Below are 72,089 nucleotides of genomic sequence, written 5' to 3'. Positions count from 1 at the left end.
CCATAAAATCATGTGGAGTAGAGAAAAGAAATGATCATTTCAAATACACAATTTAGGGTCTTTGAAGCCATATAATGTAATGATTAAAAGCAAGGATTCTGGTCCCAGATTGTCCAGAGTTAAAAAATCTCAGCTCTATTACTGATCTATACTAATGAAAGGGTAATATGCTAATTAGACCGGACATCTTCTGGACGTCATTCTGGACGTCCTTCCTGACAAAGCTGGGGGCATGACTGGCCTACAAACCTCCTGCGGCCCCTCTCCCAGGCCGGCCTCGCTCCCCATAAGGGACCCACACCCCGATCTGGGGCCCCCTTCAGGGCAGGCCAGCCGGCCCCCACCCTTGCACCAGGCCTCTACCTATATATAAAAGCCTAAGTGACCGAACAACCAAACGACCAGTTGCTATGATATGCACTGACCACAGGAGACAGACACTCAACACACAGGATGGGGATCCCTCCTGTCTGGATTGGGCCTGTGAGGATTGGGCTGAAATCGGCTATCCAACATCGCCCGAGAGTCCTGGATTGCGAGAGGGCACAGGCCAGGTCGAGGGACCCCACTGGTGCACGATTTCATGCACCAGGCCTCTAGTAGTTATATAATGAGCAACTTACTTTGACTGAATAGTAAGTTTCCTTTGAAGTAAAGTTTGTAATAATATCTAATTTGGGGGATTATTGTGGAGATTGAATGTTAAAGATTAAGGATAGTGTCTGAAAATAGGAAGCATTCAATAAATGTGTGCTCTTAATATTAAGATGGATATTTCTATATATTAAGCATTTTAGCAAATATAATTTTCAAGTGTCTACTCTATTTATGACTTGTTACTATTTTAGATGGGATACATTGGAATGCCAACATTATAGCTACAGATTGACTATTACAGAAATTCTTTCAATTTGTGGTGATTATAAAATGTTCACAATTACTGTGCCTCTGACCTCTTCATTTATGTGTGCTAAAATATTTAAAGGTTTAAAGCTAAATCTTTTTAAAAGGGAGTTAGGCAGGAAGTTGAGATAACTCTACACATGGGAAATGTACTTCTCAATCTCTGTAAACCAAAATTTACTCTTCACTCTATTAAAGAAACATTAAAAAACATTTCTCCTGAGGTTTACAGTGTAATGCTTAATGTTAGACAACTATGGGCTGAATGATTAGTGTGCAAACAGAAGGCAAAAGAGAAGACATTGAAATAAACAGCAAAGTGTTATGTCTGGTAATTAGACATAAGTAAATGTCTCTTCTAGTCCATAAATCTGCTCATAGCAATGCCATGATTAATTTTTCTGGGCTGAGAAAAAAAAAATTGAGGGTGTTGTTTTTTTGAAAGATTATAAGGGGATTACCAGATCCCAATGCAATTTGAGGAGACAGCTGATAAGAGAGGGCCCGGCTGGAAGAATATCAAAGGAATTGAAGCAATGCAAAGCAAAATAGATAAGATAACTCCCAAGGGATCAGTTTACAAATAAGAAACTAAAGCAAACAAAATTAGCCCATTTGGGAGAAATGCATTCTGGAGTTACTATTAGCTATTACATATGTAACATATCAAGTTATTTTTATAGAGAGCTTTTCTCATAGATCAGCCCATCTTTTACTAATGAGAATTTTTGTCCCATCATTGTTAGATGTTAAATTTTTAATTCTGATCTCTCTTATTGCCAAGGAAAACAAGTATGTGGCCATAGGGCAGGGCAGTGGTACTTTTTCAATCATTCAACAAATACTTTTTGAACACTTAAAACACACCAGGTGCTCTCCTAGGCACTTACACTTATTTGCATACATTAACATTATTAATTTTAACAGACACATGGAGCTGGAAAAGATGATAATATTACTCACACACTTTCATAGTAACCTACTCATTAAGCAATTTTGATCTGAAAACTAATTATTAAATCCATTTTTAATTAAAAGTTAAGGTAATTGCTGAGTGTATTACAGTTAAGTTTATACTCTAACAAGCAGACTTTGAGCATGGGTGAAGATACTGATCTTCAATCTTTATTTATGTAAGCTACCCAGACCAAAGGAGAAATCTGAAGACAAGATAATGCAACAACAACAACAACAATAAAAAATACCCTAGGTAATTATTATTCTTTAAATCAACACGGTTGAAGTATCTATAATAATAAAAGCGTAATATGCTAATTAGACCAGACATCTTTCCAGATGACCTTCCAGATGAAGCCGGGGCTGCAGCTGAGGGATCAAGAAAGCCGCGCTGCAAAGGCCTACTCTTGCACAAATTTCGTGCATTGGGCTTCTAATAAATAATAAAACAATAAAACGCACTCATTTTATGTGCATAGTTTAATTAGGTTTGATAAATATATACATCTGTGTTACCACAAATATAATCAAGATGGAGAATTCCCATCACTTCCAAAATGTTTACTTGACCCCTTTTTAGTCAATCTCTTCTCCCCATCTTCTACTCTAGGCAATCAACTGCTCTCTATCCCTATAGATTAGAATTGCAACTAGCCCTAACCGGTTTGGCTCAGTGGATAGAGTGTCAGCCTGCGGACTGAAGGGTCCCAGGTTTAGTTCTGGTCAAGGGTATGTACTTTGGTTGTGGGCACATCCCCAGTAGGGAGTGTGCAGGAGGCAGCTGATCGATGTCTCTATCTCATTGATGTTTTTAACTCTCTATCCCTCTCCCTTCCTCTCTGCAAAAAATTAATAAGATATATTAAAATAAATGAATAAATAAATAAATAAATAAATTGGCAATTATTTATTGCATATGTTTAATAATAAAAAGTAAAACACGAGAATATTGAAATATGCCATTTTTAAAGTATAATTAAAAATTTCAAATTTCTTACAAAATGGTTTTATCCTAACTCTAATATTACAACCACAGGGGTCAGTGACTCTCTTCAGGAGATGAAGTCTACTGGGAAACCTCCTGCTATGCCTTTCCCTATGTGTTTAACTATACAAGATTAGCAAAATATATGAATGGGAGAATCATAGAGTATGAGAACAGGAGAGCTTTTAAGCCAATAGCATCTAAGTGTAGACAAAGAAGCTAAAGTTCAGAGTCCCTAAAAGCCTTATACGAAGTCACCAAGATTGTGAGAGAGAGAAAAGAATGGAAGAGGAGATTGATTCCAGTAATAGAGCCTACAAATGGACAATTTTTATTGTGGAGATCAAGCTAAATACCTGTATAGTTAGCTCTAGGGCAGCAAATTTTATATATTTCTAATGCTATGCTTTTAAAAAATATTCAGTCATTCTTAATTTCCCATTTTATTATAGCCATTTGAGTAAACTTGAAATGTTCTAACTTATTTAGCTGAAATAATCATAGCGACGTCTTCATTATGGTTTGATTCTTACTGTTAGGAATTTATACAGCCCATAAATGACTCTAGTTAAGCTAGTATTTATTGGTAGTTGTGTTGTCATTATGATACGTTAAGCCAAATTTTGGTTGAATTTGTTGAACATTTGATAATAACACTAACCCAAAGCTTGTATCTGTGGAGGACTTAAAACTTTACAAAATGGAGGACTTAAAACTCTACAAAATGTTTCTATGATACTGTCCCTAATCATGCCAGACAGACTAGCACTGATGGGAATTTGGCCCAAGGCTTGAGAAGGTTGAAAGAAACCTGATCTGCCTGACAAAATATTCTTTTTTAAAAACTATATTTTTTATGATTTTTAAAGAGGGAGGAATGGGAGAGGAATAGAGAGATAGAAACATTGATGAGAGAGGAAGTCATTGATTGGCTGCCTCCTGCATTCCCCCCACTGATGATCGAGCCCGTGACCTCTTGGTTCCTGGGCCAACACTCAACCACTGAACCACACCAGCTGGGCAAAATATCATCTTTTTTTGTGAGATATGAAAAAACTGAAACTGAAGATTATATAATTTCCCTGAGATCATAGAGCTATGAGAGATCATAGAGCTATGAGAGATAGAATGAAATCTAGAACCAATTTTTTTTTTATTACTTGTGATCTAGGACTTGCTTCAAGGTTACAGTAAAAGTTTCTGTCATTGTCAGCTATGTCTACCTCAATCTACTCCAACTCCTTCCCCACCCATTGTCCATCCAGCTTTCCCTTGTATATCTCTATGTGGTGACAAGCTGATCCTATGCTATTGATAAACAATTTAAATATCTTAGCATAATAAATGTTCATGAGTATCAATCTAAATTTCTGACTATGCAAATATATATTTTATTTTCTCTCTGTAACAGGCCTTAGAGATGAAAAGGATTTTAATTCTTAGCCAAATATGGCATTTATTTATATTTTTAAATTTCATAGTGATATCTATAGGTCAGCATGATCCAAATACGATTTTAGGAGAAGGAAAAGGTTGGACTAAGATCAGGGATAGATCAGCTCTGTCTAGCTTCTCTGTCTGCACTTCTTCAGAGGTTAAGGGTAGGCCTTCACTCTTATTTTTTTATGGCCTCTTGAGTCCTAAGCATATTTTATTTATGCAAGAAAAGGAATTTCCCTCTGGCCCTGTCCAGGGACCATATAAAACTTCCAAATTTCTGTTTGGCTTCTAAATAACTCTTTAACTCATTTGTGTATGAAATGAATAATTGTAAACATAATTCCATTTCTTCATTTATTCTTTCTTTAAGAGGCTAAGCACCCTACAAAAGTATATTGGGGTTGGCTCTAAGCTAAGCTTTGAATTCCATATAGTTTTCAACAACCATGCTTTTTTGTTATGACCATTGCAATCAGTATATTAAAAATTTGGTGTTTTCTTCTTAAAGTAAGCACATGCTTAATAGACTTTCTTCTTGCAAATATAAGTCACATATTCCCTCAATGTCCATCATTTCAAAAGATATTCTAGTTATCTTTTGTGCAATCTCTCAGATAAGTTTGAATATGTTTTTGTCCTCATATAATTTAAAATTTTTTCTTCATTGCTTATATCTTACTCTACTTTTGTCTATTCTCTCTCTTTTAAAATGTAGTTTTTACTATTAAATTTTTAAAATTAGCTTTTTTTTTTCTACAAAAAGCTTTATTGTTTCCATTTGGTCCAATGCATGGGAGAGGGCTTCAGGGTGATTAAAAGAATGGCTAGTAGTTTGGGGGAGAGGCTCAGGTAAAAGCCAGAGACACCAGGGGATGCAAAGGGGCCCCTCAAAGGCCTCTGGGCTCCACAGGCTCCTAGTCATGCTTGAGGGTGAGCCTTTCAAAGAGATACTCACCCAGCCCAGCCTGGGGGCCGGCCAGCCTGAGCAGGTGAGCCAGGTGTAGCCCAACTACTTGATGAGTTTCACTTCCTTACACCGGAAGTGATTCTCCAGGAAGTCACAGAACTGAGAGTCTGCAAGGATAGAACCCAGGAACTGCACCTCCAAGAGGGCCTGGTTGAGGTTCCTCTCCAAGGCCAAGATGGCTTCTATGACATCCTGAGTTTTGCCCACTCATCTTGGGCAGGCTTCAGAATGTGGCCATCACACTGGTTTTGCAACTTTTAAGAGCTACTCAGTGCCCTTGTGTTTCTCCTCCAACTTGTGGAAGAAGTGGCCCACGTCCTCAAGAGCCACATCTTCTCGGTTGAAATAGAAGCCCAGAGAGAGGTAGGTGTAGGAGGCCTGCATATGTAGGTTGGTCAGGAGGTTAACCATAGCCTCCACCTCAGTAGGATAATTCTGATGAATTTGGGAGCTCATGGTTGTTTGGCAATAAGGAGTTAAGGTAGAAAAAAAAACCCACAGTGTGTTGGCTGGTCTTGGAGGTGTTTCTGAAGGTGGTGACAGGATAAGACTCAGGAGAGTGGTTGGAGGCTGGAAGAAGGGGCGTCCCTGGGTCTGTTCTGTCCAAGCACTGTTGAAGCAAGAGACTGATCCAGGACTGGTGAGGGCACTACCTAGTTATTTTTTTATACAGTAAAATAATGGATATATCACATATTGAGTTTTAACTATTCTAATTACTGAATATTAATTATTTCTTGTAGCTCCTTTTTTATTTCATTTTCTTTTGTTTCTAGACATGCAAATCATTTTTTTTGCCAAAATGTTATATCTGCAAATATCAAATAGTAAGTTTTAAAGTTTTATTTTATTTAAAAAATTACATTGATTAGAATATCCAGGAAGACAGTAATTGGTGATAGGTAAAAACACATTAGTGTTGCCTTTAATAGGCATGCTACTAGTATCACATTTATTGAGGAGGAAAATTTTTTGTGTACCCTTTTAGGTTCTTTTGACTAGTCTAATAATTAAATTGAAATGAGACAAATTAAATAGGTAAGGGTACCAAATTTAGTTAACTATGTATATACTAGAGTCCCACATGCATGAGAAAGTCAGAAACCCCACATACATAAGCTGTTCAGAGGCAGATGGGGAAATTTATATATATATGACATCCTGAGCTAAGAAATAAGGTAAGAAGCCCCAGACAACAGAAGGGAGGAGGGTCATTCACAGAATTATAAGAAGAGCAGATGTTCAGTGATTAGATGTTTATCTTGCCATAAAGATAAGTCATAAGATGTTAATTCTGGTAATAACTCTTATTATAGTCAAGGTTCCCAATTAAATTTTTTAAGGGAGAGATAAAAGTGTCTCTTGAGCCTGCAGGGCCTCCATTGACTTGAGTTTAAAATAATCCACATCCAGAAAGTGACAAAATAACAAGTGGCATATCTTGGGAGCACTGTTTTGAACCTCTTCATACAATTAAGAATAAAATTTACAATGGCTTCTGTGTATACATATATATAAACACACAGATACTGATATACACACTATAGGTAAGATGGACATATACTACATAAATACAAACATATATATATTTCTCATATAACTGAGCTTGAAAATTCTCATTCTTTTCAACCCTAGGCAACATAAGGGTTGGTCTTTTATCTCTTCCATGTTAGGTATGGCCATGGACTGCTTGTCTAGGCTAATTAACTATAAGTAAAAGAGACAAGTGAGTATAATTATTTTATCACCAGAAGACACACACCCTCTCTCTTTTTCTCTCTCTTTCTTTGAAATGACAATGGACAAACTGGATATTGATGTGGAGTTTGTATAAGATCCAAGTGTTAAAAAAAAAAAATCAACCCATGGAAGAAAGTTGTTTGCAGAATGGATTGGACACCCAGCAGACTTCATGCTTTAAATAAGATTCACCTCATTAACTTTAGTATCCTATATAATAAAAGGCTAATATGCAATTCTCCCCTCGGGAGTTCAACCGACCAGAAGTTTGACCACTAGCTATGGCGTGCGCTGACCACCAGGAGGTGGCACAGAATGAATGAAGGCCCTGACTGGCAGCCAGCAATTGGGGGAAAGAAGCCTCCAATCGGCCCTGATCGCCAGCCAGGCCTAGGAATCCTACCCATGCACGAATTTTGTGCACCGGGCCTCTAGTCTATGTATAAAAGGTTAATATGCTGTGTCACTCTGATCATCTGACCAGTTGCTATGATGTGCACGTGCACTGTGACCACCAGGAGCCAGATGCTCAATGCAGGAGCTGCCATGATGCACACTGGGCATTTACAAAGAAATGACACCATGGACCTGGCTCTGACAAAGCAATACTCAGCTTCCCCCAAGTGGGACACAGGCCCTGCCACCACCCCAGAGCGACAGCCCACCAAATTGCAGGCAACGCTGCTGAGAGCCCCATGGCGTAAAATGTGGCCCAAGCAGAGCCCAGCCCAGCCCAGCCCAGCCCAGCCCAGAAATGGTCGCTGTGGGTGCTGGGTAATGACATCACATAGCAACACCCGGCTTCCTCTCCCTAGTGATTAGCTTCCTTGAAGTTTCTTTAGCCCAAGAACACGGCTTGCTTTATAGCCTGGTGCAAACATTTTACACTTTAACCAAATGTCTATGAAGCATTTTCCCATGCCTCATCTCATTTGATCCTCACAGAAGTCCTGGAGGAGGTAAATGAGAGACTTGGTAAAATCCTATTTTCTTTTCATTAACCAGAAAGTGGAGATTTAGAAAGTTTAGAAACTTGACCCAACTGAAAAAAAGTAAGAAATGGTGAACCTTGAAAATGACTTCAGGTTTTCTCACGATGCAGAGTATAGTCAAACACTGCTACAGTTAAATATTTTACCTTTTGTTCTTCCTGTGTGATCTACAATAAGAATCTGCTTCATGTTGATATTTACTGCTGTGTTTCTTCCTGAAAGAGAAGTTGGGGTGCTTCATTGGGCTGGAATCAGAAAGAGGGTCTAATTAAGCAAGTTTATTCTATATATATATATATAAAAGGCTAAGTTGACTTGCACATGTGCAATACATATAAAGCTCTCGCTGGCGTCAATTGCACACGTGTGTTTTGATCTGTCATTGTCGATCATGAATTTGGTTGACACTTCTATTATAGAGAAGGGTGAATAGCAATATTAAAATATTTCTTCTAATTAATTTGCTTTCAATGTGCATGAATCCATGCACTGTGCCACTAGTTTATTATATTTTTTTGACCAGGGTCCCTCTTATTGCCCCTCTCTCCCACTTCCCATGTTTACAAGTCAGCTTTCCTACAAGAAGAAATTCTAGTAAAAAGCTCTCTTGTAATGGGCCAACAGTTGAATTGAAGATGTGGGATGGATGTATCTGAAGCAAAGAGTATGGGTGCACCCTTGTGATGTTTCTTTGATACTGTCCCTGATCATGCCAGACTAGCACTGATGAGAATTTGGCCTGAGGCTTGAGAAGGATGAAAGGTCCCTGACCTTCCTAGCTTCTTTAGATTGCACTGCAGCTTTGCAATAGCCAACCTAGGCCAGTGGTCGGCAAACTGGCCCCTTGATTGTGGCTCTTCCACAAAATACCATGTGCAGGCGCGCACGTACAGTGTGATTGAAACTTCGTGGCCCATGCCACGGGGCCAAAGAGCAGCATGTGGCTCGAGAGCCACGGTTTGCCGACCACTGACCTAGGCCATGTGAGCCAGCTCAAGAACACTACTGTAACTACTATTCAGTATGATCCAGGGTGGGAAAAAAAAAGGAAAGTAATTATATTGCTATTATCATAACTTATGGTGTATCTGTTCTTTTAGACCATGCATTTCCCCTCCATCCTTTGATAACAGAACACCTCTTCTTGTGGAAATCCATTCTATATGCCTATGGTAAGGCTTATCTTTTTAATACCACTCTTTTTATAAGGTTATGTTCATGACTAAGCCTTGGCAGGGTATGACAAGACCAAGGCCATGATACATGTTAGACACCTGGGAGACAACAAAAGCAAGTTTAAGTATAGTCCTCTATTAATTTCCCAAATATAGAAAAAAAGACTTGTTCTTTCTGTTGTGATGTTGAACAGTTATTCCTAAATTTGGATCTGACTTCTGATAGCTTGCTTATACTGGAAGAGAACTTGAAGAGAAAAGGAAAGGCAAATTTCTGTTGAAACCACTGTAGTTTCAGTGAACATAAGAAACAATGGTGAGAAAGCCACAGCCTTCCTAAAATCAACTGAATAACTAGCAAGAAGTATAACTTATACATATAACTATAGCTTATTACTGTCGGATCTTTCAACTTAATGAAACCAATTAATTGCTTCCCTCCCCAAACAAATACAAACAAAATTCTTCAGCGGAGTGCTAATCTGGGTGAGGTAAAGTTTTATCCTTTGTTATGGAAGAGGCCAAAATATTATTATAATTATCACATCATTATTATTATACAGTATCTTTATTTTGTACCAATAGAGCAATGAGTAAATATTCTTTATTATATTATAAGGCAGAGATCAAGAAAAAAAGTAATAAATCCTTGGAAATTAGGTGAAATGAAGAATATGAGTAAAATTTAATGAGCTAAAAGAAAAGAAAATTTTAGTAGAAAATATTCTTTTTTGCCTAGAATGGTCTTGCCTTTTTATCTTTATTGCATTTATTTTTGTTGCTCAGATATGATTGTGTTATGGTATATGCTTACACTCTGACATTTTAAGCTATCAATGATTTAAACAGTTAACAAATTTACATTAGAATCCCATTTCCCCCATATACTGTATTTATAATATATTGTGAACTTTCCAGAATTTTGTGTAATCAGATACTGCATACATGTTTGGAGTATTCTTCTGTGAGCCATGTGCAGGTGTTTTAGCCCATGAAGATGAGGATAGGTAAAAGGTCATTTGGACGCATGGTTCTATATATACACAAGAATGTGTGTATGCATTTATATACATTATTTTAGAACATTATTAGCATGTCTAACATAAGATTAAAATTTTATATGAAACCAAGTCACAGTTTAACGCTTCTTATAAGGTATTTTAATAGTTAAAATTCCTCAATTAACAATAAAAATGTCAACCTAATCTCATTTTGGCACAGTTTTCTAAGGAGCATCTAAACTGTTGCTATGCTTTGCTTTTTCTTTGAAATACTAAGATATGAGATTTCCTTATATTAGCCACTCACATTGGCATGGGTAGGTTTATCATAATTGTACTTCTCTATCTTTCCTTAAGTTATGATAGCAGCAAAATTATTTCAGTAGTTTCATGATGGCATTAAATGCATCTATGGAACGCTCCCCAAAGTTTGTTTTTAATTAAGATTCTTTAGGAATTAGATAATTTAGCATAAGCTCATAGTGTGGACATCTGCCAAGAATTAACAGTAGTGATGTTAGTGAACTATGTTACCTAGTAACGAAAGCAACAATAGCATTTTTATAACATTTTAATACTACATTCAAATCGTCCCAAAGTTCTCATAACCAAATATATGGCAAAAATACTCACACATATTACATAAACACCCTGGTGAATATGTATTTTGTCTTCTGTTTCAATGTTCCTTTTGTATATTATCCCAGTTTTCTACTTCATTCTGGAAATGTTTTCTGTGCCACAGTAGGTGCCAAATGGAGAAATAGAAATTTTTTTTAAAAAAGAACCGATTGGTTATTCTAGAAATGAAGAATAAAATTTCTGAAACAAAGATATTTCCATGAATATAATTAATAGCTGAATGAAAATAAAGAGACTTGGGAACTTGTTTGATGACCTCAAGCAGTATAACATTTTTGCAATTGGAATAGTAGAAGGAGAGAATTGAGGACAAAAAGTATTTGAGAAATAATGTTAAATATTTCCAAAATTTTATGGAAAATATAAATATTTGAAGATATAAGATGCTCTAAGGATATCAAATAGAGAAAAGGAAAAAATACCCAAAGTGAAGCATATCATTGTCAGTGGTTGAAAGCCAAAGATAAAGAGTAGAACTTGAAAGTAACTAGAGGAAGCTGACATGCTACATAGGAGGAGACAAAATTTTAATTAATGACTATATTCTCATCAGAATCCATGGAAAACAGAAAATACAGAAATAACATCTTTAAAGTGCTGAAAGCAAAACCAAATAGCCAACTCTGACAACCCAGAATTCTATATCCAACTAAAACACTCTTCACTAATAAAGGTTAAGTAAGAGATGGATTCCAAAACAAAATAAACCATATGCTATCTACAAGGGACATACTTTTATTTTAAAGACAAATATACTTTAATAGTAAATGAACAAAAATATCTCAAATGCAAGCTTTAAGGATAAGAATACTGGAATGATTGTATAATTTTAAATAAAAGCTTTTAAGACAATATGTACTACCAGAAATAGGAAATAAATTTTATAATTAATACAAGGTAAATTAATCTGGCAGATTGTAACAATCATAAGTGATCAATAATTCAATAACAGAGCTTTCAATTTCATGAGAAAAGTCAGATATAAGGGAAAAATAGTTTCATAATTGTAATTGGAGATATTAGTAGCACTCTCTCAACAACTGAGAGAACAGCTAGAAAAAAATCACCAAGTTATAAAGATTGCATTGTATCTTCAACATCATTAGCCATTTGACTTAACTGATGTTTAGAAAACACAAATGTTAATAATGGACAAATATATATCATTTCAAATTCAAATGATACATTTACGAGGGAAAATACTATTCTGGGACATGAAACAATTCTCAATACATTTTAAAACATTATATCACACAGAGTTTTGTTTTTTTTGTACTGATATCATAGAGTCTTTAACCATGATGGAATTGAATTTGAAATAAATAAAAATAATGTAACTAGGAAACCCCCACCATGTTTGAAATTTAAACCACACACATAATCAACCCATGAGTCAAAGAAGAAGTCATTGGTAGAAATCAGAATATATTTCAAATTGAATATTAATAGAAACATCACATCAAGTCTGTGGAATACAGCTAACGAAATGTTCAGAAGGATATTTTGAGTTCTGTAAGTCTTTCAAATATATAATTCTATGAAACAACAATTGCTAAAAATCAATAATCTAATCTTTCCCATTAAAATTTATCAAAAAAAGAAAAAGTTAATTCTATGAAACAACAATTGCTAAAAATAAATAATCTAACCTTTCCCATTAAAATTTATCAAAAAAAGAAAAAGTTAAACTCAAAATAATTAGAACAATCCTATATAATAAAGAGCTAATATGCTAATTAGACCCGATGGTGGAATGACCTTCTGGGACAATGACCAGTGGGCGGGGGGCGGGGCCGAGAGGTAGCCGAGGCTGCTGCAAGGGCCGAGCCCCTTGCACAAATTTCATGCATTGGGCCTCTAGTAAATAAATAAAAGACATCAATAAGAAATTAAGTGGACATATAAAAAATTGACATAATGGAAGGTGGGTTCTTTGAAAAGATTAATAAAATTGATCATTTGTAGCAAGTTTAATCTAGAAAACCCTGAGGAAAGATAGTCTGCTAATATCAGACATGCAAGAGGAGACATAGAGATCCTCACTCTTTCTATATTCGTTTGAAGAATTCTAAGAGTATTATTAACAACTTGTACTGATATATATGGCAACTTAGGTGTAGACACTTTGCCTCCGCTTGCCTTCTGCCCTAGAGCCTTTTGCATGCTTTAGCTCCCACACTCTTGCAAACCAGAAAGTGCAAGTGTGTTAACACCCAGAGAATAAAAGTTTTTTTTGACCAGTGGGAGATAAAGAACAAGAGCCAATGCATAAATATTTTGCTTATTCTTTACAAGTGAACAACTGTGGGAAACATTCTACACAAATCCCCAGATACCTCCAGGGGTCTTAGTGGAATCTTATCCCAACAGCTCAATAAGAAACTCTTAAAAAAGAAAGAAAGGAAGAAAGAAAGAAAGGAAGGAAGGAAGGAAGGAAGGAAGGAAGGAAGGAAGGAAGGAAGGAAGGAAGGAAGAAAGAAAAGGAAGAGAAGAAAGAAAGAAAATAAACTCTTATCTTGGCTTTGTCTTATTTCCTCTCTTACGCTTTTCAGTCCTCCATTCTGGTTTCCTAACATGAGAAACGCAAACTATCTATAAGCAAGCCAATGTCTCTGATTCAGGTTTCTGGGGAAAATATGACATCAGTGGGACCAGAAAATTTGAGAAATATCTGGAAAATAGCAGCTGGGATTGAAAATGACAGAAAAAAAAAGCAGAAAAATCATTTGCTGGTGTTCTCTAAGTGAGCGGCTGGTGACAAAAGCACATATTTTCCTCTCACTTTCCATGTCCACCACAGCTCTGATTCTCATCACCTCCACTCAAGTACACAGGTGGATGGAATATTCTTTATCTGGAACAATGACAGTTGTCATATCGCAGGGATAAGGGAGGTATGTCATTTCCACTCACATTTTATTGTACAAAGCTTGCCACATGGCTGTACTTGAGTTCACTTGCGTAAGATAGATAACCCTCCAGCAGGAAGGGACTCCAAATATTTAAGAAAATTACCTGTAATCCACATCAAATAATGCCAGAAATTTACTAGCCTAGGTTGACCTGAATAATGTCAGAGTGCCTTCATTGTATGGGATTAATTTTGTGTTATACATCCTGCACTCATTTTAGCCAAACTATTAAGGAATTATAGATGTCATACTGTTTGAAGACATGCAATTTCATGTTCGAACGTATTTCTCAAAGCAGTAGCTCCGCAGGCATCAAATTGATGCAGCTTCAAGCAATTACACAAAATAACCCATAGAATTCAATGAACTATTTCTTCTAATTTCCAACAACCTTGCATATCTACTAGGAAAAGTGAATTTCTTTTTATAAGAAAACCCTAAGGTTTGTGAGTACCACAAGAGAATGTTGATTTAGGCAAGCGTAACATTGGATGGAAATACATTTCCATTTCATGATATTGGTAGGCTAAAGACACATAATGCATGTTGACGATAGATTGAAGTAAATTCTTGGAGGAGAGATTCACAGCTTATGTGAGCCAGAACAAGAATAATGCATGTCACTGCAAAAACATTTATTTGAGTACTAAACTTAATAATACTTCTCAGGGTAACGGAAGTCAACCTGTCATAATGCCTGCTATACCATGATATGCCAAGCCCACGTTTTTATGTAATAAAATTAAAATGCCTTGCAAATATTACACAACTATCCTAGTCCTTCTCAAAAGGGTGGGCTGGTAAGAATTTGATAATTGCTACTGTTGGGCTTGCCTGTGCCAAGCTAACTATGTAAGTTTAGATTGTTGAATCCTGCTCTTTTGTTTTATAACCAAAGTCTGTTTTTCATTTGCATGTGTAAGTTGGCCATCTGCTTTGATGACAAAGAGGAGGTGCCTCAGAAAAGGTTCCCAGGCCAGGCTGTGTTGTTGAAAGCTTTATAAATCTATTTGGATGCATAGGAACATTACTTCCCAATCTGGCATTATTGATAATAATTTATTCCTTTATTTCCAAAACGAACGAATGGAGAGGTTTGAAATCTTAATTTGTTTTCCTTGCTTGCTTGCAGTTCCTTTTGTCATTGTATTTAGAGGTTCAATAGATGGTAAGAAGCCAGCAGAGCAGGCTGCAGCTGGCTGATCTGCAGAGGTGCAACAGGTTCAGCTCTTCTGTAGACACCTCTGCCTTTGCTTCCTGTCCTTTGTGCAAGTCCACTCAGAGCTGAGAGCTTTCTGGGATACAGTTGGGAAGGATGCTTCCCTCTATTCTAGGCAATCACTTTCTTTGGCCTGTTTTGAATTACACTCGCCCTACTCATTCACTCCTCCAATCCAATACCTGTACCACATTCCACTGACTTCAAAGTTAGCAAAATGCATTAATAGCACACTTCCTTGCTTAGAAAATCATGTTTTGGATTTACACATTTTAAAATAAAATTTTCTTCATTGCTACAGGATATTGGAGGGAAGGAGGTAAATGCCGTTCTTCAACCTGCCACCTTCCACTAGTAGTCTAAACATTGTTTCTATAAAATAATTTTCGGAAAGTTCTATATAGTAAAACAGGAATTCTGCTGTGTAAACTAAGTAATAATTTTCCCCTGGAAATTGAGATTGAATATGGAGTAATTGAGTAAAATTAACACTTAACTAATGTGTTTTCTTTATAATTTATTAAAAAGTTTAAAGCTTTTGAGGCAAGAGCAGCTCATTTATAACTTTCCACACCAACTTTATTATAATCAACCTACTTAATGTAACACTCTGATAGTCTTGGTTTTAATCTGAAATCACACTTTTGCCTTTGTACAAAAAATAGAAATAAATGATTTTTAGAAATTCTACTTCTAAGAAAAAAATATGTGCAAACATCTACCCTCTTACTGACTGAATAGTTTGCTTCTAAATTTTTGATTAGAATACATCTCCCTAACTAAGTTTTCTTTTAAAACTTTAGGGGAAAATATCTTGAACAAAGCTACAGCAGAAGTTAGAATACTTACTTCAGACAATGCTATCTATACTAATAAAAGGGTAATATGCTAATTAGACTGGGAGACCTTCTGGGAGACCAGTCGGGGAGGGCAGTTGGGGCCCATGAGGCCAGCAGGGGAGGGCAGTTGGGGGCCATGAGGCAGGCAGGGGAGGGCAGTTGGGAGCCATGAGGCTGGCAGGGGAGGGCAGTTGGGGGCAATCAGGCAGGCAAGGGGGGACAGTTGGGGGTGAGCAGGCCAGCAGGAGGGGGCAGGTGGGGGTAATCAGGCCAGCAGTCAGAGTGGTTAGGGGCAATCAGGCAGGCAGGCAGGCATGTGAGCAGTTAGGAGCGAGGGGTCCCAGATTGGAGAGGATGCAGGTCAGGCTGAGAGACGCCCCCTCCCCCGCCCCGTGCATGAATTTCGTGCACCGGGCCACTAGTTGTTAATAATTAGCTATAACTCTGTGAGCATCTGACCTCTGACAAAGGGAGTTTATTTATAAAATTTCTTTATAGGATTCTTGCTACTCAAAGTATTATAAAAAATGAAATATATCCCAGCAATAGGCATCCTTGGTTACTTAACTCCTGTTTACTGATCCTTTTAAATAAAAATCAACTTCAGGAACAGCTCATGGGTTTCTAGTTGGATTGTTTTGTTTATTAGGTATTTTCACACTCAGTTGAAAAAACACTTAAGAATCTTATATGAAACCAGTCCACATGGTTTACATGCATTTTAAAAGCATATATTCTGTTCAATTGTGTGTGTTTTTACATTTCTTTTCTGGCACTGCCTAAAACCAGATAATATTACAACATGAAAACGAATTGGTTACTGAGCTTTTCCAGCTGTGGAAAAGGAAATAAAATCCCACACTTCTTAGACACTATGTATAAGAAAAACATTAATGTCAGGTAAATATATACCATTACTCTTAACTATCTACAGGTAAGTAGTCTTATTTCAAATTGTTCTTAAAATAATTGTGACTTAAAGGAGAGTTTAGCGAGTCAAATGGGATTATCTTTTGACTTTGTGACTGGTTCTATTTTAATCCTTATTCTTTTTGCCAAATAGGGATATTTTCTATGTGCTAAAAATTAATCATATCCAGTATGAAGTTGGTATGATAGCCTATACTCTGCATAGAAATAGGCAGTTCTCATTTAATCTATTTCCTCAATACTACTGTGGCATTGGCAACGTCTGTTATTTCTCTTAGCCAGTTTCATCACTTCTAAATGTGAATAACTACAAATCCACCCCATTATTGTGCGTGTGTTAAAGAATTCAATCTAAAGACAATTTGAGAGTGAGATAATTGTGTATGTTACAGCTACTCCTATTCTTGTCCTTATTCTTTTCCTATAAAAACCATGATTCAAAATCAAACTATTTAAATCTTCATGGAAATTCTTTTTGCTTTGAACTGTTTCAGAATTCCATACACCAGTTTTCAGATCTTCTATTTAGTAGCTTACAGTTTTAAACTTTTAAGGGACAAATAAGTAGAATCGGATGTAGCTGTAGCCATCTGTTGTCTTGTAATAAATGGAAGGAAATGGCAGCCTACAGGGTGAAGAAATTCGTGTGTCTTCACTGTTGTATTTTTGGTTTCTAGGACACCATGTCTTCCTCTTTTGGAGTCTACTCCTTCTGTTTGGAAGACATATCCTTCAAGTACCTCCTGGGAAATTGTACTTGAAATGAATTTTTAAATCTATATATGGCTGAAATTTCTTCATTTTGCCTTCATGATGGATTAATAGTTTAGTTGGTGTGTTAGTTCCCTATTGTTGTTGTAACAGATTATTACAAATTTAGTGGCTTAAAATAATAGAAATTTATTTAAATTGACTTGGAGACTTTTGCTTTGGAAAAGCCAGCTCTTTAAGTAATTTTCAGAAGGATTTCTGGACCTCCTACTGTGATTTCCAGCAAATGCCCCTAAGAGCTTTACTCAAGCTTGAGCATACGTGGATGTTCCGTGTACTGCAGAATGGGAAACCGAGCCCCAAATGACACTCAGCAATTTAATCTCCTGCCTGTGTGGTCCAGTGAACACCCCAATTACTTCTTTCCTATGAAGGACGAGGGCCTCTTCTGAAACAACAATCTACTCACTTCTCTCATAAACCCCTCTATTGAATGGCTGGAATTAATTGCCTAAAGTTTGCTGTGAAGTCTGTATATTAAAGTTTGCTATGTTGCATTAAATTGCTGGTTTATGTTTTCTTCTCTCCTATTTCTGCATCTCAGGGTAAATAAAAGAGTGAGGGGAAAAGAAAGTGGCTGAAGAGATGAGGACAAGATTAGGGAGAGGATGTTACAAACTTAGTGATTTAAAACAATACAAATCATGGTATTCTCATACAATTCAGAAGGTCAGAAGTTTAGAATGGGTTAACAGAGCTGCATTTCTTCTAAAGGTTTAGAGGAAAATCTGTTTCCTTGTCTTTTATAGGTTCTGGAACCTTCTGCAATTCTTGACTACTGGCCCCATCCTTCATCTTCAACGCCAGCAGCAAACATCTATTCATCTTTCTCTCTCTCATCTTACATCATCAGATTGCTTTTTTCTGATTCTAACCCTCTGCCTCCCTGTTATTAGGACTCTTGTAATTATATTGGGGCTGCCCAGATAATCCAGAATATTTTTCACATCTCAAGATCTTTAACCTAACATCTCTAAAACCCCATTGTCATGTAAGGTAACATATTCACAGGTTCCAGGGATTAGGATATGTACATCTAGAGGGTCATCATTTTGTCTACAGAAACCCCCAAAGATTCATGTCCCTCCACATGCCAAATACATTTATCCCATTTCAATATCATCCAGATTCTCAAGCTTTTATAGCATCACCTCAATAAAAAAAAATCTCATTTAAGTCTCATTATCACAAAAGATACAGATCTCATTATCTAATCAAATCTAAAGTATAATCCAGCCGTGGGCAAACTACTGCCCGCGGGCCGGATTCGGCCCGTTTGAAATGAATAAAACTAAAAAAAAAAAAAGACCGTACCCTTTTATGTTATGAGGTTTACTTTGAATTTATATTAGTTCACACAAACACTCCATCCATGCTTTTGTTCCGGCCCTCCGGTCCAGTTTAAGAACCCATTGTGGCCCTCGAGTCAAAAAGTTTGCCCACCCCTGGTAATCCATCCTAGGCAATATTCCTCTCCATCTGTGGATTTGTGACTCTAGAAAACATCTTATATCCTCTGAAAATACAATGGTGAGACAGGCATAGGATAAGTTGCCAATGTTCAAATTAAAAATGGGAGAAAATGGAAAGAAAAAGAGGTCACCAGTTCTAAAAAATATCATTTGGGAAATTGAATTCAACTGGGGAAACAACATTAGATACCAAGGCCTAGAAATTATCCTCTATGGTTCTGGCTCTGGCCTGCACTCTCAGACTCATCTTTCCTTTTTCATGTAGAGTAGTATGTGTTGCAGCTGAGTAGTTTTATCAGCTTGCTTCTTACCTATAGGAATTCGGGAGTCCAAAGCCTTCCTTCATTTTGTTCTACCTCTGTCTCTTTCAGTCCATGCTGGCAGTGTGACTGTTGACATAACTTTCTTAAGAACCTTGTAAATCTCCATTGTATGTATCAGGGATTTACTCTATTAGACAACAGGCTCATCTGCAGGTCTTTCTAGATAATTCCGTCTCTATTCCTGGCTTTTGCTTAAATAGCTGAGGGAACCTATGAGTCACTTGCCTACTCTCTCAAAGAGCAACATGTTAAATTGAATACTTTGATCTTTTGATCCTTTTAAAACATTAGTAAAAGGTTGTCTAGCCACACCCTTGGCTTTCTCTTCAGAGCAGGCTCTCTTTTTTAATTTTTTAAAAATATATATTTTAATTTTTTAATTACAGTTGACATACAATATTATATTATTTTCTAGTGCACACCCCAGTGACTAGACATTATATAACTTCCTAAGTGATCATCCATATAACTCTTGTACCCATTTGACACCATACACAGTTATTAAAATATCATTGACTATATTCCCTATGCTGTACTTTACATCCCCATGACTATTCTGTGACAACCAATTTATACTTAATCTCTTCACCTTTTGTACCCATCCCCTGCCCCCTCCCATCTAGCAAACTTCAAAATGTATCTGATTCTGTTTCTGTTCTGCTTGTTCATTTATTTTGTTCTTTAGATTCAGTTATTAATAGATATGCATTTATTGCCATTTAATTGTTAATATTTTTTTTTCTCTTCTTAAAGAAGACCCTTTAACATTTCATGTAATACTGGTTTGGTGGTGATGAAATCCTTTCACTTTATTTTTATTGATTTCAGAGATGAAGGGAGAGGGAGAGAGAGATAGAAACATCATTGATGAGAAAGAATCATTGATTGGCACGCCTCCACACTTGGGATTGAGCCCACAACCCGGGCCTGTGCCCTGACTGGGAATTGAAGCGTGACCTCCTGGTTCATAGTTTTACGCTCAACCTCTGAGACACACCGGCTTGGCTGAGCAACATTTAAAAAATTCAACCCCCACATTATTTCTCACTGTCATTTTGTTTGGAAACCATACTAGAGAAAAATGAATATATTAAGACAGTGTTGTCCTATATTTCAGAATCAAGTGACAAAATGCAGCAACATTTAGTGTTTTGAATAAATCACTTCATTTTGGTATAAATCTATGATGTTGACATTAGGAAACTATTTTAGGACCAGATGAAAACTATGTTTTAGCCTTATTAGGAGCACTTCATTGCACTCCTAAAGAAGGAATTGAGTACATTCTAACACAGGATTCTTTAAGTTCCTTCTCAAGGAATGTGCATTGTTAACTACACAAAAGTTCACCTCAAAGGAAAAAGTACACCATTCATTAGAAAAGTCACAGAAAATTTCATAATAAAATCTGAATATGTCCTCCACTCTAAGTTTTTAGTTAAAACCTTCCACTTGCAGTGGTTATTGCTCTTTCAAAATGTCTCACTGACTTTCTAGAGCTTAACACACATGTGGCTGGCTAAATCTATTAGTTCACCTTCAGTATTTTCACTTCTAATTTCACTGGCCTTTCCTTCTCTTCTCTGCCCGCCCCCCCCCGCCCCCGCACCAACATTCCTCTATAGAAAATTCTAATTTCTTGACAACTGATCTCTGTAATCTCTAGTAGTTCATTTATATATATATTTTTTTCTACTGCCTTTCCAAAGCTCACACTTCATCCCTCCATTAACTGTTTCTCTTCTTTCCTGGGATATCATATCCATATTTCAAAACTTATTGAAAACTCTATTACACTCAAGGACATAGTAATCTTTCCTTCATCTGCATTTATAAAACTACCTTCTACAGCACATGAATGGAATGCATTACAATACTTTTTACTATTATATTATGTAACTCATGTACTATTCTTTAATATTCCCCTAGAATCCCACCTTATATACACCAGTTACTTAAATAATATTAAATTGGTTGCTTACATCTTTATAAAAAACTTATATTACAAATTTAACCACTACATGTTGAAAATAGCTATGGCAAATATTATCACTACATTGCTGAATTCTGATCCTGGCATAAGAAGTGATTCTCCATGTTGGGAGAAATAAACATATCTTAGCATGAAATGATCTATTAAAATAATCATATATTGATGGATTACTTAGTTGTTCTGGAAAATTTAGAATAAGAAAGTACTTATCTTTGTGATTGCTAATGTACATGAGCCAAATTAGTAGTATACTTAGATTGGTTAAAAAGACAACAATTTGCAGGTATATTTCAAAATATTATATAAGTATCTTGAAGCTTCAAAAAACTATGTGTTTGAATATGTAGGTTTTTTTGTTGTCTCCATAGATTCACATTCTTCTTTCCACACCATTTTTTACAAAGTAAATGTACCCTCTGGCCAAAGACAGAAGCATGAGGGGAGGTTCTTGGCAATCAAATGTTCCACTGTTTGCATTGGGATAAGTTTCATCCTACCAATAAATCACAAGGTAGACAATTTTCTAATTATTCTACCAGAATTTAAGCATCATTTGGGAAGCTTATAATAAAATATGAAAGCTTAAAAATTGACTTGGGGTGTTGAACACACATTACAATATAAAGATGATGTATTATAGAACTGTACACCTGAAACCTATATAATTTCATTAACCAGTGTCACCCCAATAAATTCAATAAAAAAGAAAAAAATTAAATCACTAAAATAAAAGTGCATATAACCTTGTATTTAAAAAAAAGAAATTTTCTACAACAAATAAATCTAAATTTCAGTGGTTTGTACAGTTCAGGCAGAGGTATTTTTAAAGACTCTTTAGATGATTTAAGTATGTGACCAGGATTAAGATTAATTGACTTAGGAAGTGATTATTAAGTAAATATATTAAATATGTATACATATGGCATGTGGACCACCATTTGTACTGTTGTATGGGCCCCACAATTATTACTGGGAGGCCTGCCTTTTCTTTCCTTTGGATCTTTATTTGTGCATTAAGCAAAGAATTGGCTTCAATGCTTAGCTTTTGAACCACTATTTGAATCCCTAGGAACTTTCTTGCTGTTAACAGAAAGGTAAGTTTTCTCTTTGCCAAGAGACTATTTATTGCCTGCTAGTAAAACATTCCAACTTTTTCCATTTTATATCATTAGTCTTTTTATGGATTGAATTAAATTCTATGTGCTTTCAATGATACACTTTAGTAACTACAATCCACCTGGGTGAAGTTATATTCTCAGCAGGTTGTAAAGTTTCCTTTCCCTGGAGAAAACTAATGGAGAGGGAAGCTGAAGGCCTCACCATTACTCCTGCCAAAGATGGATCATTATCCCGTGTAAGACTTCTGATAAGATTTTGGCTTCCCTGTCGGTTTTCTCACAGACAGAGAATGTGCAGGCAATAACAACAACAAAAATAGAATCTACTCTTCGGCTAGCTATTCTCATTGCAAAAGAATATGTTTTTCATATAGTTTATATCTTTTCTTTCACTTCGTTTTATTCAAACCCTTGGATGAAGTCATTGAAATAAGTGGCTCACTCTTTAATAACACTCAGGACTATGAATTCCATAAATAATAAAAGACCATTTGGTCTATTTCAACAAAATAAATGTTTTTGTCAATATCCATCTTACAAGAATTGTAGACACTGTCTCTCTTCCAGGATTTCTGCACATAAAGTATCCCCTTATAAATATTCAAATGCTCTCTTATTATTATGTATTTTCTCTGGCATATATAGATTTTTCCTCTCATATTAATAAAGAGAACAGTAATTCCTTATTCTTTGCCCCATGTTCAGCCACCTTTGTTCTTTTTTCCCTCTAAGAGCCAAGAGTAAAAGTTCTACAATTTGTACACATAGTTTCCACCTAGTTTCTTTTTTTAAGTCTTTATTGTTGAAAGTATTACATATGTCCTCCTTTTTTCCCCATTGTCTTCTCCTAGCTAGCCCATGCCTTCATCTCCCCTAATGTCTGTGTCCATTGGTTATGCTTATATGCATACATGTTCTTTGGTTGATCTCTTATTCTGCACCCACCCACCCACCCTCCCCCGTCTTCCCTCAATGCTTCTGTGTCTCTGGATCTATTTTTTTCATCAGTTTATGTTGTTCATTATATTCCACAAATGAGTGAGGTCATGTGATACTTATCTTTCTCCGACTGGCTTATTTTGCTTAGCATAATGCTCTCCAGGTCCATCCATGTTGTTGCAAATGGTAAGAGTTCTTTCTTTTTTACAGCAGCATAGTATTCGTTGTGTAGATGTACCACATTATTTAAACCCACTCATCTGTTGATGGGCACTTAGGGTGTTTCCAAATCTTAGCCATTGTAAATTAGTTGTGAACATAGGGATGCATATATCCTTTCTGATTGGTGTTTCTGATTTCTTGGAATATATTCCTAGAAGTGGGATTACTGGGTCAAATGGAAGTTCCATTTTTAATTTTTTGAGGAAACTCCATACTGTTTTCCACAGTTTCACCAGTCTACATTTCCAGAGTTCTGGTACATAATGCAATCACATCAATGTGTGAGAAAAACAAAACAAAACAAAAAAACAACAACAATGAATAATATTCTGCCTTCTAGTTCAGAACATAATCTGATGCCCTTATAAACTTTCTCCACTTTCTTCATTAAAACAACTTCCTTTTAAAAATATTTTGCACTCATTCTACCCTAAGTCATGTGCTTTTCTTAGCCTAGATTCCTCTGATTGTCTCCCCGGGCTTGATCTTCTTCCTTTGAGTCATTAGCTCTCCGCTCCTCCTAAGCCATTCTTTCTTTCATATTGTTAAGGACAGATTCTTCTAACATGAAAATCTATCAGTTCCACTCTCAAGTCCAAAATGGTATTGCTTAAAAAATCAAAATACCTTTTTAAAAAGTATTTTTTATTGATTTCAGAGAGCAAGGGAGATGGAGAGAGAGATAGAAACATCAATGATGAGAGAGAATCATTGATCAGCTGCCTCAGGCATGCCCCACACTGGGAATCGAGTCTGCAACCCACCCAGGCATGTGCCCTGACAGGGAATTGAGCCATGACCTCCTTGTTCATAGGTCGATGCTCAACTACTGAACCATGCTGACTGGGCTAAACACCTTATATTGTATCGTATTTAAAGCATTTTGTAATCTAGTATATACTCTCTCTTTCACTCAACCATTTCCCACTTCTAACTTTGTGTGTGTGTGTTTTTTAACCACACATGCCTTTTCTGTTTCCCTATGAAGCTAAATCTGATTCATACATATATGTTCAAGTAAGAGATAACTACTCTATTTCGTGTCCATAGTTCTCGAAAGCTGATTTAATTCCCTTTCTTCCCTCCCCCATGTTGCTTCAGGAGAGAAATGATTTCTTCCTCTTAAATTTACATTGGCATACATCTATTAGGCGGTATGTTCTTTCAGAAAAGATTCCTTTTCTTACCTTAATGTCCTCAATCAAAAAGAAATGCCTGTCAAGTAAGGCTTTCAGTAAATATTTGTAAGTAACTGATGCACACAAGAAACAAGGTAACTTTAAACATCATCATGGACTTCACTCAAATATAGGTTTTGTTTTTTTAATTCAGAAGGGAATATGTGAATAAGAGAAAAAAATTAAAAAACTGGGAAGATTCTTTTAGTAAAATCTACTTCAAGGTTAAAAGGAAAACCCATTATTTTTAAAATTGAGATAAAGATCGTGCCATTATGGCAGAATCTTTCAATTGATTCCACATCTACCATCATCAACTTGGAAGAGAGATTAGTCTCTTGTTAGAGATTGATTTTTCTTTGAGATTATTATACTTTCTGTTAATTCAATTTTTGGTATTGAGGCAAAACAGCTCATAGAGGTATAGCGAACCACACTATTGGTCTCTTCGGTAGATTGGGGGGTTAATCTTCTTGCATATAGTTGGATTATTCCTAAACCTCTTATTTTTGTTTATTCAAATCAAAAGGTTTCTTTCTGATTGTCTTCTACTCTTTAAAGAAAGACATTCAGATAACTGTGTTGACTTAAATGACTTTTCTGATTTGTTGCAGGATATTCTTAGTAACCAAAGGTGCATATTTTTATCTTTGGGCAGATGATGCATTTGGCTGAGTTATTTTGTAAAATGGAGACATTCGCAAGTTCAGTAAATGTACTCCGAATTTATATTTAGTTTATGAGTATCAGGTGATCTTTTAGAGTGTCTGTGACCTTTCTCATTACTTCCTTAACATTCATAGCACCGTATCTGGATAACTACACTTTTTTTTTCTTTTTTAGGTGTTCACACATCCTTTCCACAACCTGTGTTTTATGGTGGATTATGAGTTCCAGAGCTGAGCTAATTGGCATCATATCAATTAGCAGTCACAGGACTTTATCAAAGCTCAGAAAATGAGATGAAGAAGGCACTTGTAGAATAGCATGCCCTGTTTTGTGCCTTATGTGGTGATGCAGAGTATAAATGTGAATTCTACTGCACCGATTTTGTCTCCCTGAAGGAAGTTGGCTTTAGGATGAGAGTCATTATGGAAGGCAGGGTAGACTAAAGAATTCTGCTTTCTGATGAGGTAGCCCAGCAACAAAACCAAACAAAACATGAACCTTTGAACTCCCCTGGTAGATGAGCCAGTAAATCCATTTTATTGTTTAAACTTAAGTTACATTTTCCATTATCTCAAATTTAAAGAATCCTAACTATCACATAGAACATTGATCGTATAACTATCATAGAGCAAAGTTGTTGCTATCTATAGGTAGTTGCTTGATGGTGTGTTTGGAATGGCAATGAACACTTTACCAAAAATAGCCTTCCCTTGTTAGATCAAAGTACAGAAATTCCATGAAGGCATTAAATATTATGATGGGTCTGATGGTGAGTATAGAGAGTAATCCTAAGAGAATGAGAACAAAGGACTGAAATCTAAAAAAACTTTGGTTTCAGTGACTTTGAGCATGTTTTCATATGTCTTTTGGCCTTCCTTATGTCCTCTTTCCAAAAATATCTATTTAGGTTCATTGCCCTTTTTTTTAATTGGGTTGTTTATCTTCTTTTTGTTAAGTTGTATGAGTTCCCTGTAGATGTTGGAGATTAGACCTTTATCAGTGATAATATTGGCAAATATGTTCTCCCATGCAGTGGGCTTTCTTGTTGTTTTGTTGGTTTCTTTTGCTGTACAGAAGCTTTTTATTTTGATGTAGTCCCATTTGTTTATTTTTTCTTTAATTTGCATTGCCCTTGGAGCTGTATCGGTGAAGATATTGCTTTGGCATATGTCTGAGATTTTGCTGCCTATTGATTCCTCTAATATTTTTATGGTTTCCCATCTTATGTTTAAGTTCTTTATCCACTTTGAGTTTATTTTTGTGTATGGTGTAAGTTGGTGGTCTGGCTTCATTTTTTTTTGCATGTATCCGTTCAATAAACACCATTTATTGAAGAGACTGTCTTGACTCCATTGTATGCTCTTACCTCCTTTGTCAAATACTAATTGAGCATAGTGATTAGGTTCGATTTCTGGGTTCTCTATTCTATTTTATTGGTCTATATGTCTGTTCTTGTGCCATTACCAGGCAGTTTTGAGAACAGTGGCTTTGTAATACAGCTTGATATCTGGTATTGAGATCCCTCCTACTTTATTCTTCTTCCTCAGGATTGCTGCAGCTATTTGGGGTCTTTTCTTTTACTCCACATGAATTTTTGGAGAGTTTGTTTTAGGTCTGTGAAATACATCATTGGTATTTTAATGGGGAGTACATTGAATCTATAGGTTGCTTTGGGTAGTCTGAGAGATGCAAATCAAAATGATAATGTGGTATCATCTCACTCCTGTCAGAATGGCTATCATCAACAAAACAACAAATGACAAGTGCTGGCGAGGATGCATAGAAAACGGAACCCTTGTGCACTGCTGGTGGGAATGCAGACTGGTGGCAGCCACTGTGGAGAACAGTATGGAGTTTCCTCAAAAAACTAAAAATGGAACTCTCATTTGACACAGTGATCCCACTTCTAAGAATATACTCCAACTAACTAGAAACACCCACCAAAAAGGATATATGCACCCCTATGTTCATAGCAGCACAATTCACCATAGCTAAGATTTGGAAACAGCCTAACTGCCCATCAGCAGATGAATAGATTAAAAAACTGTGGTGCATCTACACAATGGAATACTACGCTGCGATAAAAAGAAGGAATTCTTACCATTTGCAACAGCATGGATGGAACTGGAAAGCATTATGCTAAGTGAAATAAGCCAGTCAGAGAAAGATAAATGTCACATGATCTCACTCATTTGTGGAATATAATGAACAACATAAACTGATAAACAAAAACAGATCCAGAGACAGAGAAGCATCGATCAGACCATCAAACCTCAGAGGGAAGGCAGGGGAGGGTGGGAGTAAGGGGGAGAAATCAACCAAAGGACTTGTATGCATGCATATAAGCCTAATCAATGGATACAGACACCAGGGGAATGAGGGCATAAGTGAGGGGGTAGGTGGGTGGGAAATGGGGGGATAAAGACACATATGTAATACCTCAATCAATAAAGAAAAAAACAACAACTTTGGTTTCACCGAATTCTGTAGGTTTGGACAATGAAGAGCTGGCCTGTGGCCGGGGAAGATTATAGCAGGGGCTTCTAGAAAGATTTGGATGAGAAGGATATATGAGTCACAACTCACTCAGATTGTGTTTACCTCCCAAAGTGGCATATGCCAATACAGTAGCGCCGTAAACCGCACCCCCCCCCGCAAGTGGGGGATATATTCCAAAACTCAGTGGATGCTTGAAACCATGAACCGTACCAAACCCTATATAGACTATAAATTTTTTCTATACATTCATACCTATGATATCCTTTAATTTATAAATTAGGCACACTAAGAGATTAATGACAACTAATAAAAAATAGAACAACTATAACATTATACTGTAAGGAAAGTTATGGGAATTTGGTCTCTCAAAATATCTTATTTTACTATACTCAAATTTTCACTTAAAATGAGCACTTTATGGCTTCTCTTTGGCATATTTGAATTGTCTGCATCACCACTCCTATGCTTTGTGGCCTTTATTAGGTAAAATAAGGGTTACTCGACCACAGGAGCTGCAATACTAGGCCAGTTGATCTGATCACCTAGATGGCTATTACGTAAGTAATGGTCAGGGGGCATATACAGTGTGGATACACTGAACAAAGGGATGATTCATGTCATTGGCAGGCTGGAGTCGGACTGAGAGAGATTTCATCATGCTACTCAGAGTGGCTCTGGAAATATTTATTTCTGGAATTTTCCATTTAATATTTTCAGACTACGGTTAACTGTGGGTAACTGAAACCATGGAGAGTAAAATTGTAGAAAGTAAAATCATGGAAAAGGGGAGCTACTGTATGTAATGTTTTAATTTGATGCATTTAAATGTAAGGTGGAAAATAGAAACAGAATTTGACCAGTGAAATATTTACACTACTTTTTGAATGTTCATACTCTTTTAGATCATCGAATATTTGAGAGTAAATTGGTATCTTTGCATTGTAAAACAGAACATGTAAGGTTTTAGCAATGTTAAAAAGTGAATTGGAGCACTCTATGATTAAAGAAAACCCCTAAATATGTTTGCCTAGCTTATTTGACAGCCCTCATGATTTTTACAGTTATGAATTCCAGTGATGAAACTTCGCTCTATGTTAAGTCCCTTGGGTTGTTTGAATATAATTTAGGGTAAAGCCAGGCTAATTAGCTTTTGTCTTCATAAACAAGTACTGTTTATGACTTGGCCACTCCCTGCCTATTAACTGCTTCCCTATTTCAACCAATAAATTTTCACAGCATCTGATGCTGTTGTAGTAGCCAGCTACTATTTAACAGGAAAGGAGTAAAAGGGAAGAGCAAATAGGCGCATGCCCAGTAAAGGTCTGAGTGATATGGGAGGGTACCTAACTGTCTGCCAGTCATACCTGAGAACAAATTAGTGGCCAGGATGGGCGTGGCCACTGCAAGCTCACAAAATCTAAATACTTGAATTTCCAAACAATGCAAGTTCTCTTGTCTCTCTCTCTCTTCTCCCTTTGGCACACCAGGTTCCTGGCTCTCCTGTGGCACTCTCCTGGGCCCATAGGGCACATGGCCATGTTGGACTCCACACGTGGACTAATAGACTTAATCAGTTTTGGCACTGAACTGCCCCTGACTGCAAGCTCTGGACACTGGCCCTGCTTCTGCTCTGTGCACTCCCAGCTGCCCTTCTTTCAGGACTGGCTTAGGGGAAACAGGACATCGAAAACCGAGAAATGTAACTCCATGAAGATAAAGCCTATTTCCACTTCCCCTCCTCCCTCGGAGGCTTCTGAAAATACTTATTTCAGTGGCACCTGAACCTGCACCTGGCTTCCACAGAGACAGGAGAGTTTAATTCTCCAGCAACACATCCAGGAAACTGCATGAATGTTCAAACTTCATGACAAGTGCGGGTGGCTAATGTCCCATGCAAGTTTGTCACGAATCAGCATAAACACGAAATGACCCATCAGCACACGGTTTGAGTCACACTTAATTTTTTAACTTTATGTAAAAAGTAATATCCAAAAGTCCCCTTATTTTTTTTATCATGCTGGTACTTGGAAAGAAAAACAATTAAATTACCAATAAAATTATTTTCCATTTCTTCATTCTAGTGAGAAAATAATCATGTAATAGATGAAATCAAAGTTCTTAAATCCAACTCTTCTGGAAAAATATATTTTGAAAAAAATATATGCATATATATATTCTCTTTAATACATGTTTAATGCTAAGAAAGAGACTCAAATGTTTCATTTTATAGATTTTTATTTAAAATAGTTGCCTTTAATAATTTATTAATTATTTAATAATTATTAAATTATTAATAATTTAATAATTTATTAATCATGTTAGTATTTTGTCTTTGTTTTTGTTACATCACTTGTGATTTATTATTTATGTGCAATGATAAAAATATTTTAATATGTCATAAAACCAGATATAATGTGCCAGTATTTCCTGTTGATAAAAATATGAATTACACAAATAAAAACTCAAGTGTAATTATACATTCTATGGCAAAATAATACGTTCTTGGAAATTTCAAGTGTTTTTAAATTAAATTTCAATGATTAATTAATCATAATATATTCCATGCCACATGTTCAATTCTGATATATTGTGTGAAATTAAAATGTGTCTAGAGTTGTGGTAGGCAAACTTTTTCTGCAAAGAAAATAAATATCCTAGCTTTGTGCTCCATAAATTCTCTATTGCAACTAGACGCTGTGACTTTAGCTTTGAAAGGAGCCATAGACAACATGCAAATAAGTGAGGTGGCTGTGCTCCAATAAGTTTTACCTATAAAAACATGCTCTGGACTGGATTTGGTCAATAGGACATGGTTCTGCTGACATCCAATCTAAATATGCATATAAAATATATTATTTCCACCCTAACCGGGTGGCTCAGTGGATAGAGCATTGGCCTGTGGACTGAAGGGTCCCAGGTTCGATTCCGGCAAGGGCATGTACCTTGGTTGCGGGCACATCCCCAGGAGTGGGTGTGCAAGAGGCAGCTGATCGATGTTTGTCTCTCATCGATGTTTCTAACTCTCTATCCCTCTCCCTTCCTCTCTGTAAAACATCAATAAAATATATTTAAAATATATATATATTATTTCCTAATTAGATAAATCTATTCAGTCTGCCTTCAGTACAACATAATTATTTATTATTCTAATAATCTATGTATATAAATATGATCTTTAATATCTCTCAAATACAATAGTAATATTACAAAGGTTAACCAAAATGAACCCATTATCATCCATTAAATTTAAGCATGTCACTTATTTAGGACTAAACATATGAAAAAAGGGAGAAATATTTTAATAGATACATGAAATCCATTTTTATAATAATATTTCATATTTTAAGGAATTATATTTATAATATACTAGAGGCCCAGTGCACAAATTTGTGCACGGGTGGGGTCCAGCCTGCCCACCCTGATTGGGGCCTATTGGGCCAGGCAGCCAGGGGAAGGGGCTGTGGGTGGTTGGCCAGCCAGCCCCAACCCTCGGTTGAACTTCCAGTTAAATTCCTGGTCAAGGGGACAATTTGCATATTAGCCTTTTACTATATAGGATTTTTTTTTTTTATTTTTCGCTATAAGTATTACAAAGGGTATTACATAAGTGTCCTTTTGGATTTTACATGGCATTTCATTTGATATTTTGAGCTACTCCAGGATGGTATATACAATGCAACAAATGCGAATATATTTGGCTTCATTTAAAAAAGTCTTGTGTCTATTTACTTGATTATCATGAAGATTTAACTTTAGCATTAAATTTAATCAATATTATAATTAATGTCAACTTGTATAAAAATGGAAATATCTTACAGCATTTAATAACTTGTTATCTTCTCTATCACATTTGCCATTAACAATGATAGATATTAAAAATCAATGGTGTTCTGTTGTCATTGTATTGTTACAATAAGAAAAAGCTTTATAAACTGAAAATCAATTTACTTAGATTTATCAGAGTACTTATACTGCAGGACAAAACACACTTTGTAATCTGAAGAGATAGCTAATCCAAGATGCATAGAAAGTTCTCCTCATCTGGTGTAGATGCTGCTGAAGTTATAAACTAGCAGAAACACTTAAATTTAGAAATTTGAACAAATTGCCAGGGGCTGACTAAAGACTAGTACATAAATGGCAAACTTGTGGTCACAATATTTGGAGGTTCCCACACTTTCATGGGTTCTACTTCTAGAAATTGGATTAGGTTCTTAGGGTGAAGAGTCAAGAAAGGTTGCATGTGCTCTTAGAGGGCTAGGGGTTAGGAGTCATTAGAAGTACACCCATAACATTCTTCATAACAAAGGCCTACTCTCCCTAGAAAAGGATTTTACCAGAGTGTTATCTGACTTATGGAAAGGGCACTTGCTTGACTCCAGTCCCCTCTAGCCTCCCTATTTTGAGTTGGGAGGGTGGGAGCGGTGTGCAGGGGGGAGCTAAGAAACACTGGTGGAAGTCACAGTTCCAGGATACAAATCAAATGGAATACTGATATTTAAACATAAGATTATAGAGCACTTCCCTCTCACATCCTACCCTAACACCAATAGAGGTCCAGGTTAATCACAGTAGATTACAGTGGAAAGGGCTATGAGACACAGAGTTCATTTAAAAAAGAGCTTTTAGCAAATCCCAAATACATCAGGAGAGGCAAAATCTAAGATACTAGAAAAATCTGAAGCTTCTAGCATCTACATCCTTGGAAAACAAACAAAAGCAGAAGTCCTAGCCAGATTAACATTAACCATACACTAAAGTTCTAATTACTCAATACATCATGTCCAGATTTCAGAAGAAAAAAAAAATTACACTCCATGCTAAAAGGCAAGAAAAAACAAGGTAAAGACCAGAAACAGACACATAATAGTATGAACGAGATTTTGAAATTATCAGACATGGAATTTAAAATATCTATGAGTAACCTATTATGAATTCTAATAGAGAAATTGACAACATGGAAGAACACCTGCACAATGAAAGCAAGTAGATGGGAACTCTAGAAAAGAATTAGAAATACTGCAGCAGCTATAAGGAATGCCTCCAATTTTCTCCTCATTAGACTGGACACAGCTGAGGAAAGAATCAGTGAGCTGGAATATATGATAATAGAAACTTCCCAAACTAAACTGCAAAGAGGAAAGGAAATGAAAACAGCAATGTTCAAGAGCCATGGGACAATTTGAAAAGATGCAATGTGTGTGTAATTAGAATCCCAAATGGAGAAGAAATAAAACAAAGCAGGAGAAATGTTTAAAATAAAAACAGTGAACTACTTTATAAAATTAATGACAGCCCAGCTGGCATGGCTCAGTGGTTGAGCATTGACCTGTGAACCAGAAGATCACAGTTCAGTTCCTGGTCAGGGCACATGCCCGGGTTGCAGGCTCTATCCCCAGTGTAGACATGCAGGAGGCATCCAATCAATGATTCTCTCTCATCACTGATGTCTCTATCTCTCTCTCCCTCTCTCTTCCTCTCTGAAATCAATAAAAATAAATTAAATTAAATTAATGACAAACTTTAAATAATAGACCCAGGAAGCTTAGAGAGTATTCACCATGCTAAACACTGAAAAATCTAAACCAGGCATAATTTATTTGAAGTCCACAAAAGAAAGACAAAGCTAATACCTTGAAATAAGCCAGGAAAAGCTTTAATGATCCACTTGGTTATAGAATACATTTGAATACATCAGTATGAACTCATGTTTCACTTAATACATAGATGTTCACATGTACACATGTTTACAGATATGTATATATACACTTTACCATATACACACACGCACGCACACACACACACACACACACACACACACACATACTAGAGGCCCGGTGCATGAATTTGTGCATGGGTTGGGTCCCTAGGCCTGGCCAGCAAACAGGCTTATGGGGGCCGAGGGTGGTTGGCTGGGGGGAGGGGCTGAGGGAGGTTGGCTGGCTGTAGGAGTTTGGCTGTGGGAGCGCATGAACCACCGGGGACAATCAGTGTGCGTCATAGCAATCAGTCGAATCGTTTGGTCGTCGGTCTCTTAGGCTTTTATATATATAGATATTTCCCTGTTCTATCAATTGAGGGGACCTAGAAGCAAAGACACCCAAGCAGCAACAAGTACACCTAGCTTTCAGATATTCATTTTTAATACTAATCTCCAATAAATGAAATCAAGCTTCTTTACATAAATGGCTAATTTTAGGACTGTAGCAAGAAATATGTAATATCAACCTGAGGTATTTTGTAATTCTAGAAAGTAAGAAATAACACACACACACACACACACACACACACACACACACGCAATGATGTGGATATACTAGTTTTAAAAAGACACAGAACCAACTGAAAGAACTCCCAATGGCTAAGACAGAACAATTTAAACTAAAAAAAAGGTAGTATTGGATTATAAGTATAACATCAATACCCATGAGTCCATAGTGTCATAAATAAATAACAGAATAAATAAATGGGAAAGAAGAGACCAATCTCTTATGCTAGAGAATTTCAAATAAAATGTAGTTATGCCTCCCTTGTGGAAATATATTACACTTCTTCAGTGTGAGCTGCACATAGTGACTTCTGAAAGGTACAGGATAAAAAAAAAAGGTGGTGGTATCCCTTTACAATGATACATATAACAAGCACCACCTCAGCCTGGTGATGAAAGGCAATAGAAACACTGATAGGTTATGTTCATTGTATATAGCCCTTGATATGTTGTGATGAAAATGGCACTTTGCCTCTGTGGTCATCCTCTGAGAAACTGATGACAGTCTAATCATGAGAAAAATAGAAAATTCCACTAGAGGGACATCCTACAGCACACCTGACCAGGACTCCTCTGCTGCCAAGATAAAAAACAGGGAGTCTGAGAAACTGTCACAGCCAACAGGATCCTAAGGAGACACCACAGCTAAGTGTAATGTGGTACCCTGAATGGGATCCTGGAACAGACAAAAAATATTAAATAAAAGCTAAGAAAATCTGAACAAAGTATAGATTTTAGTTAACGATTATATGCCCATATTGGTTTATTAATTTTAACAAATATATCATATTAATGTAAGATATTAATATTAGGGGATTTTAGGGATGGGGTTATGAGAACTCTTATACTACCTTCTTAGTTTTCTGGAAATCTACAACAGTTCTAAAAAATCAAATATAAAAATAAATTAATAAATTATGACCATCATCCTTAAACCAAGATTTAAAATGTTTAAAATTCAAGGCCATTGACATTCATAAATATATTTGTTGAGCATCGTTCTCAACCACTCAACCACTTGGCATTTGTGCTTATATCACTAAGTTTCTCACAGAAAAACTAAGTATTTTTTATTATTAAACATATATTACATTCTTACCTGAACTATGTGAATATGTGTAGTGTTTATTTCTGTGCTTAAAAGTTAGGCTGAGTGCTGTTTTTATGGCTGCCAGTTAAAACAACTGGACTCACACACAGCAAATGTAATTTTTCTATAAAAATCAGAGCAGTATTAGTGAAAAACAGCTCTGTTTGGTACACCAATAAATGTCTTTCAATAACTTTCCTTGTGTCTTACAGTATTACTTGAAATTTTAATGGCCTAATGAAACAAAGACTGAATTCCTCACATTTGGAGATAGTAGGGGAGAAAGAAGTAAAAAAAGAAATGGCATCCTTAATGAATACTTGTTGTTCTTGGGGAACTCTATCAAACTGTTTTCTTGTTGTTGCTTGTAGTGGTGGTAAATGTGATGTTGTTGTGAAGGTGCTAATAGTAATGGTGGTGCTTCTGCTACTTTTGGGGTGATGGTGGTGGTGTTAATGGTGGCATTGGTGAGTTTTGTGATTGTGTGGTAGTTATTGGTGGATATTGGTAGTGTTGTTGGTGCCAGGTTGTAGTGGTAGTGGTGTAATTTAAAATATAAAACAAAACTTCTACAAGTTCTTACTGCATGTAGTCTAAAAATCACTAAAAGATGAATTTTTAAGATAGTTTGTTGGTTGCTAAAGTCATACTTAGAACATGATTGGGTATAGCTCAATTGCAAACTTGGGCTCTGGAAAATTGTTTACATCCATGCGTTGGTCTCAGTGGCCTTGACCAATAATAGCCAACATGACCATATAGAACAAGGTTCATGTATTCACATTTACCAGAATTTCCCTTAGTCCCATGGTCTTTGACTTACTACTCCAGTACAAAACATTAGGGATAAAAACTGAAATATGCTACAATTTCCTTTAAATACATTTACAGTTACATTTTTAAGCTTAGCATGTGTATCTTGGAGGAGAGAAAGAGAACCAGGCCACTCAGATGGTTGTCAAAAATGAAATTCCTTTCCGTCTGAAGTGTTTCACCAGACGATCATTAACTTGCAGGTGCGCAGTACCACAAAATTCACAAACACTTGCTTAAACAAATACAGGGAAGACCATTAGGCAACGTTAAGGCTTTTCTACATCTAAGGGGTGGAGGTATGTGGAAAGGGAAAGTCACTATAAGACATAATATTTAAATGGCAAATACAATGATAAAAGGAAGTATAAACAAAAACAAATGTTGGGACCAAAAAGTAGGACCTAAATTTTTAAAATTAAAACGTCATTTAAGCCCATATATACTCTGAGTCTTCCTTATTCCAACAGCAAAATTATTCACTCTCAAATATGGAAAACTTCAGAAAACTGTTAGAATCTTTTTCTGCCTATTTAAAACATCTTATGATTTAAAGTAAGCTAGAAATAGTAGCCAATTGATTGTAGCTGATTCTTTTATTTGTCAAGAATGTACTTACCATTAAATAAAGTGTATTTTATATATTATACTACATTTTTATTAATTTACAAAGTATTTGAAAATACTAACCATATGCAACTGCATTCCAAAAATATGTTACAGAGGGCTCTGACTGCTAGTAGTTTCTAACAAGTAGTTTTAGAATCTGGCAATTTTTTATTCTGGAGATACCATTTATAAGATAAGTAGTCGTGGGCAATTCCTTTATCCTTTCAGTGTCTCAATTTCATAATCTGTAAAATGAACCCATTATTAGGTATTGTATTAACTTTTGAAAATCAAACAATAGAACGTAACTAAGGAAACTATTAAGATATTTACAGTCCATCCCCTCACTAAGAAAGGAAAGCAAGGGAAATTTTAAAATAAACTACATTAAGATGTGTGCAAATCACTAAATTTTTATTCTATGATTCCAGTCTGATAGTGTTGCTTACCATAATAAATGCCATTGTGTTGTGTCTTCCTCATTTATTGGATATGGTCTAAAACCATACTCTGAACATGGCCTCCAGTGATTTGTTGCCACTTTTTAATACAATTGCATTGAAATTTTGATAAGTACTTGGACCTCTATAAAGATCATCTTTTTCCTTTTCCTCTAGGATAACTTTAACTCCCATCATCTTTTGTTTGGCAAATTTTCATTCTATAAGAGTCATGTCTAATGTGTTTCTTTATAATGTTTCTTCCTTAATCTTCTTTAAAATCACTGTTCTTTGTGCATAAACATTTTATAGCTTGATACACTAAAATGACCTCATTTCTATATGCAAAATAAAAAAATAACAACTTCTACCTCCAAGAGTAGCTGTAAACATTAAGCAAGAAAGAGCTTACAGCCTGTTTAGCATAATGCTTTTACATGGTATGTGTTCAATATACAATATATTAGCTAGCAGTGTCTATTCACACTCATGTTTGTATTTCTCATGCAGAGCAAAATATGTCACAGTGTATGACCTCTAAAAATATTTGAATACGTTAAATGTAACAAATATTGATCTAATAAATAAAATTTATTGTAGAAAACAGCACAGTTTACAAAAATGAATGTCTTTGAATGAATTCCACATGTTTCAAAAGCTAATTTACAATATGTTAAAAATCAAAGGCTCTTGTTAATTAATATTACTGGTCAAAATATATTTTTGTAAATTTAGTTGGTGTAAACACAATAGATATTAAAATATAATTATTTTGAGAAGAAGTTTACAGAAGCTTCTCAAAATGGGTTTAAGATTGGATTGGGATTGCAGATTGCACGTGTACTTCTAGCTCAAAACCGTGAAATACCAGAAAAATATGTTAACATAAATTATTCCATAATAGTGTTGAAAAACAAGAAATTGTGTCATTCACAAAGAAGAAATACTGAGAAGATTCTAAAACATAGAAAGCAGATGAGAAAAGAGCAAAGAAACTGCACCCAGGATGGAGTTACTAGGAAGATAAGAGCAAATAGACAGAAACCCACTTCTCTAAGCTGTTAGGATCAGGAAGGGTCCTTTCTCAGGGAAAGCAATGAAGGCAGTGTTTTCCTAATAGTTCAGCCTACACTCTCCACCGGCCCCACATTTTTTCAATAGGAATTTACTTTTTCCTATAAAGAAAAAGTGTAATATTTCTTTATCCAGGTCTATTACTATCTTCTATGAAAGTATCCTACACACTGTTATAAACATTTAATATGAGAAAACACATTACAATGTTTCACCCAAGATAAAAAATTTGTACAGTCTATTTTAAAGTGTTGAGCAAATTAGTTCAGAGCCCCTTTAATATTACAGATTTACATTACTATGTTATATTACATGTTGACTAATCTATGGCTTATATTATTACTTTTGAGATGAGGATACTCAACTTATGGTATTCCATTAGGCCTTTTTTTGAAATGAATAAAATATAGCATGCTGTTGAAACAATTTTATAAAATTTTTAAACTATAAGCTATAATTGACAGAGTCAATTTCTGTTCCACTCTGCATATGCTGAAAATTATAACTTTGTGTGAGCTGAGCTAATGACATATAGATTTGTTCTCCTTTATGTAAGAAACTAAATTCCAAATTAAGAGACTAGGTAGGAAAAATATGGTATGTAACTTTTATACTCTCCTATACTAACTCTTGTCTCATATAAATACAACAATAAAAACATATAGCTGGAATAAATCTTAAAATGCATTAACATTGTTAATAAAGGCAAAATACTGTAACCAATTTGATCTAACAGTAAAGAATTTATGGAACTAAATAATAATTCCAATGCACAATGAGATATTACTCACCCAGATTAAAAGATTTTATAGTTTGTTGGATTTTAAAATCCTATAAATTCTCTGGCAGACCAGGAAGATGAGGTGAAACATCTGGCTCTAGATTATCAATTTTATTGTTGGAACAGGGCATTTTTGGGTGAGTGAGGTATGGCCCAGACTCTACTAGTATGAACAACTTGTCTTCTCACTCTCATCCCCACCCACTGTTTACATTCATTGATTAGCATAAAAATGTTTAATACTTGAACAAAAGAGATTTGTTGTTTTCATTGTTGTATTTATATGGGAGAAGAAATAGTTTAGGAGAGTATAAAAGATTACCAGTGGGTAACTGGATATGTGTTCTACATCTGTAGAATATAGGTGATCACGTAACAGGTGGTGACATCCATAACAGTTTCATGACCAAAGAGCTAGAGAGAAAGAGGAAAGAGCAGGTGGACATTTGGTGGTGATTGTAGGCGACATTATGTTGACATAATAAAAACATTGCCTGATCTCGGTAAGTTAACAAAGCAAAGTGTATTTCTTGCAAACCCTCAACAAAGGGGCTTATCTCATCAGTTATTCAGGGCCCCAGGATGGTGAAAGTTTCTTTTTATCATGTGCTTCCATAATCTCTGGAGCACTGGGGAAGGGGGCAGCTTGGTGAACGCATCATGGCTATTGCAAGTGGAGTCACATGTCATTTCTCTTATTTCATTGATCATATCAAATAATGGCCACAACCATCTTCTTTATGGACAGAACATTGCAAATGTTTATCTGCCTAAAAGACAGATATATGGAAAATTTGACAATAGTAATTGTTGATTCCAGTTTTTCCTAGTAGCTAAGAGTCTGGGTCTTATTTATTTTTTTAAATATATTTTTATTTATTTCAGAGAGGAAGGGAGAAGAAGAGAGAGATAGAAACATCAATGATCAGAGAGAATCATTGATTGGCTGCCTACTGCACGCTCCACACTGGGGATTGAGCTCACTACCCAGGCATGTCCCCTGACCAGGAATCAAACCCTGACCTCCTGGTTTTAGGTTGATGTTTAACCACTGAGCCATGCTGGCTGGGTAAGAGTCTGGATTTTAGGTCCATGTCAGATCACCATTTTGGATCCCAGATATATATGGAGATGCTCTTCAATGACTCATGTTTTATCCTTTCAAATTATTGAATCTCTTGACAATGTAATCTGATAACATAAAAAAGTGTGTAGTCAAAAGTTAGTAAGGCCTGGGGCATTTTACTTTCATTTGCTCTTGACATTTTCCACTTTAGAAAAGAAATAGAACTAGTCTAGAAAACATTCTCAAAAAATATTTACATTATTATTTCAATGAAAATAATATTTATCTAAATCATTATGTATAGCATAATTCTCCTGTTGTACCAATATTTTCTTAGTCAAGACCTCTTCCATCAGGAGATTTTCCAATGCATTATTATTGGAAAGTAGAAGACAGATGATGTATTTGTCTTGAATGAAGAAGGGGAGATGAAAAGGAAAAGGAGTTAATGTGGATTCAATTGATCAGAACTTTAAGCCAGCTATTTATTTCATTCACACTAAATTAGCAGAAAGCTTTACCAAGGACTGTGGTTCCAAATATTAGGTGTGAACTCATCAAGGGGGAAGTCATTCATGAAAAGTTCCTTTAAAAGTGATCACTAAACATGTGCAAAGGGCTTCTCAGTTATTGAGGCCTAGAAATACAACCACTGAAAAATACAGATCTAGACATGGAATTAATTTAACATTCACAGAGTGTTCTGGAGGCAGAACATATATTATTTAACTTTATAAGGTACTCACTTAAAGCCTGTGCAACAAATCTGAGTTTCTCAACCCTAAATTTTACCTTTGTCTAGTCATCTCCTTAGTACAAGTTTAGGAGGAGGGTGTATCGCCCATGGGAGTGTCCATTTCCTTGGTATGACCATGTGGAAATCATAGATCAGTTCTGGAAGCAACTGGATACCTGCATTGAAACAATCTGAAAAATAGTCTTAATGTCCCATATTATATCCTACCTCAGGCCAGAGAAAGAATTAATGCTGAAATATTTTAAGGCATTCAATAAGTTCCTGATATAAATATTGATATAATAATGCCCCTCTATCACAGTTACTGTGTATTAAGTATATATTAATTTTTGTTGTTTTTGTTGTCCTTGTTCTGTAAATGCTGTTTCAGATTATACACTTTCTTGGAAATAGGAGGAGAGTTTTAGTTTATTTGACCTATTTGCCTGACTATGACTTGTGTTTCCATCAGGAGATTTTCCAATGCATTATTATTGGGAAAATTTTTATAAAAATATAAGACTTTCTGGGAATTAATTGGCTGTTGCCACAATTTCTATATTTTTACAACCAGAGTCTGGTTACTTTGATATTATTATTTGGATGGAAAATGATGCAAAGAATATTAAATGTTTCTTTATTTTGCTTAAATGACTGCCAGATATTAAGCAATCGTTAGAAATACTTCCTTTGAGGTAAAAAAGAAAATTCACAGACAGTGTTCAAGTAATCTTTACCACAAAAGGAAGAATATTAGTGCCATCACACCCTTAAGCAAACACATCTGAAGTTCACATTTATTTTAGAAAAGAAGTACAATTTGGAGGCAATACAGATCTTCTCTCTTTGTAGTATTGGTATATGCAAAATATATGCATTTCTAATGTTTATCAATGCTACAATTGCCATTAAGCTTTATAGAAACACTTGTTAGAAAAGTCCTTGGAAGAATTTATTCTCAGAATATATTCTAAAAGTAAATTTCCATACTATAACATCTGGACAGACAGTCCAAAAATTTGGAAACTAAAATCCCTCAGTAGAGGCCATCAAAAGTTTATCCAAATGAAAAAATGTAGATTTGGCTAAATCACCCCCTTACCTTTATGGATTAATAATTTAAAAGGAAAATTTCTTTGGATACTTCAAAGGATTTTGAAAATATGTTTTTCAAAAGAAAATTGTTTCAAATTCTGAAAACAGAAAATCAAATTCACCACACTATCTCACACGCCCTAACAGGAACTATATTATAGCCAATGGTTACACCCTTCCCCTCTACTTTCTCAGTCTTTGGAAATGGATTCTAGGGATCCAAATATATGCATCGCTTCTATAAAAACTCAAAAGGAATTCCTAACTTCCTAAGATCGTATAATGTATCTAATAAATAAAAGAAGAGCATTAACGACACCTTCATTTCCTAAATATCAATGAAGTCATAAAAACAACAGAAGACTCCAGAAACTTGATTCACCAGCAGTGACCACAGAAAACTCATGCCTGTGACTTAGGGGCTGGCTGTCTGCTGGAGCCTCCATGAGGTGATGAGCAATGGAAAATTGTAAGCCTGTTTGTTCCCAGGGCTTCTGTAACTCTTTTCATATTAGTTCTTCTAAAAAGTTTTTTTTGTTTTTTTTTAAAGAACCTTCTTGGAAATTGCTCTCAACTTTGCCTTGAGATACAGCCACTATAGAGGATTTTATTTAAAAAAAAAACAGTCTATATAGTCGATAATTTATATGAAAAAACATATAATAATATTTGAAACACTAGGGTAGATTTACGACTGTGCCAGGGACTTACTGATACATCAGCATAAAGACACTAGCTTCTTTCCAATGTGAGCAGTTGGAAAGAGCAATGGAACAAAAATAATCCTTAGACACACTGCATCTCGATTCTACAGGGGCAATTGAAGAAGTCATTGGGTAGAAAATGGCAATGGGCTTTGGAAAGAACCAGAGACAGTACTATATTAAGATACTACTTATATCATAGCCACAAAATTGAGCTAGAAATATTTAGTTCTGAGTTTTGGTTGATAAGTAAACATAGGTTAGTCATATTAACTTGCTTTGAAAAAAGTTCAGAAATGGAAAGCTGAGATTGTATATTCCCACCTATTTATGTGTCCACTCATTAATATTACCACAGGAGAATGTAGGAAATGCATAACTAGGACATTTTTAAAAAATTAATGAATGAAAAAAGTGTCAGAGAGTGACTAGTTCTTTGAAAAAAGAAATTAAGCTGGAGTAAAGTGACACTGAATAGATTAATGTATATTAGGTGGACAGACTAGGGAACCAGGAGGTGACTGCTGAACTGAATCTGAGAGACATCAAGGAAGTCACATGCTGATTACAGACCACATATTTCAGGAAGGGGAAACATGGATTTATGGTTAGAAAGAGCTTGATTTATTCAAGAAGCAGCAACCAAACAACCACCACCATCACCACCACCAACAGTAGCAACAACAACAACAAAATATGTCCAAGGTTGAAAGTAATGAGCTGGATTCAAGTCCATGAACCAGGGAATCAAAAAGGAAGATGAATATGTTTTTGGTGAAACTAAACTATCATTTGGGCTGGGCAGAATTTTTATTTAAAAGGGCCATCCTATCTTTTATAATTTACAAGTTTCTTAGTTCAAAAATGATTAAAAGGAAAAGCTTGATTATATAGGGATGAGCTTAGCTGACTATCTGCATCTTAGAAAATTAAATCAGAACAAGCCTTCAGTCTCATTTTATACATTATAGGTAAGTACATAAACTATTCGGTTTATTTAGGGGTGAGTAGATTACAGGGAACTGAATTATTTTAGACTTGCTTTAGATCATCTTTTAGAACATAAGAATGTCAAGTCCAGTTGGGAAGCTAGGGAATTATCACAATAGTGTAGCAAGATTAGAAGGATAACCTTAAAGAAAAACATCTGTAAGTATGATGTACAAACAGAAGTTCCTTTTCGACTGCAAGGTGAAGTTCACCTACCAAAATGTCCTACATAGGGAGATTATTCTGGATTATGCAGGTGGGTTCAATATAGTCACATGAGCCCTTAAAAGTAGAGAACTTTTTGGCTGAAAGCAGAGAAAAGGAGAAGGTAGAGAGATTCCGAATATAAAAGGATTTGCTGTCTTGTTACTCACTCTGAGAGGTAGGACCCAAACAGAAAGACAGGGAGAAAAGTCTCTAGAAGACCAAAGCAGGCCCCAGCTGAGAGCCAGCAAGGAGACTGGCACCTCAATCCTACAAGCACAAAGAGCTGGATTCTGCTTAGAACCATCATGATCTTGAACATGGATTCTCTACCAGAGGTCCAAGTGAAAGACCTGGCCTGCCAGCACCTTGATCTTGGCCTTGAGAGACCCAGAGTAGAGGATCCAGTGAGCTTACCTAGTCTTCTGACCTACAGAACTGTGAGATCATAAATTGGCTTTGTTTTGAACAATCCAATAAAAAAAAGGGCAGGAGATCTAAACACATTTTCCCAAAGAAGACACATGAAGAGATGTTCAACAATCATCATGGAAATGCAAATCAAAACCACAGTGAGCTGGGACTTCACACCTATTAGAATGACTATTATAAAAAAGACAAGAAGTAAGTGTTGGAGAGGGAGTAGAAAGGAGGGGACTCTCAAACATTGTTAGTGGGAGTGTAATTTGGTGCAGCCACTGTGGAAAATAGTATGAAGGTGCCTTAAAAATAAAATAGGACCATCATATCTGGGTATAATTGAAAACAAAAGAAAGCAAAAATATTAATTAAAAAAACTATCTGCACTCCCATGTTCATTGCAGGTTTATGTACTACTGGAGGCCTGGTGCACAAAATTCATGCATGGGTAGGGTCCCTAGGCCTGGCCAGCAATCAGGGCCGATTGGGACCATTTCGGCTGCCAGCCTGGGCTGTCCTTCCCTGGCTGCCATCTGCAGGCCGGGGCCTTCTTTTGTTCCATGCTGCTCCCTGGTCAGTGCACACCATAGTGGGTAATCAAACTCCCGGTCTCCTGGTCGAACTCTTGAGGGAGCAATTTGCATATTAGGCTTTTGTATATATAGAAGATAGCCAGGATATGGAAACCACCTAAGTGTCCACCAATAGATGAATGGATGAAAGATGTGGTATAGCCCAGCCAGCAGGTGTGGTTCAGTGGTTCAGTGTTGATCTATGAACCAAGAACTCATGGTTCAATTCCAGGTCAGGGCACATGCCCGGGTTAGAGGCTCAATCCCCAGTGGGGGTGTGCAGGAGGCAGCTGATCAGTGATTCTCTCTCAACATTGATGTTTTTATCTCTCTCTCCCTCTCCATTCCTCACTGAAATCAATAAAAATAAATTTTAAAAAAGTAAAAATAAGAAAAGATGTGGTATATTATTCATGTGTATGTTGAATCTGAAAAACAAAACAAGGGAGTTGGCAGGTGAGCAAAATGTGTGAAGGCAGTCAATTATACAGTGTTCTGTGGTAACTAAATTTCTGGTGATCACTTTGTATCATATAGAAATATCAAATTATGTTGAACATCTGAAGATAAGATAACAATTTTACCACAATTTTAAAAGTAAATAAATAATAAATTTAATTATTTATAAATAAACTGGTGTTTAAAGCTCAAAGTGTGTGGTCATTTGTGACAGAAGTGTTAGAAAACTGATAAAAAGGATTCACTGTTTTGAAAGAGCCTTCCTTCTTATTAAAAAGATTTATTGGAGACAAGAATCAAGCTATTAGTATTATTGGAGGCTTTCTGCCAGTGTATTCAGAATAGTGTTAAAGAACACAGAAATTAAAGAAGTTTAACAAGAATCTGGGTATTTTTTGGAAGTAATTTCCATTCAAAGCACAATGTCAATAGGAATCTTTACTCCTAAACTATCTTTCAAGAATATCTACCTCAAAGAGGGTATTTATTTTGCTTTCATCAATAACAGTTATGTTATAGTCACTAATTTCAACTCCCACCCATTGTTAATAAATGAGTCATTGCCAAACCAATTCTTAAATTCCAGCAGGGAAAAAAAAATGTTTAGTATTCAGTTGACAAATACATCTTTTTTTTTTTTTTAAAGCAAAAGGATAAGCAATTCTCTTCTTATTTTAAACTAAACTCTGATGCTATAACATGTTTTTTCTTTGCCTCTTATTAAATTATGATAAAGTAAAGGCTAAAAGTTTATATTTATTTCTTCATATGTTCATAGACCTCTTTTCAGCTTTCTTTTTTTTCTCTTTTAGTTTCTAACCTGAGACCTTATCCCAGTTATTATTCACTTTTTAAACAACTGTCTGATACTATAGAAATTGATAAATATAAAAATTCCAGAAGTCAATGTCAATGCCTAACTTTACTACTTTTCTTTATACAAAAATTTTCCATTCTTTTCATATTCAAAAAAAATCTATTCAAAATAATATTTTCTTTATGCTTTTTTTTGTCAAGTAGCTTTATCTTTTCTTGTCTCCAAATCAGTGTATGTATTTATTAAAGTGGTATTAATAAATACTTTATGATTTTTTAGGATATGAAACTATATGGGACAGCAATGTTATAATTTAAATTCTTTAGGCTCCTTAGATTATTACAACATAGCTTTAAATTGTATGCCAAAGAGTGAATGATGAATTCTTTCTTACTTTTTTGTTTTGTTTTTCTGATGATTGCAGTTCTTGCTTAATTTATAAACTCCTATATAATGTTAATCAAGAACTCTATCTATATTTTTGAACCATTATTTAACTTTTACTCATTCATGTGTTAATTTACTTATTCAGCACATATTTATTGAGTATCTATTATATGGTAGACACTGTTCTAAATTGTGGGAATATAGTAAGAAGAAAAAAAAGACTAAAACAACCCTATCCTATTGAAGTCACCTTATAATTTGCAGGAAAGTATCTAATAAGTGTTATAGTGTGGCTCCAAAAAAAAGTATACATGTATATATCTATATGTGACTTAATTAAGTTCATTTAAAATGAATGGCAATTTTTATATGCCAACCTTTAAAAAATCAAATTGCATTTCCATTCTGCTTTTAAAATTGTTATTAAAAAGCAAAGCAAATAAATATATATGAACACTAACCCAGAGTATAATAGAAACAATTTACAAACTGCTTAACTTGAATGAGTACCATTTTTTCCCCCATTTTACAGCTGGAAAATGAGGAACAAGCAAATGTTAAGTAACTTGCCTGAGGTCACTGCAGTGAGGCTCAGTTGAGTCTGGGCTCTAACTCAGAAATTCCCGATTCCCTGTGGTTGGGCCACAAGTTCATAGCCGCTGGCTCACAGCAGCTTCCGGAACAGCGCGAGCTTTCCTGTAAGCCCTAGAGAGTGAGGCTGCCACATCAATAGAGTGTCTACAGAAACTAGGCTACGAGGAAGGTCAGCAACCGCAGGCTCTTAACTGCCTTAACCTTTCCGCCCACATTGAGGAAATTCACAACAAGGTAAGTCTTGCCAAAAGACAAGAAGCAAGAAAGATAACTGGAGGAAATACCATGTCGACTATCCATCGGTGAAAATTCATAGTTCACAGAGCCTGGGAAAATTAACTTTTTGGAGGGTAGAAGTCGTGAAATTAAGTTTAGCTTTCTTGGCGGTTTTCTGACAAATATTTTTGCTTTTTCATTAATCCCAAATGAAAAAGTACGAACTCCAAGTTAAAATTAGAGCCAGGCCGTGAGTGGCTGCGAATCTGTAAAGCTAAGTTTAGTGGGCTATACGCTTACACAGTCAAGCCTGGGAGTGCGAAGAAAAATCCACTTGGATTTAGGTAGAGCTAAATCAGTTCCAAGTCCTCTGGCTCACGAAATGCTGGGTTTCCTGCCTTGATGGATTGCAGTGCACTTGGGTGGGCTCAGAGGCTGTGAGAGAAAAACAAAATTACACTCAAACCACCGGATTGTTAACATTTAACACATGAAAATTGTGATACTGGAAACTTACATTGCAAGAAAAGAAAAGAAACAGAAACACAACAAACAAAAACATAGAAAACATACTCAGAGGACTCAATCTGCCAGAGCAAGACACCCACCAATGACATCCCTTGCCTGCTGACAATCACAAACAGCCTTCCCCAGGGAGAGATGGAGTTCTTTAATTTGCACCAACTCCCGACCCCCAGTCCTGCTGTGCAATTAGTCACCAACACAGGGACCCAGTTAACAGATACTTATCAGATATTTAAATGTTTAAATATTTAAACTTAGTATGTATCTTCTTTTCAAAGAGCCCAGCATTAATTTAGCTACTGAGAAAACCACAGTGCACCAAAGAAGAAGAAAACTTCTCTGCCCTCATAGAGCTCCAATGGAAATTACACATAGAAATGGAGATTAGATGCGATGATGCGTCGATATCGATATGATGATCACATCTGCAGAGAGTCAGGTCAATGAGAACTCTAGAATTCTATACCGTGGACTAGAGTCGGTGACTTGGTTACAGGAAGGGTTGAGCAGGTTGTCCTGAAGCAGGTTGTCCACGTGTATAATGACTTCTGCTCAACGTGGGTGTAGAGTGTAGGTTTAGTTTGGATAGTTGTGGGAGGAAGTTACTGATGGAGGTTACTGGGGTGGAGGAGGTTAAAACACCTAGGGTTTTTCTGAGTTTACCACTGAATATACTCAGTCATTCCCTTGGCTGGCTCTATTGAATATTTTAGACCATAAAATTGTTTTGTGTCAATTATACTGAAAGAACGGAAAAGACATCCTTTGGTTAATGGTATCACTTGTTCCATTTGCTTGCATAAGAACAAACATTGTTTTCTAGAATTAAAATAATATGACTAAAAGTCTTGAAGTCGTCATTCATTCATTCATTTCCTGTATTCAGTCATCTGAGTGCTATTATCGGCTGCTGGATTTTTCAGCTCTCACCACACATCTCACCTAAAGACAAAATGACTGTAAATAGCTTCCGACCTATCTCTAATTCTGGGTCCCTTTCACTACATATACTACCTTGTTTTACCGGTCCTTAGACACGAATCTTGTCACTGAAGGTCTCTACTTAGAAAACTTCAACAGTAATGATCTAATTCATTGGATTTAACTTCCAATGCCAGGCACCAACCTTCTAAACACACCTGCCCCTTGCACACAGACATGCACCACCACAGCTACACCTTGCTCATTCTTTACACCCACCTGGGAGGTGTTCTACTGCACTGCTTTCCTCCCTCCCTCCCTCTCTCCTTCCTCTCTTCTTCCCTTTTCTCATTTCTTCCTCTCTCCCTCCCTCCCTTTCTTCCTTCCTTGTCCTTTTCTTCCTTCCTTCCTTCTTCCCTCCCTCTCTTCCTCCCTTCCTTCCTTCCTTCCTTCCTTCCTTCCTTCCTTCCTTCCTTCCTTCCTTCCTTCCTTCCTTCCTTCCTTCCTTCTTTCCTTCCGTCTTCCCCAAGGCCCACCTCAGGTGCCAAGTCACTTTAAATAGGGTTACTGTTAACCATACTAATTAAAATAGAAAGAAAATAAAATTATTACTCTCAGTTGTCACCTTTTTGTTTGGAAAATATAAAAAAATACTGATAACACACTCAGTTGCTGGGAGACAGCACTCATGTAACTAGGTTACAATTGTGCTATATGGGACGAACTAAGTAGAGGGCGATTAGGTGATGGCCACTAAAAGTAAAGACTCACATAGTCTGTGGAAAAGAAATGCCATTTTTAGCAATTTATCTTACAATTGTATACTCACATGTACGCCATAGGGAATATAACGGTTATTCATTGAGGCTTTCTTTTGTTTTGTCTTTTCTTCTATAGTAAAGATTTAGACAGCAAGTATTCATTAAAAGAAACTGTTTAAAATTAATGTATTTTATATCTGGAATGTTATTGGAGTAGGTAATTATGTTTTATTTATTTATTTAAATAGTTAAATAAGGTTATCTTTTAAACAAGATTAAATTATTCATTTATCAATAAAAAAGGAACAAAATGTTTGTTTATTAAAATTGAAGGATATCTAAGAATAAAGAAAACAAAGCAAGGTGCCAAACTCTCTCTCTCTCTCTCTCTCTCTTTCTCTTTCTCTCTCTCTCTCCATATATATATATACTGCAATTTGTGTAAAAACTGGAGAAAGTAAGTCTGGACATTTAGGTTTCCTTATATATCCATAAATATATATTTTGAAGATTATATGAGAAATTAGAAACCCAATCAGGGTAGGAGGAAATCTTTTCACTAAAATACCCTTTTGAAATCATGAAATCTGAAAATATATTTTTGAAAAGAACAAGTTCTTACTGAACATTCAGCTAAACTGCTTTCTCCTTGTCACTATATGCTTCAGTTACTTAGAATTAAAGTGGTCTTTATCGCTAGACACTAAATGTTAACTTTAGTATGATGGTGACCAGAGTAGTCCAGAAACTCCTGGCACTTGGTTCAAATTTCAAGTTTTATGTTCTGGTGTCTGGAAAGGTTTTCAGCCTCATGCAATGATTTGTCACATGTCTCTCGCTCCGACAGGGTGTGGCATGCAATACGATGGCAGACTTTCCATGTTCCGTGGGCCATTGCATATCCCGGAATCTACCACATGTCAGTGAACATTTCTTCATGCCGGTATTTTTACTTGGGAGAATTACCGGACACTGGAGACACGTTAGTACCTCTGAAAATTCCCCAAACCATAATGACTGTAGTTTCCAAAAGAAAAATGAAGAAAAAAATGGTGACATAGCACATATTATGGAATCCATTATGATTATGGTTGTAAAAGGGAACATATACATTTCTTATAATTACTAATTTCATATATAATAAAATATTATTCCAGAAATAAGAGGAAATAGTTGTTTTCTGAATTATTTTATTTTCATTTTTGTAAATACCTTAAATAAAAAAGAAAGCTTTTATTGGATGGAAAATTTGTGTATATGATAACTTATGTTTCATATATTTTAAACATACACTTCTTTTCCAGGAAAAAATAAGTTTTTAATTTTCTGGTTACTGGAAGATAATTGTGATTCTTTGGTGGTGTCATGTTTTCTTGATTTTTCACGCACCTTGGAGTTTTGTATTGCTATCTTTACTAACTGCCTTCAAGGGAGAAACTTCTTCCATCATTACTGCTAGAGATTCTGAGACTTTCTCAGACCTTCTGTGGATACTGTGCTCCATCCTTCTTGCTCCTTCTTGTGGCAGAATTCTTAAGCTTTTATTCAACACAATAGGCTCAGTGCTGACAGTCTCTCTGGCTTCCCCTAGCAGTGGTTCTCAACCTGTGGGTCATGAACAATGAAATCCTGCATATCAGATATTTACATTATGATTCATAACAGTAGCAAAATTACAGTTCTGAAGTAGCAACAAAAATAATTTTATGGTTGGGGGTCACCACAACATGAGGGTCGCAGCCTTAGGAAGGTTGAGAACCACTGCTACAACTCAAGTCTGTGTTCTCTTTCTGTCCCATAGATGCTACTGGCTTTCTTGGTGTGCTCATTGGCTGTCTGCCAAAGCCCACTTGCGCTGCACATGGAGCTGGCCATAGGGTGGGAGGTTGTGGTTAAGGCATGTGGAGTGCTTGTTTATTTATTAAATATAAGTAACATCAGCAGCTCTTGAGTGGGCTTTTCAATGAACTCCACAACATATTTTGGACTTCCATCCCTTTATGCTCTCAGAGTCTTATCTGCCATTCTCCCCTAGACTCTTTCTTCCCCCCAGGTTATGAAGCCCCTGATTTAATACACTAGATGGGATGCGAGGAAAACAAGCCCCTTTGGCAACCTCCCGAACAACTGGGGAAGCTGGATGCTCACTACCACATTGCCTTTTCCCGCTACGGGAGTAATCCAGGACCTACGCTGTGCCATTTTGGGGGACAAGTGACAGGAGTCAAGTCAAACTCTATTACCTAGTCCAACTAGTTCAATCTTACACATGTTTGCTTAAATTGGGTACTGGTATTTCAACTGGAAACCTGAACTTCCAAAAAGGCTCTCTTGTCTTTGATTGATAGGCTGAGTTGGTGTTCCCCAGGGGCTCCTGGACCATGGCCAAGAGAAGCTGGAGCTGGCTTATGGCCATTTGCATGGTCTACAGCCAGGACCAAGGTCTGTCTATGTAAAACTCCTGTGCAACACTCCTCCTGGGTCCCGTGGCCTATGATGCTGGTCCCATAACTCCTTCAAAGGCACTCTGTCCATAGATGGATGGCAAATTTTTGTTTTTGAGGTGGGGACAAAAACAAGTCTTATGTTACCATGAAGCTAAACAGGAAATGAATATTTAGACATGACTCTTAAAACTAATTTCATTAGTTTTGAACAATTTGTGTGAAATGTAAGTAACATCAGGATAGTTAGTTATATGATTCATCGCTTAGATTTGCTGTACCCCAGAATTATTGACTTTAAACAGAAGTCATGCATTAAGGTAAAGATCTGGGACAGTTCTTTTTTTGTTGTTTTGTTTTCCCCCAGGTCTGTTGATCTCAATTGTACTCATTTATTTGTGCTCAGTTAACAGTTAGTCTGGGCACTGGCCATTGGCCTGCAGAACTAGAGCAGTTGTGCCATAGGTTTCTCATCACCCATGAGGCAAAGCCAGACTTTCTTATGTGGCAGATGAGTTTCCAAGCAGCAAGAAGGCAAACAAAGCATTCAAGTGCATTTCAAGATTCTACTTGCATTGAATTTTATAAGATCCCATTAGCCAAAGCAAGCCATGTGGCAAAACCTGATGATAGGACTGGGGAAATAAACTATATCTCTTGTTGGAATGATCTGCAATTCCACACTTGCAAGGAAAAGGATTCAGGAAAGAGAATGATTAGCCATTTTCATAGCATACCACAACTTGCTCTCTGGTCTAAATATTCACATACCACTTCAATGACAAATATGCTCACCCCAACCCTGCTCCTTCAAAACTATTATGCAGTTACATCATTGGGCTCAAAGTTCAGTATCTCATGATCCACTTCAGGTCTAGATATGGCCCTTAGATATGACTCTTACTAAACTGAAACAACAAATTATATGTATACCCAGCATACAATGGAATAAGAGGGACAAGATAATCACAATAAAGATTTCCATTTAAATAGGGTAAATAATGGAAGGCACATAATCACTAGTACATAGATATTTAGATAGATAAATGTCACACCTAATCAATCTGGGGACAGAGAATGTTCCTTGATTAAGGACTGGTTCTATTCCCTGGGGTTTGAGTCCACATTCCATCCTTATCTATTGCTTCTTGGAAGTTGCTCCCTAGTTCGTGTTATTCCATAAATCTTGGCTAAATTTCTCGTCTTTGAGCTCTGCCTACTGAGAAACAGTCTGTGTTGGCAGCTGAACAGTTTTCTCATCCTGTTTCCTTTACAAGAAATGTGAGAGCGCAAAGACCTATTTGCAATCTGAGCAATTCTAGTCCCCCTGAGTCCAAGCTGATGGCTATTTTCTGGTAAATTTTTTAAAAGACTTTGCAGGATTTCTAAGCACTGGATTATACTATCTATCACTGAAACAAAAATAAAGCCATACCTACATTTGTTTTCAAAAAGTTCGCATCAACCTTAGCCAGTTTGACTCAGTGGATAGAGCATCGGCCCGTGGAATGAAGAGTCCCAGGTTTGATTCTGGTCAAGGGCACGTACCTTGGTTGCAGGCTTGATCCCCAGTCCTGGTCAGGGCTCCTGTGGGAGACAACCAATTGATGTTTCTCTCTCACATCGGTGTTTCTCTCTCTCTGTTTCTCCTCCTCCCTACCATTCTCTCTAGAAATCAATGGAAAAATATCCTCAGGTGAGGATTAAATACAAGTTCACTTTGTACTTTGGGCGTTTTCTAGTGGAAGTTGGCTCGCTGTGGGACCATGTCCTGAAGAGGGTTGGAATCCATTCTTTTCAAGTTGCAATTCACTTACCATAAATATTTCTGAGGTCTAGTTTTAGTTAAGATTACTATTAAAAAGGACAATGACTGGGAGGCTTATTAACAACAGAAATTTATTTCTCACAGTTCTGAAGCTGGGAAGTCCAATACTAAGGTGCCATCAGATTCACTGTCTGATGAGGGCCTGCTCTATGGCTCAGAGATGACCATCTTTTCACTGTGTCCTCACGTGGCAGATGGGGTGAGGTAGCTCTCTGGGTTCTCTTTTGTAAAGACCCCAATCCCATTGATGAGGGCTCCACCCTAATGATCTAGTCACCTCTCAAAGGCCCTAACCGCCTAATACTGTCACATTGGGGATTAGGTTTCAGTGTATGAATTTGGGGCTGGGGAACCCTCACATTCAGTCTATGGCAGACCTTAAAAAAAGTCTCAGAAACATATTTGAATGATCTTTGGCTCTAAGCCTCATTTTACTTGAGATTTTTAAAATCTGTTTTTGAGACTAGAGGTAAGAAGAAATGTTGCTTCCAGTTCAGTTTGTCCTATTGTATGTATATTCCCTCTAAATCACACTAAATATTCCTTTCAATCTATTTCTCTCTCTTCATATCTTATTAAAGGAAACAAAAGAATGACACTTTCAACATTATCTTGGCAGCTTTCACAAGATAATTTTATTAATTATTTTAATATCATATTTTCTAATGGAAGTGTTTTTTTTCTTCTCCTCTACTTGCCACCACTAATAAATGTTTTTCTGCCATTTTCTAGACTTCAGCCAATAGCTAGCCAATCACTAGCAGCAAAGCTACTTAGTTAATGTCAGCTGTTTGCACACATGCGAGCCCTACCAAGAACAGCAGAGGGACTACACAGCTGAGCCCAGCCCAAACTGCAGGTATACAAATTTGTGAGTTAAATAAATAGTTGTTCTAAGCATTGAGTTTTGGGATAGTTTATTGGTAGATATCTGATAAAAATATCCTCCTAAATAAACTATTCTCTTTGCTTCAGATACACTGCTTATTAATTTAACGTATGTGTTGCCTTCTGTTGCTTAACATTGTCTCTAAAATCATGCCGACTTGAGTTTTTAAAGGCTGGTTATATCAGTTATTGGCTATAGACACAGGGACATGTTCATGAATTTTCTTGATTTCAACATCCTTAACTCTAAAATAGGGATAATACATGTCACATAGAATTCCTCTAATTAATAAATGAAATTACAAAATAGTTATGGGGTACAAAATACAGAATAAGAAATATAGTCAATAAAATTGTAATAATTATGCATGATGCCAGTTGGGTCCTGGAAATATCAGGGGAACACTTTGTAAGGTATATGATTGTCTAACCACTATGCCATTCACCTGAAACTAATATAAAATAATATGGAATGTAAACGGAAATTGAAAAAATTAAAACAAATAAAAACTAAATGAAGTAAGATATATGAGATGATCATTATTGTAGGCACTTAATCATTATAAGACTCCTCTATTTTTATACTCTTAAAGTGATATTTTATACTATATTGCAAAAAGTACCCATGCAACTTTTATCTCTATTTGTACACCCTATAACTATATGACTTTGCAGCTCCTCTCATCAAAAGATGGTCTGTTTATTCACTCTCCTAAATGTGGTCAGACATTTGACTAACAGTATGTCACAGTGATGTTGCAGGATTTCAATGACAAGGTTCAAGAAACCTTACAATTAACATTCTCATAGTCTTAGACACCAGTCACCAGTCCAAGCTAGCTTTGAAGCAGACTGGAGTAGCCTTATTGGCAGCTTAAGGCAACTTTCACATATGTAAGTGAGGTCATGCTGAAGCAACCATCACCCAACCAGCCTGCCTCCTAACCACAAATGCATGAGTGTTCCCAGTTGACTCCCCATGAACCAACACTGAAATGAGCCCTGCCCTAATTGCAGACCTATAGAATCATCAACACTTATATGTTTATTTTCTAAAACACTAAGCATTTTGTATACATCAAAAGGTAACTAAATACAGTTATAATACATACTTATTAAAATACTTGGTATCTTACATTTAAAACTAGACAGTATGGTATCCTTATGTATAAAAAGGGATATTATACAGTTTTCTCTTTGCACAGAGATATTATAAAGATGCAAAATGATAGCATATACCAAAGTATATGTATATTCAACCATCTTTAATTAACTTATTTTATTATTTGTTATTTAATGCATTTCTCACACAAGTATTTTATGTCTATTCATAATTAGTTATTGATATTGCAATGGTCACTAAGAAAAATTGGTACCAAAAATGTTCCACAGCTAGTGTTAGATAAAGCCAAATAAAGAGTCAATAAAAATAATATGGGACAAATTTTCAAATACAGTATTATTCTTGCAAGCAAGAGATGTATCTAATCCAGTATTAGAGGGATAGTAGAAACATTTTTCAAAGTGGTAATAGTAATAAAAAATTTGTAATGTAAACAGTTTCTTATTATGGGGAAAAGTCACACAGTAAGGGGAGATATATGTATAAGACAACTTAACTGATCTAATCTATTATACATTAAATGGCTAGCATAGTCACAATTGTGCAGGACTTAATGGAGGAGGTAAATTAATATTCTCTTTCCCTCCCCAAATCAGAACTCATGAAATGACATGTGTCAGATAATACAAGACAAGTGAACAAATATGAATTTCTTTCCTATAGTTTACTAATTATAAAAGATAGGGTTGATCCAGGTATGTTTTGTTTATTCCCCCAAACTTACCAATTAGTTAAGTCATTTTTCTCCCATGAAGAGAAGTAAGTGACAATTAGAAAGAGCAGCCAAGAATGTCTTCAAGCTGAAGTCCCTTCTATCTATAAACATGAGGCTCAGGAAATAAAGATACACTGTCAATAATATAATATGCATAATAAATGGATATTCCAATTAGGCCAAAGTATATGAATTCACAAAATAAAGAAAAATGTTAACAATAAAAAATAACTTTAGCTTAGAAGAAGTATTCACATGATGATAACTACCACAAGTGTAAGCTTCAGTATATTTCTATATTCAGTACCCACATGATCCCCTCTCATTGGTTCTTATCTGCCTGTCTTAGGTAAAGGAGATGCAAGAGTCATAAGCCCACTCCAAACTCTAAGTAGCAATCAGCTCTCCCACATCACTGGCCCTAAGAGAGAATTGATGCTATATGGTTCAAATAGCACTTCTACTAAACATTCTTTATGTTAAAAATGGGACTACAAATATAGTAAATATAGAAAAATGTAGTTATTCTTTATCATAATAAAAGCATAATATGCTAATTAGACCAGATGTCCTTCCGGACATCCTTCCGGGCAACCTTCCAGATGAAGCCAGGGCTATGAGGGAAGCCCAGATCCTGGTGCCTGCCAGCAGTTGAGGGAAGCCCAGGTCCTGGGTGCTAGAGGTAAGCCGATGCCGGCAACCAGGGAAGGAAGGCCTACTCTTGCACAAATTTCGTGCATTGGGCCTCTAGTAGTTTCATAAAAAACAAACAAAAAAGTTACTAAAATCTTTAATTTAGACTTATCCAGCATGGCTACAGATGTGTAATTTATTTTTAATATTTTAAATAATAAAACAATGAAATTCTTTATGCACTTATATTAAAATTTATCTATCTAGAATATACTTTTTCAAGGAAACTTAAATAAAATTTTATATATATATATATATATATATATATATATATATACACATATAAACAGAAATAATCTCATATATGTTTGAAAACATTTTGATATTGAAATCTTGAGAATCTTCAAACAATGCATTTACTAGTATATAGTAGAAAGGTATATTTAATTACATATATATATGTTTATATAACATCTAAATTGTACTTTAAAGGATCATCTGGTTATTAAAACCAAGTATTTGGATAAAGAAGAATCCCATAGAATTGACTTCATTAGAAATATTACTTTCTCAAAGCTTCCACGCTGCCCTGCTCTGCAGATGCATCATTAAAGGTGTGTCAGAGACTTAGAGTTTCACTGATGAGTGACTCACAATTATATACCTAAAAGAGGAGGAACAGACTCACTGAAGACATTCTAACCCCACCACTACTTTTTATATGAAATGGGAATGTATAAAACACCTTATAAGTAATAGTTCTTTGATATAGATGATTCATACCAACACTGCTAAGTAAAATACCATTTACAAGTCAAGCAGTGTGAATCAGAAGGTGAAACTTTCATATATGAAATTTCCTCTATAAACTAAGAGTAGCATATTCTGGCAGAGAACAGGTCATATTTCCCTAATAGATGTTGTAAATTTTTAATATCAGACAAATACGGTGTGGTTCACATTAGAAACATTTAGTTTCATTTTATTAAAAATATTTGTATAGGACCTTAAGGTGTTTCTAGAAATATAGGCACATTTTCACTAAAGTAGATGTAATTTATCAACTGAATTTATTATCCTCTAAATAATTTAAATGCCCCAATAGGTCATTTTTGATGAAGTAATCAAAAACCCAAATTAAACCTGCAGAAAACAAAATATGTGAAATACATAGAAATAGAATTCTATGAGAAATAACAAATGGTTTATTTAGATTAATTATAGTCAGTTAATATATACTTGCATTAGTACATATTTCTTTAAGAAAATATAGCTACTCAAAGGAGCTAAAGAAATGTTTGCTTTACACATAGTGATAGTAATAGAGAAATTCACATTCTAAGACACCACCTTTGGCTGCTTTATCAAATTTTTATTGCCTAATTTTAGATCTCAGGTCTATTTTTATAACTTTATGTTTTAGGAAATAACTTGACTTTATATTCCAAGGTGAAAACAGATGTCATAAACTATAATTTGCCTCCATTTCCGTTTCTCCTGCCTCTATAGTTACCTCAGTAACACCTATATTAACCTCTTTAGAAGGAGAAATGCTTTTCATGTGCACCTGGGTCCATTCTCCTTTTGCTTTATGCAATTTTGCTCTTCACTTAAGTCATGTTTGTATTTTTAATCCTTTACTTCCCTATGAATCATTTCAAAAAATAAACATGCTCAAAACTCTCCAAACTGAAAATTAAAAATCTAAAAAGTAACTATTTCTTTAACCTAACCTCTACTTCAAGTTACAGACCAATTTCTTTCCTTCATGATGAAATTTCTTAAAGAAATTTAGACTCAGACATACTTATCCAGCCCGTCTCAGGCAGAATGGCTTAGATTAAGGCCTTGACGTATGGCAACCACCAAGATTCTGAAGTTTATCCCATGGGCTTGAGCAGTTTTTAACTGTGCTGCCTTTAGACAGGATGGCTTGACACACACACACACACACACCACCACCACCACCACCACCACCACCACCACCACCACCAACAACAACAACAACAAAGAAGAGGCAAGGCAGAACAAAGCATGCTAATGCTAATCACAAACTTGTCAAATAACACATCTGGGGGAAATGACTGAGGGGTTGTAAAAAGCCAGAGATGCTCCACTATTGGCACACCTTTCAGGAGGAGGGACTGCTTAGAAAACAGGAAAACATCCCCCAGTCAAAGCAGCACTCACATTTTTGTTCTCATAAGCTATTCGGCTTGTTTAATAACTATGGTCAATAGCAGTTGTGGTTCTTGAGAAGAGGATATTTGTCCATATTGAAAAACCTGCACCAGTCCCCCTCCCCTACTCCTACTTTCTCCATCTCCACCTCCACCTCCACCTCCACCTCCACCTCCACCTCCACCTCCATCATATCCATCATCTCCCTCTCCATCTCTCTCTCGCTCTCACTCTAGCTCTATCTATCTTTATTATTTCCATCTCTCTCTATTTCAGTCACTATCTCCATCTTCACTTCCTTATTGCTTTTTCAGAACGGTCTATATTGTTTAATGATACACAGACATTTTACACTTCAGACTGTTGTTTCAACCTCCATTTCTTCCTTCCTCCACCTAGCAACCTTCTATTTATTCTTCAGTTCCTATCTGTGCAATAAAACTTCTTTTTCTTCTCTAACCCACATCGTCTAGCAACACATTACTTAAAACGTTTAACTGTGACTCTCCTATGCCATGAGCTGTACGTGGTAGAGGACTGAGGGTTATATATGTTGACTATATGGATTTTATATTCAATACAATTTAAATGTACACTGTAACTTTTAAAATGTTTAATACAATTATCTTCAGGTAAAGGTAATTTCATTAAGATAATTAGTGCTAGTACCTGTTTTTATTTTTTTGTTTTTAAGATACTGTAAAAAGTTTAAATTTTATGTTTACCTACTAGATACAAAATAAAGTTTTATAAGTTTAATATTAAATTTTAGAAAGAAATGGGAACTTTGATTAGAGAGAGAGATTTATAATTGCCAGTTCTTTCATCTTGACTTTCTCTTAAAAATATGATCAATATATAAAATTCTAGCTAAAATCTTATTTAAATAACATTTGTTTATATTCTACATTTAACACTTCTCTATTAAAATGTAACTCTTATGTGTATTGTATTCTTTTTTCTTCAAAAAAGAAAATCACATTCCTTTTGACAATGCACAAGTTCTTATTGACTATCTCAGTGTGGAAAACATAAGGCATAAAATTTGAAATGTTTAGCCTTATGTTAATGATTCAACAGAGTAAAGCACTTTTAAAAGTAATTCCTTTAAAATAATGGGGGGGGGGAGTAATTCCTGATGAACTAGCTTATCTTTGAAATATAGATCCATGATTTTAGACATCCCATGATTTTAGGTGAAGGGGGTTAAAAAAAACGTGATAGGAATGGCTTGGAAAAAAAGAATTCTCCAAGAAAAAGATAAATATTTTCACAGGACTAAATAGCTGTTTTGTTTATGCTCCTGTGTCTATTGTCACTGTGCATTTCTACTCAATCCTTAAAATTCAAACACATACACACACACACACACACACACACACACACACACACACACACACTTTTTGAGTTATTCTTCTAATGAGCCATATGGAGAAACTAGTACTTTTCTCCAGAGAAGTGTGTAGCCTAATTACAGAAAAAAACACTCAATGAAATTCAAAATAATCACAATTATATCCTGTGGTGAGAAACTTTTACCCAAACAGGGTAAATCCATTTTACAAAAGTTAGAATTCTCCATTAAAGCCAGGTAAAAACTATAATATCCATATATTTGATCAGTAGACTCCTGAAAAATGTGTTAGTTGCTTTGTAATGGGTCTGAATGACCCCTTTGATTGTGTGGGGATGCCTTACAAATAAGTTTATTTCTATCCTATATAATAAAAGCACAAAACAACCGAATGGCCGAACAGTGGAACGACCATCCGGACGACCATCCGGGAACAAGCTATGACACCCACAGGTGGCAGGCCAGCCAAGGCGGGTGCAATGCAATTGGTATGGGGCCCAGCCATTGTCCCATGGTCGCCCCACAGAGGGATGCCCAGGCCCCCGGTGGCCGGAGGAAAGCCTGGATCCTAGGTGCCAGAGGGAAGCCAGTGACGGCATCTGGGGGAAGGAAGGAAGGCCTATTCTTGCATGAAGTTCATGCATCGGGCCTCTAGTAAAAGAATAATGGAATATATAATTCTGAAAATTACCTATTTCAAAATGCCCCATTACCAAGAAATGGTCCTTAGGCACTACAGAAAATGTATAATAATTGCAAATAATTTAAGCAGTATTTTTGTTACAAAAAGTAATTCTACATTAAAGGCTTTTGGGAAATTTGAATTAAAGTTCTATAGGTTTTAATCAGTTATCTACCTCATCTTTTCTATAACTATGGGATGGAGAGTAAAATCAATTATAAAATATACAACTTTGAAGAGATGTAATAAGGGCCATCAGATGTTCAAGCAATTTGCTCAAACTAGAATAGATAGATTACTGCTAGAATTAGATCTTTCCCAACTAGACAGAAACCAAAACAGCCATGAATGAAATATTAATCACACATTTGAGATTCTGTCATTCATTCTTCAACAATGTTAAGTTTTTTAATTGTGTAACCTTGTTTTGATTTGTTGGTGTTTTTATCCAGGAGACAATTTGACTCAATGATAAAATATTCCAGCTACTCAAAGCCTTCTTTATATAGAGTTATGGAAGTTAGTATATCCAAATAAAATAAACTGAAGTCATTCAATGATACCAACAAGCCCATTGTTAGGTTGATGATGGCTCACTGAATCTAGAGTATCATCTAACAACTCTAAGAGCTTAGAGGCGAACTGTATAATTGTCCACAGCTGGGAATAATAAAATTGTTTATGGTGATAGACTATAGAATAATCAGAAATGGCATAGAAGATTTCCAAACGATAAACTTGCTCTATTTTCATAGTTTTTTCTCATACTAAGAGTTACAGAATTAAGGAAAAGAAGCAAGAATAAGTCATAAAGAGAAGTTGAACTAGTTAAAATGATTTTAGGACTAGAACATTGCTTAACATTTAAGCAAATTATGATTCCTATATTGGTTTCAGCCTTAAGTACTGGTTTTAAACTTTAATTCTTGTACTTATGATGTTTGAAATGATATGAAATTGATTTACTACTATATCTGTCATTAATGATTTTATCCTTCAATCCTTAAATTTTAGTAAACATTTTTAAAATCCTCACTCAAGGATATGCTTTTATAGATTTTAGAGAGAGAGGGAGAGAAATGTGGATGTGCGAGAGAAACATTGATTGTTTGCCTCTTGTACTCTCCCCAACCAGGGATGGAAGTCACAACCTAGTTATGTGCCTTGACTGGGAATCAAACTTGTGAACTTTTGGTGTACAGGGTGATGCTCCAACCAACTAAGCCACCTGACCAAGACTGGTAAACCATTTTTTTAACTCACCACATAATAGAGAAATTTAAAAGTTTTCATTATTCAATGGTGTCAATCAAAAGTAGTCATCCATTTTTTAAAACACCTCTAGAACCCTAAAATGTTTAAAATAACTAGTTGAGCCCTCACCGATTTGGCTCAGTGGATAGAGCTTTGGCCTGTGGATCAAAGGGTTCCAGGTTTGATTCTGGTCAAGGGCACATAACTGAGTTGCAGGCTCCTCTCCAGCCCAGGCCCTGGTCAGGGCATGTGCAGGAGGCAACCATTCAATGTATTTCTCTCACATCAGTGTTTCTCTATCTTTCCCTCTCTCTTCCACTCTCTCTAAAAGTCAGTGGAAAAATATCCTCAGGTGAGGATTTAAATAAATAAATAAATAAATAAATAAATAAATAAATGCAATGGCCAGTTGATAAGCAATACACTGACTTAGAATTCTAGTAGATGGGTAAGATAATCATCATTTAAAGCATTAGTTTCAAGACTGGTGTATGTGGCCATGAAAGAATATATACTTCCTCTATGTTTCACAATTGAACATATTTAGTATCAAGAAATTCTCTGCTCTTTGAATGTAACTTGAGCAGGTGTGACTTACAATCCCAGATGGAGGGACTACTATTAGTTTTCTAGTAAGTAGGTAAAGCTGTGGAGTGAGGCAAAGGCATGACTTGACCCCAAGCTTTTTGCTGCAGTGTACATTCCTCACTCCCATTCTACTTATTTCTCTTAACCAATTGGCATATCCTGCAACTGCTTTGGGTCCTGTTCTGTCTTGGTTTCTTGAGTCTGCTGTAACAAAGTACCATAAAATGAGTGGCTGCAAAGACCAGACATTTCTTTTCTCACATTTCTTGAGGCCAGAAGTCCGAAATCAAGGTGTTGGCAGGGCCACACTCCTTCCAAAGGATAATCCTTCTTTTCCTCTTCCAGCTTCTGCTGGTTCCTGACATTCTTTGGCTTGTGACAGCATAACTTTAATCTCTGACTCTATCATCACATGGCCTTCCTCTCTATGTTGTTGTGACCTCTCTTCCTCTTATAAGGATACAAGTCTTTGGATTTAGGGCCCATGCTAAATCCATAAGGATGTTATTTCAATATCTTTAATTATCTTTGAAAAGATTTTGTTTCTAAATAAAGTCACATGAGGTTCTGGGGGCTTGAATTTTAGGGGGCATTCTTCAATTATTCAACATGTTCCTTCTCTTCTCACTTACTAAGAGTTGATTCAGCAGAGTCCTCAGGTTTCCTTGTGTAGCTCCAAGGCTTTGTGAAAAGCCAACGTCCACCTCTGGCAAGGGACTATACAAAAGGTACGATTTCCAGTTTTCCATGTAGCAGGAAAAATAAAATAAACACTTTCATTTATGCCATCCCACACCCTTGTGTGAATAGTAAGCTATGTGTTTGGCTGGTGTTTGGATTCCAAATCCCAAGAATTCTTGTTGTATGATGGAATGTGCCAGTTGGCAAGCCTGCAGGACTGGAGCTTCTAGAGCAACAGCTGCATCTCGATATGCGTCCCCAACTGAAAGAGAAGCTCAAGAGCTGAAATTCTTAACTGCTTCCAAGATAGACTAATGGAAGGAATCAACATAGCTGGACATGAGCATCTGTTCCTACTGACATCAATGAATATGTTATTTGGCAGAGCATCTGGGTCTGTGTTGTGGAAAAACGATGATGTGTCAAAGTACCCCAAAGAAATAGTATGGAGCAAAGTGTATGTAGTAACATTTTAGGAAAGGGGTGCAATACTAGGTCATCAAGGTTGAGGGGGAAATGTCATTTAAGGTGGCCTGTTACTAAGCTGGCCACAAGAAACATAGTTGTTTGCTAGTTGTTGTAGGATGTGTATGTAAAGCTTACTGGAAATAGTTTGCCCAAGATGACCCTTTAAGGAAAGGGTAGGTGGTGAATCAATGTGAAGAAATTATATATTGGTTCCTCTGCTTCTCTGACTTTTATTGACCAAATTTTACCCTAATGGTCTGAAATCCCCAACATTTCTGCATTGCATTACCTAGTTCTCCAGACAGTAGCTGGGAAGCCAGATTCCCACTGGGTTCAGATGGGTCTGCTTTGGGCATTGGAGTTCCTATTGCTTCCACCACAGCAGGTAAAAAAAGGACTGTACTATTGTCTAGCTCCGTGGTCGGCGAACCACATGCGGCTCTTTGGACCCTTCAGTGTGGATCTTCCACAAAATACCACAGTGCAATTGAAACTTTGTGGCCTATGCGCAGAAGTTGGTATTTTGTGGAAGAGCCACACTGAAGGGGCCAAAGAGCCACATGTGGCTGGCGAGCCACGGTTTGCTGGGCCACAGTTTGCCGACCACTAATCTAGCCCATGCCACAAGGAGGATGAGGTAGATAGTGGTGCTATAAGATGAGGCATAGACACTGATGTAGGGCTAAGACCCTACATGGAGCAAGCACCAGAGGCCTGGGAGGAACAGGTAGAAATGAGCAAATGCCTTAGGGAAAACCAGAATTCAATGATAATAAATAAGGAACAACTTTTAGTCAACTGTTCGATCCTTATAAAATGAGCAGGACTTGTCATATGGAAGATAACTCTTCAGATTCATGCTTTATGAACCAGAATTGGCAGCCTGTCTAGTTACCAACTCAGCCCAAATAATTAATTTAAATTAATATTTATGTCTTTTTTTTTTAACCAGATCTTGCTACAGGGATACCTTATCTAATAAGAAGTCTCTTCCCTAGAACACAGCAGAGGATCTTCTAAACAGATAGTGCATGGTTTAGTCAATTTGGGCTACTATAACAAATTACTTTAGACTGGGTGGTTTAAATAACAAATATTTATTTATCAGAGTTCCAGAGACTGTATGTCTGAGATCAGGGTGCCAGCACGATTGTCTTTTGGTGATGGCTCTCCTCCTAATTCAAAGAAAGCTACCTTCTTGCTGTATTCTGAGAGAGAGAGAGAGAGAGAGAGAGAGAGAGATCCTGTCTCTTTATAAGGGCACTTATCCCATCATGAGGGCTTCACCCTCATGAACTAATTACCTTCTAAGGACCTCATCTCCAAATATAATTATATTTGGATTAGGGTTCAACATATGAATTTTTGAGACACACAAACATTCAGCCCACAGCAGAGGCCTCTAGCACACATGCCCATGTTTTCTTTGATCTTCAGTATCTCCTGAAACCATCTTCTCCATAGTACACAGATTTTATCTCCATCTATTTTTTTAATATATATTTTTATTGATTTCAGAGGGAAATGAGAGGGAGAGAGAGATAGAAACATCAGTGATGAGAGAGAATCATTGATTGGCTGCCTCCTGCATGCCCCCTACTGGATATAGAGCCCTCAACCTAGGCATGTGCCCTTGACTGGAATCAAACCTGGGACCCTTAAGTCCTCAGGCTGACACTCTATCCACTGAGCCAAACCAGCTAAAGCTCCATCTATTCTTTAATCCTCTCTCATATCTTCCTCCTTCCTAATTCCCACCTGTGGTTGACATAACTGTCACAGATTGAAAAAAATAAGGAGACATGATGACTAAATACAACATGGTATCCTGTGGATCCTGAAAAAGAAAAAAAGAAAGAAAGAAAAATATTAATGGGGTTCTAAATAAAGCCTGTAGTTTTGTTAATAGTGTTGTATGAACATTTATTCCTTAGTTTATTCCTTAGATTAACGGGTCATGATTATGTAACATAAGGGGATGTCAACATAAGGGGAGTGGATAAAGGATATAGAGGAACCCTCTGCTCTATCCAACTCTTCCATAAATCTAAAATTATTTGAAAAAAAATTTAAAAGTGAAAAACAAACAAAAAATAACTTCTGTATTATTTTCCTGTGGCTTCTATAACAAATTACCACAAACTTGGTGGCTTAAAAAATTTATTCTCTCACAGTTATGGATGCCAGAAGTCTGAAGCAAAGGTTTTTCTAGGCTGCATTCCCTTTGGAGGCTGTAGGAGAGAATCTATCCTTTGCCCCTTTCAGCTTCTGGTGGTTCCTTGACTTGTGGCCACATCACTCCAATCACTGAATCAGTTCCCTGTTGCTTCCTTCTCATCTTCCGTGTGTTTCTCCTCTGTTTTTCTCCTATATGGACACTTTCCATTGAATGGAGGGCCCACCTATAGAATCCAAGATGATCTCTTTATCTCAAGGTTCTTAACTTAATTACACATCTATAATAATAAAAGGGTAATATGATAATTATACCAGATATCTTCCAGACATCCATCAGGACGTCCTTCTGGACAAAGCCACGGTGGTGGGGGCCAAGGCAGAGGCAGTTAGGGGAGATCAGGCTGGCAGGGGAGGACATTTAGGGGTGATCAGGCAGGCAGGCAGGTGAGCAGTTAGGAGCCAGCAGTACCAGATTGGAGAGAGTGCAGGCTGGGTTGAGGAACCCCCCAACCCCTGTGCACGAATTTCGTGCACCGGGCCTCTAGTACAAGGATAATTTCTCTAAATAAAGTAACATTATATTTTTTGAGTAGATCATTCAACTCAATATAACTCCCTAACCAAATATGGACAGCACTAAATAAATCAATGCTAGAGTCATTTTGTAAAAAATGTTATCTTCTAATAACAATGATTGGTCCAAGATTAGGCATTAAACAAAACCTAGGAATAAATTTAACCAATGAACCAATCACAATCTTTTACTAGATTGCCCATGTCACTTGCTCAGTGGAAAAAGTTTATAGAGAAAAGAATCAAGCTTACTGCCAGTGAGAGATAGAAATGAGAGATAAACAAAGCTGATAATAAGTATATGGTTCCAGGGGTTCCTAAGCTCAGCATCCCTTTGTTTTCCTTATTATTTTATTATGTAAGATGTGAGCCATAATATTTAGTAGGTCTTGGGCATTTCAACTTTAAAAGTCCTGATTAATAAATATACATTCAAGGACATTGTCAAAATGCATATTTTTCTTAGCTTAAAAAGTTGTGCCACTTTGGGAGTATAACTGGAAAATACACCATTACATAGGTCCATGGCACATGTCATATTTATTTTAGCAGTTAAAGGCCCTCTGAAAATACATAGAAAATAATTTTCATGATGAGAACATATTTTAAATATATTTTTATTGATTTCAGAGAGGAAAGGGGAGAGAGAGAGAGAGAGAGAGAGAGAGAGAGAGAGAGAGACATCAATGATGAGAGAGAATCATTGATATCATTGATCAGCTGCCTCCTGCACACTCCCCACTGGGGATTGAGCCCAAAACCTGGGCATGTACCCTGACTGGGAATTGAACCATGAGCTCCTGGTTTATGGGTCATTGCTCAACCACTGAGCCATGCCGGCCAGGTATGAGAACATATTTGACTTTCAACTTCCCTTGATGCTTTTCCAGAAATTTAAAATGAAGTAAATGACCATCCTTCCCATATCTACTTCTATAAGTAAAAAAAGGCCCATAGCTATTAAAATTTCAGTATCTTGCCTGGCCTATGTGGCTTAGTGATTGAGCATTGACCTATGAACCAGGAGATCATGGTCATGTTTTGATTCTGGGTCAGGGCACATGCCTGGGTTGTGGGGGACATGCAAGAGTCAGCCAATCAATCAATCAATGATTCTCATCATTGATGTTTTTATCTCTTTCTCCCTCTCCCTTCCTCTCTGAAATAATTATATATATATATATATATATATATATATATATATATATATATATTAAAAAACACTTCAGTATCTGTATTCACTAAAGATATGCACTTTAAAATCTGACAATATCATTGATTAGATCTTAGTTGGTCAAATTCTGCATGTTAGAATAAAGGCCTATTTTCATGACACTAGGTAGGCTTCTGGAATCTGAGCTCTTGATAGGTTCTGTCTGATAAAGGTGTTGCATGCCTGAGGCCTTGTAATGCTGAACCAGTTTGACTAGATAGTTTGTGCTGTCAATGGGATTTACGGTGAATGACTGCTTTTTTTCTGACAGGTTGAAGGGTATATGCCCACATGATTGACTGTCAATAAAAACCCTCAACAGCAAGGCTCAGGTAAGCTTTCCTGATTGTCAGCACTTCCCACATCACCCATCATTGCTGGGAGAATAAAGCATGTCCCCTGCATTTCCACCAGGAGGCGTCACGTGAAAGGTTGCACTTGATTTTTTCTTGAATTACTTTTACTTTTGCTATTTTTACTTTGTATCCTTTGTCTACAATAAACCATAAACATGAATATAATATTTCTGAGTCTGTTGAATCCTTCTAGCAAATCATTGAGTCTGAGAGTGGTCTTAGGAACCCCAAGCACAAAACGAGAGGAAACTGGACTCTTACATAGAATTAGACAATATTGAATTTAACGATGCCTTCAGTTTGTGCAGTAATTCAGTATTTTCTCAACCACCAACTATTGGAAACCTCATAGCCTTTTGATAAAGGTTGAAGTACCTGAATGAAATCCTGATGTGCTTCCTAAACATTGATTTTTATACACCCAAATGATGGACGGATTTGAAGCATTGCTTTCAAAAACATCTACTTTAAGGATGCACTATTGAACTGTGAGATTTAGATGGTCATATCCAATGTTCCCAATAGCATTTATTAATAGACTAGAGGCCTGGTGCATGAAAATTTGTGCACTGGGGAGGCTTCCCTCAGCCCGGCCTGCCCCCTCTCACAGTCCGGGAGCCCTCAGGGGATGTCCTACTGATGGCTTAGGGAAGCCCATGGGGAGCGGTCCTAAACCGCAGTCTGGTCTCCCTCTGAGGGAGGCAACAGGGCTGATCAGGGGAAGGTACCACCCCCATCACCCCACCGCTACTGCCACTTCTGGCCTCTGAGGCTGCGAGGCCTGAGCCCCAGGCCTTGCAGCTGCCAGGGCTCATGGCTCATTGAGCCCTGGCCTTGTAGCCACCAGGGCTCACCACTGCCTGAGCCCCAGGCCTCATAGCTGCCCAAGCCACTGTGGCTTTGTCCGGAAGATGTCTGGTCTAATTAGCATATTACACTTTTATTAGTAGAGATTATCTTTATCCCATTTTATGTTCTTGCCTCCTTTGTCAAATATTAATTGACCATAAACCTGTGGGTTTATTTCTGGGCCTCTATTTTGTTCCATTGATATATATGTCTTTTTTTATGCCAATACTATGCTATTTTGATTACTATGGCCTTTTAATATAGTTTGATATCAGATAGTGTGATTTCTCCAACTTTCTTCTTCTTTCCCAAGAATGCTGTGGCTATTCACGGTCTTTTGTGGTTCCATATAAATTTTAGGAATATTTGTTTTAGTTCTGTGAAATATATTATTGGTATATTGATAGAAATTGCATTGAATCTAGAGATTTCTTTGCGTAGTATGGACATTTTAATGATATTAATTCTTCCTATCTATGAAGACGATATGTGCTTCCACTTATTTGTATCTTCTTAAATTTCTTTCAGCAGGGTCTCATAATATTCCAAGTACACATCTTTTAAACCCTTGGTTAAATTTATTCCTCAGGGTTTTTTAATGCAATTGTAAATGGGATTGTTCTTTTAATTTCCACTTCTGATAGTTCATTATTGGTGTATAAAAATGCACCAATTTTTGAATATTTATTTTGTATCCCGCTACTTCACTGAATTCATTTGTCAGTTATAGTAGTTTTTTGATGGAATATTTAGGGGTCTCTATATACAGTATCATGTCATCAGCAAATAATGACTGTTTTATTTATTCCTTTCTAATTTGGATTCTATGCTTTTTATTTCTTCTTCTCTGATTGCTATGGCTAGAATTTCCAGTACTATGTTGAAAAGAACTCTGTCTTGTTCCTTATCTTAAGGGAAACAGTTTTAATTTTTTCACATTGAGTATGATTTTGGGTTTGTCATATATGGCCTTAATTATTTTGAGGTATGTTCCTTCTATTCCTAGTTTTTATCATAAATGGGTGCTGGATTTTATCAAATGCTTTTTCTCTATATATTGATATTTTTATGTGATTTTTAGCCTTCATTTTGTTTAAGTGGTGTATCACTTTTATTGATTTGTGGATATTGTACCAACTTTGCATTCCTGGAATAAATCCCACTTGATCATGGTGTATGATCTTTTTAATGTATTGCTGGGTCTAGTTTGCTAATATTTTGTTGAGGATATTAGCATCTATGTTCATCAGGATATTGGCCTATAAAATTTTTTTTTTGTGTTGTCTTCATTGGTGGCCAGGTGGTGGGAAGATGCAAACATCCAACAAATCAGTATTTCAAATTTATTATTATTAGCACTAGGAGGAGACACACAGGGCGTTAGTTTGGAAAGGGCCAGGTGGTTAAAAAAAAGGCTTCTTTGAGGAAATTGCATTTAAATCAAGAATTAAAAGGTGGGTGTGAGACACAGAGGTTAATGGTGGTGAGGGGAGAATCCAGGTAGAGGAAATAGATGTTTGGATTCTAAGGTGAGGGTGAGCTTGGTGATTAAAAAAAATTATAAAAAATAAAGTAACTAAAATAAATATGACTGGAGCACAGTAAAAACAGAGAGGGCTGGTGAAAGATGTGGCTGGACTCACAGAGCCCTAAAGGCCCCATTTAAAAGTTTGCTTAGATGCAGACAACAAATTGATAGACAGCAGGTGAGGAAGTGTTGGGTCGAGGTGAAAAAGTTGAAAGGGATTAAGAAGTACAAACTTCTGGTTATAAAAATCATCACAGGAGTGTAAAGTATTGCATAATGCGATACAGTTAATAATATTGCAATAATTATGTATGGTGTCAGGTGGGTACAAGACTTATTGGGCTGATCACTTCACAGATATATAAATGTCTAATCACTGTGTTATACACCTGAAACTAATTTAATATTGTATTTCAACTGTAATTGTGAAATACATTTTTAAAGTTTTGCAGTTTTATTTTATTCCAGGAGTATTTAGAATCAACTTTGGTTTTTTATATAAAAGATGACACAAGAAAGATTTTAAAAAGCTTTCCTCCCTCCCTCCCTCCCTCCCTCCTTTCCTTCCTTCCTTCCTCCCTCCCTCCCTCCCTCCCTCCCTTCCTTCCTTCCTTCCTTCCTTCCTTCCTTCCTTCCTTCCTTCCTTCCTTCTTTCCCTCCTTCATTTTGCTCAAATCTCTCCTTCTCAAAGAGGCTAATTCAACTCCCGTATTAAATACAGTGACCTGTCCCCACCCTCACCCTTGACCTTCCAAACACCCTCTCTCCACTGCAGTCTTCTTTTGCCTCTTAACAGTGATTCATTTACTTATCATGTTTCCTGCCTGTTGTCTGTCTCTATTCACTAGTGCAAGCCCTGCATGAGCAGAAAGCTTTCTGATGCTTGCTGCCATTTAGTAAGTAGATGCTTAGAGAGGCACCTAGTAGGAAGGAGAACTTGCATTCAGTAGTTATTTACCCAGGATGTGAATTTCACTCCTGGCTAAATCACTTATTAAACTTTTGACCTTTCCCACAAATTCACACTAGACAGTTTAAACTTAATTGAGTAGTACATAAAATAAGCTTTTTCTTCTTCACATTTTTCCAGTGAAAAAATCTTAGCATTATTTATTTAAGCTTTGT

Source organism: Myotis lucifugus, unplaced genomic scaffold (assembly GCF_000147115.1).
Source record: "Myotis lucifugus unplaced genomic scaffold, Myoluc2.0 scaffold_163, whole genome shotgun sequence".
Taxonomy (NCBI): Eukaryota; Metazoa; Chordata; class Mammalia; order Chiroptera; family Vespertilionidae; genus Myotis; species Myotis lucifugus.
The sequence above is the reverse complement of the archived record's forward strand: the minus strand, read 5'-3'. Positions refer to the sequence as shown.